At 39.2% G+C, this 72089-nt stretch overlaps 2 protein-coding genes and 4 long non-coding RNA genes across 6 annotated transcripts; 3 read left to right on the plus strand and 3 right to left on the minus strand.

The window, feature by feature from the left end:
* Positions 1 to 4558: 4558 nt before the first annotated feature.
* Positions 4559 to 6289, minus strand: LOC133723509 (uncharacterized). The gene is made up of 3 exons (XR_009853077.1): positions 6150 to 6289; positions 5332 to 5888; positions 4559 to 4895 (listed from the first exon to the last, which is right to left on the minus strand). It is a non-coding gene; the product is annotated as an uncharacterized LOC133723509 (long non-coding RNA).
* An 11708-nt stretch (positions 6290 to 17997) lies between these two features.
* LOC133723964 (uncharacterized) lies at positions 17998 to 19799 on the minus strand. Its single transcript, XR_009853374.1, has 4 exons — positions 19667 to 19799; positions 19517 to 19584; positions 18471 to 18567; positions 17998 to 18331 (listed from the first exon to the last, which is right to left on the minus strand). It is a non-coding gene; the product is annotated as an uncharacterized LOC133723964 (long non-coding RNA).
* A 6131-nt stretch (positions 19800 to 25930) lies between these two features.
* LOC133723664 (uncharacterized) lies at positions 25931 to 28926 on the plus strand. Its single transcript, XR_009853184.1, has 3 exons — positions 25931 to 26293; positions 27028 to 27104; positions 27983 to 28926. It is a non-coding gene; the product is annotated as an uncharacterized LOC133723664 (long non-coding RNA).
* Positions 28927 to 32213: 3287 nt separating this feature from the next.
* LOC133722664 (uncharacterized) lies at positions 32214 to 35637 on the plus strand. The gene is made up of 3 exons (XR_009852896.1): positions 32214 to 33684; positions 34419 to 34495; positions 35374 to 35637. It is a non-coding gene; the product is annotated as an uncharacterized LOC133722664 (long non-coding RNA).
* Positions 35638 to 36136: 499 nt separating this feature from the next.
* Positions 36137 to 37074, plus strand: LOC133721607 (uncharacterized). Its single transcript, XM_062148267.1, has 2 exons — positions 36137 to 36431; positions 36763 to 37074. Exons 1-2 carry the CDS (start codon positions 36232 to 36234, stop codon positions 36923 to 36925), a joined length of 363 nt encoding a protein of 120 aa, XP_062004251.1. The 5' UTR covers positions 36137 to 36231; the 3' UTR covers positions 36926 to 37074.
* A 4071-nt stretch (positions 37075 to 41145) lies between these two features.
* Positions 41146 to 47352, minus strand: LOC133723537 (ABC transporter B family member 1). The gene is made up of 10 exons (XM_062150384.1): positions 46676 to 47352; positions 46508 to 46562; positions 46206 to 46381; positions 45890 to 46090; positions 45529 to 45788; positions 45113 to 45429; positions 44772 to 44995; positions 43618 to 43991; positions 42784 to 43498; positions 41146 to 42644 (listed from the first exon to the last, which is right to left on the minus strand). The coding sequence occupies exons 1-10, from the start codon at positions 47108 to 47110 to the stop codon at positions 41355 to 41357; spliced, it is 4047 nt and encodes a 1348-aa protein (XP_062006368.1). The 5' UTR covers positions 47111 to 47352; the 3' UTR covers positions 41146 to 41354.
* Between the last annotated feature and the right edge of the window lie 24737 nt (positions 47353 to 72089).

The following is a 72089-nucleotide window of genomic DNA, read 5'->3' on the forward strand; positions in this document are numbered from 1 at the left end:
GAAGGTAATGCCTGTTTCTAATAGGCAATCAATTTCACCGCTCTCAAATTCGATTTGGTTTTCTTCTCTCAATTTTCCATAATGTTTCGGTGCTCTGGTTCGAAATTAGTAAATTCACAATTCGTTCATCCGGATCTCTTTGTTTATAGCCAATCTGTTTGAACTGATTGTGTATTGTGAGGCGTATAAATCAGATTTTAGTGAATTATGGTGTAATTCTTGTTGATCTGGTTCGGTTTTGGTTGATCTGGTGTAATTCTAAGTTCTGCGACTCTTATGTGTCAATGCTGATAGTGAACTCATTGCAAATTTGCTTCATCAAGAACAGTGATTTGAAGTAGAACTAGAAAAAACGCTTCGTGGTAAGATGCTCTCCTTATTATTATGTTTCTTGTCCAGGAGATAATTGGGAAGCTGATAAGATGTAAGTATTGGATTACTCGGGTTTCTATATTCAATGTTAGGTCTGCATGTGATTTATTAATTTGTTGTTGGGTGTTGTTCTTTTCCTTTTTGTGCTCTGGATTAATTATCAGTTTGATATTTACCCTACTTTGACTTGTTTTTTGCTACAGGCTTGATGTTTATATTCATGATTGCTTGTTGAAAAGGAAATTGACTACTTCTGCAAATGCATTTATGACTGAAAGAAAGGTTGCTACAGATCCAGTAGGTAATGCTTTTAGCTTTTGATACTCTTTTAATTTATTAGTAATAATAGTGTAATTGATGCATCACTTTTGAGTTGTTCCCTTTTGTTGTCATATTGACAAAATTCCACTTTGTATGTGTTTGCATAACGTTGTTTTCGATGACTTCATGGTATATATTGAGTGATTTTCTCAAGAGTAAACATATTTTAGATTTGGATATGCAACAATTGATGCACCAGGAGGATTCTACTTTGAATGGTGGTACGTTTCTGGGACATATTCATTGCAAGGACAAATGAAAAGCACTCAGAGCCTGCTGCAACTTACATTGGGGTTTGGTCATAATGTTATATTTAGATTTCTTTCTCAGCAATATTTTCTTTCATAAGAAAAGTCACTGTCAATGATTTGAATTATGTAATAATTGCATGTCACTGACAATGTCACTAATTAAGTCATTGATCAAGTCATTGGCTAGTGAAGTCTTTGGTCAAGTTGTCCCTAGTTAGTGAGATCACTGGCCATGTCACTATTAACCTCAAGTCATGGTCCTGTCACAATCATGAACATGTCATTGATGATCTTCTCATTTTCAAAATTTTGCACAGGACACATGGGACGGGGTAAAAGAAAAGAGAGGGAAGAAAGTGAAGAAGAAGCAGAAGTTCTAGCCAGGAAGAAAAAGAAGAGTAGCAAGGACAAAAGAAATTTTAGAAATTTGTTTATGGCTTAGGATGCAAGTCACTAACCTGACTAATTGTAAACTCTAGCTTACCAAATCAAATAACTTTTTTATATTTTTATGGTGTCATCATTGGTATGTTTAGTTTTCTTTAATGAAACATTATTTTTATAGACCTTCTGTTATGAACATGTCACTGGCCAGGTCACTGGTCATATCTAATGTTGATCATAAGTCGATAGCCAAGTCATTAACCAAGTCACTGTCAATTACATGCCATTTGCCATGTTACTGGCCAAGTCACTGTTATTTCTAGGTAACTGTTAACGTAATGTCTCTGTTATGAACATGTCACTGGCCAGGTCACTGGTCATATCTAATGTTGATCACAAGTCGATAGCCAAGTCATTGGCATGTCACTGACTAAGTCACTGACCAGGTAACTGTTAATCTCATGTCTCTGTTATGAACATGTCACTGGTCATATCTAATGTTGAGCACAAGTCGATAGTCAAGTCATTAACCAAGTCACTGGCATGTCACTGACCAGGTAACTGTTTACCTCATGTCTCTGTTATGAACATGTCACTGGTCAGGTCACTGGTCATATCTAATGTTGATCACAAGTCGATAGTCAAGTCATTAACCAAGTCACTGGCATGTCACTGACTAAGTCACTGACCAGGTAACTGTTAATCTCATGTCTCTGTTATGAACATGTCACTGGTCAGGTCACTGGTCATATCTAATGTTGATTACAAGTCGATGGTCAAGTCATTAACCAAGTCACTGGCATGTCTCTGACTAAGTCACTGACCAGGTAACTGTTAACCTCATGTCTCTGTTATGAACATGTCACTGTCAATTCCTGACCAAGTTACTGGCCATGTCATAGGCTATGTAACTGGCCAAACGACTGTTAACCTCAAGTCACCGACAAAATCACTGACCATGTCACTTACCATGTCATTATTATACATGTCACTGTCAATCGTTGACCAAATTACTGGCCATGTCATAGGCTATGTAACTGGCCAAGTTATTGTTAATCTCAAGTCACGGGCAAAGTCACTGACCATGTCACTGTCAATCCTTGGTCAAGTCACTGTTAGGATCAAATCACCGACAAAGATGAGCCACATCACATAATGTTAAGGAGGAAGTTGGGGGCCAAGAATTAAAGTATATATTGAAGTTTTTTTTGAATCAGTAAATTAAATATGAAAAGAACAAAAGCTCCTCATCTTACTCAAATGGTGCAGGGGAATCAAAGCACCAAAATCCCGAACAAATGAAATCAAAAAAATCAACATAGATCGATCAACAAACACTCTTCCTCAAGTAACAACATACAATATGTCAATATGTGCTCCATACAATTTCCATGGCATTCATTCCCTAACTGATCACTGTTTGGACCCAAAATGAGTATTTTGGTTTGACAAAGCGTGTCTTGGAGAAATTGAGCCAATATCAGTGGCTCACATATATATTTTCGATAAGTTCAAAAATATATTATTAAGAGGCTAAATAAGGCCTACTAAACATGGAAATGAAAAATCAACTTTAGCACATTTTCCTACTTCGGCTAGGAGAAAGCGAGTTAGACAAGAAATGAGGGATGGCGGGCTAACCATCCGAACTCCAAATGAGTTGAAACTTTCCAGATTAATTCTAGACATCTCATTGATCATTTCTTATGAAGAGTGCCAAAGCTCGTTCGGAGTGGAAAACCTTCAAACAAACAGTCCAATTTTCTGCAGAAGCAAAACTTGGAAACTGGACCTGTAAGAGGTCCAGCAGTATTTCCGGCCCAACCACATGGAAATAAATTCTGAAATTTTACCACAATAATCTACATTCATGGTGGATCATTTCATATGAAGAATTCGAAGGTTGAATCTGAGTTCTTAGTGGAGATAAAAATTGAGGGATAAGGGAGCAGAAAATGACTCAAACCTAACATTCCATTAAGTGTTTAAGTGCTCAAACCTAACATTCCATTAAGTGTTTAAGTGCTCAAACCTAACCCATTATGATTTGTTTTTAAGGCCAAATAGTGTTGCTTGGTAGCCTATAAATAGAGGCTACAACATAGAACAATTCACGAATTCATACATCAAAACATCTCTAAGATGATCTAAGTTCTCTCTAGAGCAAACCTCTCTAAGAGCAACTCCTCTCCTTCTCTTTCTCTTATCGGTGATCACACTCCTAGTCCTAGTCTTCTCGGAAGCCGACTTTCAGTGCCACCAAACCCTCTGTCAACGTACTTCGGTCCTAGTCTCCTCGGGAGCCGATTGTAGTACCACGACCACAACGGTTATGGAACCAGCCAAGCAAGGGTAACGCCCTAGCAACCCAGCCAAGCTAAAGTCACGCTTTAGCAAGATCTCAACACTTCTCGGTGATGTCGCTCTGCTCAATCTACAATATTGAGTATCGATTGTGTGAACAAGAAGAAACTACAGCAAAGTCCTTACCACAAGGCACAAAGAATCCCGCGACGAGGTTGGTGCTCTCCTCGTCTACAATCGCTTGAAAGAAGTCAGGTCAAGGGACACCCCCGACGACCGCACCCGAACGGTGCTGGCACGCCCGCACAGAAAAGAGACTGTTGACCAGCTGCAGCAAAATTGGAGCCAAACAATCACTACCCTCCCCCCACCCACTATTCAATAATACCCAGAAATATAGAGGATACAACAGAATAATCACTTTTATGTAGTATATCTACCTAGGCACGCCAAAATTCCCTCTTGTCTTCTGCTAAGGAGAGTATATCTTCTCGTGTTGAAGCCTCTCAAGGAAGGGTTATGACAATTAGAATGGAGCCAAAATTTGGAACCAACTGTCCACTTAGATAAAAGAAGTATCTCTTTGAGGACTAGGAGAACCAACATGAAAGCGCACATGATAACGAGTACTGTAGCGCACATCACCATTCCTCCTTGTTTCTATGTTCTCTTGGCATGTAAACCCATATTTCCATTAGGACAAACACAAAAATAGAGATGCTTAAACAACTGACAGCTGAAGTACAATAATTGACAAAAACTAAAATGTTACATGTATATATAAGCACCCCTGGGGATGAGAGAAGAACAGCTCTTCCTTGCACAAAACAGAGCAGAAAATCCTCCTTGTGCAAATCCAACAGAGCAGCAACCCCTCCTTGCATGCATCTTCTAGTGAAATCAATGAACCAAACCGTATGGTGGATTTTTCAATGGTGACCAAAAAAAAAAAAAACCCAATAGATACGCTCTTATTTATTTCGAAAGCTAGCGCTAGTTATGGCTCTTCTTCGGGAAATGTAATGGGATCACCATGTAAGAAGCACATTGATATTAGAATTTTTTTTTATGTGCCATTAAAAAAACACGACTAGCAAGAGTTGTACTTAGCAAATACCCCTCATACAGAACACCCATAAACATAGCACTGAAACAATAATACCTTGGTCAATTTAGCTTCCAGATCAGCTGAAGATTATTGGCCAAAGACATCCTGTAACACAACATTTTTGTTGGGATAGAGGCACCAAACATTGCTTTTTCCTGGATTTAATGTAAATTTCAAAAATAAGTTAATGATGCCACAGGTGTAATATCCATAGAAGTAAACCAAAAAACATAAGAAACTTCCAAATCTAACTGCTAAAAAAAAAAAAAAACGCTGACAACTTCACACCAAAAATAAAAATAACACTGGCAACTTAAGTTCATCAATTTAGCTTCGCAGTGTAATGTCAATTACTAAATTTAAACACAAAGTTGCAGTGGCTACAAAAGATAATAAAATAAAGCATATGTTTTGTCATAGTCAAAACACTTTGTAAAAGATGTTTTCTACACTATGGAACATGCTATGTTTCCCATACAATAGCTTAATATCTAAAGTCTCAAAATGCCCGAATCAAAATAAAATGGTCAACAATTTAAGGAACCACATTTATTGGCCCTATCAGTTTAAGCAGGAAAAGAACAAGTAGACCTGCAATCGCATTCGAGGCCAAAGAGGGCACTGTACCACACTTGAACACATACAATCTTCCAAAGGAATCCAGCAGTGCAAAGATGTGATGAACATGAAATGGAGATGAAAGGCATATTCGCCTCCTACTACGAATTCACCCACCCAGAAAAATCAACATTACGCCCATACATCTGTGTTCCAAACAAATTGCTAATCTTACAAGAAAATCAATTCGTCAATTCAATTAAGCCAATTGTTCTTGCTTGACAACAATTGTGACCACACCATAGGTCGTACCCGTTTCTTTTCTATTTAATTATCAAACGCACATACTGTAAAATCAAAATGAAAAATGACTTAAAATGAATCGACCAACCTGATTCTTCAGCCTTTCTTCAGCCTTCTAAACATCACATGAACTCAACAAATCAAAATTGCGGATCCACAAGAACCGAAAACACTCACAATCTCAGTGAACCTGTCAATCTTTCCAAGGATCTGACTGATCGAAGGCTCCACCTCTCAAGATCCTGCGACGTTCATCTCGAACTCTTCCCTTAGTGCCATCTCCGAGTCTGAGACAGCTCAAAATCAAAATCAAAATGCAAACCAGTAACAACATCCAACAATTTCTTAATCCATATACCAGCATAATCTTTGGAGGTAGCAGCCCTAATTCAAAATTGGCTGGATAACAAAAATTTCAAATGCATACCAGAACCACAGAGAGAAAGATCTAGCAAAGAATGGAATAAAATTACAGAGAAGAAAAACAAGAAAGAAATCGAATGCGATGCGGAGAGATAAGGATAGAGGAGCAGCTTAAGAACACAAACCTTTGGTGGTGGAGAAGATCGGCGAGGGGAGGAGTTCTTGAGTGAGACTGACTTTTCCGTGGGCCATCATCAACGAATCAACTGCAGGAATTTGACTGAATTGAAATCGAAATTAGATTTCTAGGGTTTCGGGAAATTCAGGGTTTGCAAAATGAGAGACAAGGAGGGGGAGAGAGGGATGCGGGTTTGGGTTGGTGAATCTATGTATGTATTGATCAGTTTTTAGGCTTCAAGGGTAGAATTGGAATCAAAAAAATTAAAAATTGACCTTTTTTAACATTTATCATATTATTCATAAGGACTAAATTAATATTATTAACAATTCATTATAGATCTTTTTATCAAGTGGGAAACTAGGTGATCTTTTTATCATTTCACTCTCTAAAGTGACCTTTTCCATCATTTCCCTTTTTTTTTCTTTTTCTGTTTCTCTCTTCTTCTTCCAGCTATTCTTTTTCCAGCTCTCTATCTCTCTCTCTCTCTCTCTCTTCTTCAACTTCACCATACTATTATCCTCCTTTCAATTTTCGTTTCCAACTCCAAACATAGCAACAAATAAACTGAAACACTCTTCCTCCAGACATAGCAACAAAGAAACTGAAACTCAAAATTGACAAAACAAACAAGCAATTGGTCACCAAACTTCAAACTTGGCCTTTCTCGGCAACAACAGAAACTAGGTACAAAGCAATTGCAAGTGGCTACCATTAAATTACAAACTAAAATGCCTAATTCAATCACAAATTTGAACAACAATACCATTTACCATCATAAAACCCAGATCAGGCAAGCAATGTCAAGAATCCATGAGGAGCCAAATTCTGGCAACCACAGTCGGACAAAACAGTGGGTTTGACAAGAGATTGGGCATGTTCGATGAACCCAGAATGATTGGATTACCATTCCTTCTTGTTCGATTCGATGAATTAGAAATTGATTCAATTTTCAAAATTAAAGAATGGAGAAGACGAAGAACTATGGCAGTATCATAGTCCCAACCTGTGACAACCCCCGGTCGACATTCGTCGTCTCCTCCCCAGATCGGATCATCTTCTCTCTCAACCTCGATTTTGGGTTTGAATCGAAGCTCCAAGCAACTGCTTCACCTTCCGGGTCGCGAAGAAGCCACGAAGGATGACCGCCTGACTCGAACCTAGCCCATGCAGGTCACTTTCGGCGACGACGACTCTTGGGTTTCGATGGCGATCGTGTTTTTGTTCCTCACAAACATCGAACTCGAACGTAAGCGACTTCGGGTTAGGATTTTGAGGGCGGAGATCTGGGCGATGGTGGCGGAGAACTCTGACGGGTTGGGTTTTCCGGTGTGGGAATGATTACTGGTTTTGAGGTTTTGATTTTAGGGGCAAGGTGGTGGCGGAAGAGAGGGTTTGGAGAAGATGGTTGAGGTTTTGGTTTAGGGTTCTTGTGATGAAGCTGAGAGAAGCAATTTGAGGGAGGTGAAATGGGAATCCAATAGATGGAGAGACAAACAGAAAAAAATAAAATAAATAAAAACAAAAAAAAAAAACAAAAAAAAACATTCAAAAATAAATAATTGATTAATTAAAAAAAGTGAGGGTAGAATGGACAAATTTTGGGCATAATATTTCTCATACTTGACAATGATACGTATGCTTGCATAAAAAGCTCTTTTCTTTCAACTTCATTCCATTTTTATTTTTTAAATTGTACCATAATTCAGTAAATATCATCAAGTTCAAATGGGAGGAAATAGTGTACTCTAATGGTCGAGCTCGGGAGCCGTGATTTGGATGGTTTGCTCGAAGTTGGGCAGATCGTGCCTCGGCGGTGGTTTCGATGCGGCATCTCTGTGTTCGTGGAGGTTGGGCATCTCTGTGTGCGTGATTGGCCTGCTGTGATTCTGGGGTCACTGACTGTGATGAGGGTGGTCGGAGGACTGCATCGGTCTGGATTCCGGGTAAACTCAGGGCATGGTGTCTCGAGTTTTGCTTGGTTTTCAGCCGTTTTTGGGGTTCACGGTTGTCAGAGTTGTGGTAGCGGGGCTTCGGGATGCAGCGACGACGTTGGTTGTGGTAGTGTAGGACGTGGCGGTGATGGGAGGCGACATGGGACGAAGATGACTGGTTTAGGCCGGGTTTGGGCCAGTTTGCTTAGGCTTTGGTGAAGTTGTCCTTGGGTTGTTCCCATTTGGGCCTGAATAAATTGGGTCTAGTTGTTTTGGGCTTGCATTATGTTAGTAACTTAGCTTACTTTCAATAATTTCCTAAGTTTTTTAGGGAGCAATGCACTTTCTGTGCTTCTAGCGGATCTTCTAGAGTAGTATCGAATGGAGATTCATGCTATTTCGAATGTATTTAATGTCAAATGAGTGCCCTAGTTTCTACGTACCACTGTGGGTACTAGCACAACTTCTTGCCTACCCCTAATTGGTAGCAAGAGGGTATGTAATGGTCATTCTGAGTTGTGATCAATATATTGGCTTTTTGCCTTGATTCAAAAATGAGAACTAAAACTACGAATAAGATCATATGACATAAAAATTTCTATCATCATACATGTTGAAGGCATATACAAGGTGAGGGAGAACAAAAGAAATCCCATTTTAACCTAAATCTATCCATTATATTTGCGAAAAAAAATGAGCAAGTAATTACAAAAAACTAAATAATTATTGAAATAATTAATCATGAGGTACAAGAATTAGAGAAAAAAAAAATATTAGAGAAACAATGATTACTCTTGATTTTTTTTTTTGCACAGCTAAAATAGAAAAAAAAAAGGTTAAAAAAAAAACACAGAATAGTTCATGTAAAACATTTTCTTGTTGATTAGAGATTTACTTTTGAAATCCCATATCCCTTGTGTCATTTTTTTTATTGTTGGATAAGTGATTTATATTATATAATTAAAGAATAGACATGTAATTAAGATTTATAGAGTAATTAAATCATTGAAATAAAAATAATAGTTTTTTTGCAATTTTTATGAGTGAGGTTATTTGAGGAATTTGAGTGGGGTTTAGTGAGTAAATTTAGTATTTGAAAATTTGATATGAGATGTAAAAGGCAAGGGGATCAAGTGAGTAAATTTAGAGATTTCAATAAAAAACAAAAATTCGGGAGGAAATTTTATATCGAGTTAACTAGAATGATGAGAGCTTCTATTCATACCTCCATAATTGGCACTTAGACCTCTCTATTTTTCTAAGTTATAGTTGACTTTGTCAACTCATGTTAAATTACCAATAAAGACACAAAAGAGGAAAAAAAAAATCTAATTTTTTTTTTTGTCGAAAACCTTTACTTTTCATTGGTATGCAAATTTCAATCCCAAGTATCTATCGCACTATAGAAATGGGTGCCGGAAAAGAATAACTTGATAGACAAATTATGGACAGAAAAATGTAACAGTCAAAGTAAGGAAGAAGAAAAGCCCTATGATTCTTTACTTCTTTCTTCTTTTTTTTTGGGGAAAATTTCGCAAACAGTACACCAAGTAAAGGCCACTAATAATTCTTATACACAAAGTTTCAAACCAAACATTTCGGTACACGAAATCTGAAACTCGACCCACTATCAGTACACGACGTCAATTTTTGACACCAAAATGTCCATTATGCCCTCAGTTCTCTTTTTTTTTTAATAAATTTTTTTTGGATTAATTATACAAAATAAGCTTGAGGGCTAAAATGGTCATTTTATGACCGAATAATTATACAAAAAAAGCTTTGAAAGAGGTGAGGTTCGAACCCCCAACCTCTTTCACAACAGCCAAACTCCCCACCGCTGGAGCAGGAGCTATACTCAACATGTTATGTACAAACTTCATATTTATACTCTTTTTAGGCAATGCCGAATAATTTTGTAGCTAAAATGGTCATTTTATGACCGAATAATTATACAAAAAAAGCTTTGAAAGAGGTGAGGTTCGAACCCCCACCTCTTTCACAACAGCCAAACTCCCCACCGCTGGAGCAGGAGCTATACTCAACATGTTATGTACAAACTTCATATTTATACTCTTTTTAGGCAATGCCGAATAATTATACAAAATATATAAACCTTGACAGAGGTGAGGTTCGAACCCCCAACCTCTATCATAAAAGCTCAACTCCCCACCACTGGAGCACGAGCTGCCAATAAAATATTTGCTACAAATATAATATTTATACTGTTTTTAGGCGAGGCCGAATAATTATACAAAATATATAAATCTTGGAAGACATGAGGTTCGAACCCCCAACCTCTTTCATAAGCGCTCAAATCCTTACCACTGGAACACGGGCTGCCCATTAGACAATTGCTACAAACTTTGTATGTATACTCTTCTTAGGTGATAAATTTAAATATTATCTTAGGTGATATATATATATATATCTTAATTTCTTTGCTATATATAAAATAAGGCTTGGAAATTAAGACTAAGATATTAATATATGTATGTATATATCTATATATATATCTTAATATTTATATACTCACCTAAGAAGAGTATAAATATAAAGTTTGTAGGAGTTGTGTAACAGGCAGCTCGTGCTCCAGTGGTAAGGAGTTGAGCTCTTATGAAAGAGTTTGGGGGTTCGAACCTCATGTCTTCCAAGATTTATATATTTTGTATAATTATTCGGCCTCGCCTAAAGAGAGTATAAATATTATATTTGTAGGAAACATTTAATTGGCAGCTCGTGCTCCAGTGGTGGGGAGTTGAGCTTTTATGATAGAGGTTGGGGGTTCGAACCTCATGTCTGTCAAGGTTTATATATTTTGTATAATTATTCGGCCTTGCCTAAAAAGAGTATAAATATGAAGTTTGTACATAACATATTGAGTGTAGCTCCTGCTCCAGCGGTGGGGAGTGTGGCTGTTGTGGAAGAGGTTGGGGGTTCGAACCTCACCTCTTTCAAAGCTTATTTTGTATAATTATTCGGTCATAAAATGACCATTTTAGCCCTCAAGCTTATTTTGTATAATTAAAAAATTTATTAAAAAAAAAAGAACTGAGGGCATAATGGACATTTTGGTGTCAAAATTTGACGTCGTGTACTGATAGTGGGTCGAGTTTCAGATTTCGTGTACCGAAATGTTTGGTTTGAAACTTTGTGTATAAGAATTATTAGTGACCTTTATTTGGTGTACTGTTTGCAAAATTTTCCCTTTTTTTGGTTTGATACTAGTGTTGTCCAGTATTGCTTAGCCGCCAACAATAGCTTTTATCTATGATGAGGACCCTCTTCATGGTTGTCACGCCCCGAATTTTGAATAAAAGAATTCAAATCCGAAACGCGAGAACAAACAATCACAAAAAGACACTTAGAAAATTTTTCATTTAAACTAAGCAACAAACAAACTGAACTCACAATGTCAACACCGACTCGTTCTCTAGAGTCAAATATCACATCACCAAGTGTTTACAAATTAAACCGAATAACAATTCAATAAGTAAACGCACCCTCCACACTCACAACATAACGGAAGACTAGAACCAAAATATCATACTACGTCCAAGCTACGACAGCAACAAAACCTCAGCTTCGATGATGATTACACTGACCTGCACAATAACTTCTACACCATGGAATAGTGCACCGGGATTGTAAACAACAAACCCGGTAAACTTTTTAAGCTCGTATGAGTAAACTTAATTAAAATGACTCACGTCACTCATGCTTATAATTTCTCAACTCGTGAGATAAATTAAAGCAACAACATTTAACTCCACAAAACACAACCAAACATACAATCACACTCGGTAATAATTAGTAATCCCTGCATAGAGAATTAGTTCAGGAGATCACCTAAAATCACACAATTCAAATCATAGCAACTCCTGCATAGAAATTTAGTTCAGGAGATTACATTAAAACAAATAATAGAAATCATAGTAATCCCTGCATAAAATTTAGTTCAGGGAATTACACTAAAACAATCAATAAAATCATAGTAATCCAAATCTCACGTATAAATTAAAGAAATAACACCAGAAACATTCTCCGAAAACTACGTACTCATGATGCAGTAACCCAGTTACCACCATGACCATACATATACCACAGACTACGTACTCATGATGCAGTAACCCAGTTGCCACCATGACCGCACGCATACGACAGACTACGTACTCATGATGCCGTAACACAGTTACCACCATGACCGTACGCATACCACAGACCACGTACTCATGATGCCGTAACCCAGTTACCACCATGACCGCACGCATATGACAGACTACGTACTCATGATGCCGTAACACAGCTACCACCATGACCGTACGCATACCATAGATCATGTACTCATGATGCCGTAACCCAGTTACCACCATGACCGCACGCATACAACCCAGTTACCCCACAACACAAGGTACTCTTTACAATACTTGGTTTACAATCTAAAACCAAATCAAAACTTCAAATACTCTTTCCACACAAATAAATCAACAATTCACATTTCCGACAAGAGTAAATGCTCCAATATAATAATCTAAATAAAATCACAATTATTATACTTCACACAATGCCACACCATCTATATATATATTTCACGTAATATATATATATATATATATATATATATATATATACGTAGTCATCCACTCAGGAATGTCTACTAATACCAACTATAGTTTTACAAATTATACTTCTCGAAAATCATTTTATATCAAAACATTGTTTTAACTTACCCATGAACCGTTGTCGATCAAGTTCATATATTTTAAAACAAATAATTTGTTTCGAAAATGATTTAACAATTAAACAAGTAATTCCGAGTAATAAATAAATCCGTTCGTAAATGAACCACGTGAGATTTACTCACCTCCAAATCCTGCTGCGTCTTCACCCAAACCAAGACAAGCACAAAATCATCCATACTCTGCTCACACAATTCCGTCAAACACCTAATAAAATACGACCTCGATTTAGTATCCGAAACACTAAAAACAATTAATTTCCAAACTCCCAAATCAATCCAACAATCCAAAAGTAACGCCAATCGAGGCGAAACTTCATCCGAGACCACCCGAGGTCTCCGAAATACTAGTACGATCAACATATCAAAACTACAAGTAGATCGGACGGCCGAATCCTCACGGATAGAAAATCGATCGAACCGAAAACCCTAAAACTTGGAAAATTCATAACTTGCTCATACGATTTCCAAAAATTACAAACTATATATCGAAATGCTCGTATCGACGAATAGATTGAAATCAGGAACAAAAACTATCCCTGAGGTGGCTGGAAACTGCCGGAAAACACCACCACAGTGGCGGCACTGCCGCCGGCCCAAAGTCAGAATTTGGCAAAACTTCCAACACCAAAGTTCTTCATCTCAACTCTAATTACAACTTTCATAACTAGCACAAAGTCTAAATCAAAGTCATATGGCCGGAAGTTACCTCAAAAGCTTTGAATTCCGATGAACCCTAGAATCCCAAATTCCAAAATTCGATCTCCACAAGTTGAAACGATGCAAGCCACCTTGGGAGAAGCGTCTACGTCCTCTGGGCTCCAAAAGCCCTCAAGAAACACCGGCTATGGTGGCCGGAATAGCCGACTCCGATCAAAGCGATTTGCAGCTCGGGTGCCAAACTTCCCGGAGTTGCTACGTTGTGCACAGGCCGACCCACGTCGTGAAACTCCACAGAGTCGTAGATGGGAGTGAGGCGAAGAGATAGGGACAAGAATCTCGTCGATTGGTGGCCGGTGAAGTTGGCTGCTCGGGAAAACTCGGGAGAGAGGAGAGAGAAAAACTTTCTAAAAAGGGAAAATCTGATTTTTCTGATATTTTTCCGGAAATTTCCCATATTTACCAAAATGAAAACTTTTTCCAATGACCATAACGTCTTCATACGAACTCCGATTTCTGCGTTCCGCATGTCCACGAACTCGTATCGACGCGCTCTACAACTTTCGTGAAGGAAGTTTTCAGAGAAACCCAACGTATAAAAATTCAACCTTAGCAACATCCCTAAAACCATACTTTTTGAATAAAAATTCGTCCGAAACACTTCCGCTCCGTCCACGAGCCACGAAACAGTCCAATAACCATAAAATTAATTCTGAAAAATCCTCGGAAAATAAATACGAATTTCCGGGGCATCACAATGGTCTACAATTCTGGCATCATATATTCATATTGCATTGCATATAGGAGTGCTTAGCCTTCACAACCATATCAACATCATCCCTGAAAATTATATTGCCTTGTGGCCTTAAAATCCTATCCATTTAAAAGAATGCCTTCCTATCCATTTCACATCTGTCCTTATAAAGAGTGAAAATTGAATCAGTAGAAAAGAATACTTCAATTCAGGGTTAATTCGATGATTCTATTCATCCCACAATGAGAGTATATATACAAGTACAAAGGAGTAGTCTAACTCTAATAGGAACCAAACTTTCCATAATTACATGATATCCTAATTACATACAGATTTATAGCGATTCTACACTCCCCCTCAAGTTGGTGCATAGATGTCTATCATGCCCAACTTGTCAACCGAGCTGTCAAATACCTTCCTGGACACTCCTTTAGTAAGAACATCAGCTAATTGCTCCTCTAAGTTTACAAATGGAAAAAAAATAACCTTTCTGTCAAGATTTTGTTTAACAAAATGACGGTCAACCTCTACATGTTTTGTTCTATCATGCTGAACTGGATTATGTGCAATCTCAATGGCAGCTGTATTATCACAATGCAAATCCATAGGCTTTTTAAGCTTGTAACCCAGGTCTTTCAAGACATTACGAATCCACAACATTTCACAGACTCCATGTGCCATACCTCGGAACTCAGCTTCTGCACTTGATCTGGCAACGACTTTCTGCTTTTTGCTACGCCAAGTGACAAGGTTCCCTCCAACAAAAGTGAAGTACCCAGATGTAGAACGTCTGTCAGTTTTATTACCAGCCCAATCTGCATCTGTGTACCCAACAACTTCCAATTCATCTTTTTTCTGAAACAATAACCCTTTACCTGGAGCCATCTTCAAGTACCTCAAAATACGAAAGACTGCATCCATATGCTCTTTACTAGGACAATGCATAAATTGACTAACAACACTCACAGCATAAGCAATATCAGGTCTAGTATGTGAAAGATAAATCAACCTTCCTATAAGACGTTGATACCTCCCTATATCAGTTGGAACTTGATCAGGATAAATAGCAAGTCTGTGATTCATCTCAATGGGTGTCTCCATTGGTCTGCATCCCCGTTTCAGCAAGTAAATCAAATACATACTTCCTTTGTGAAAGCAAAATCCCTTTCTTCGACCTTGCAACTTCAATACCCAGAAAATACTTCAGTTGTCCCAGATCCTTCATTTCAAACTCCTTTGACAGATACTTTTGCAATTCATTCATCTCTTTCGGATCATCCCCTGTAACAATCATGTCATCAACATACACAATATATAAGAGCTGTAATCTTACCATTCTTGTGTTTGATAAACAAGGTATGGTCAGAATTGCTCTGTCTGAATCCAAAGACTTTCATGGACTTTGAAAATCTTCCAAACCAAGCTCTTGGAGACTGCTTCAGGCCATACAAAGACTTCTTTAATTTACATACCTTGCCAACGTCACTTGGGTAATTCTTAACACCTGGGGGCACATGCATGTACACTTGTTCCTCCAAATTCCCATTAAGAAACGCATTCTTCACATCAAACTAGTGCAATGGCCAATCTTTGTTTGCTGCAAGTGAGATTAGAATCTGGACAGTATTAATCTTTGTCACAGGTGCAAAAGTCTCCTCATAATCAATCCCATAGCGTTGTGTATATCCTTTGGCAACCAACCTCACCTTATATCTATTAATAGTTCCATCTGCATTAAGCTTCACAGTAAATACCCAACGACATCCTACAGTCTTCTTTCCAACCAGCATAGGTACTAGCTCCCATGTTGAATTCTTTTGAAGAGCTTCCAATTCTTCATTCATTGCCTTTGTCCATTTTGGATCCTTCAATCCGTCAATGCATCCTGCACGTTACTAAGAATAGATACAGTAGATAATTGATCAACAACAAGTGCATGTGACCCAAAAATCCTATGGTTAGACATAAAATTAGCTATAAGGTATTTAGTTTTGGCTTTGATATCTGGGTCATATTGTTTCTTAGGAATTCCCTTGGTAACCCTATGTGATTTCCTAGGTTCGACACTTTCTAACCCAGAAGACTCATTAAAGTTTAAGGGTACCTGAGGTGGATCATTCTGACCGGGATCTTCAGTTGGTGATGCAGAAGGGGGAATATCTTGTGTGTGAGTTTCAGATACGTCTTGATTTTGATTCAAACTATCCAGAAAAGTCGTCTCTTCTGTCTCGGAACTCACAACGCTCTGTTTGGCAGTTGCATTTTCTGTCTCGAAATTCACAACGCTCTGTTCGGCAGTTGCATTTTCTGTTTCGGAATTCACAACACTTTGTTCGATAGTTGCATTTTTAGTTTTGGAATTCACAATGTTCTGTTCGGCAACCACATTTTCTGTTTCAGAATTTCTACCTTCAAATCGTTCCTCCAAATTTTCCAAGTCTTCAAAGGCATCAAACTCAATAATAGAACTAGGATTCCCTTCACAACCTCTCTCCCCCTGAAAGGAAGACTGAGAAGCTCCCCCTGAGTAATAAGGCTAGGATTCACGAAAAGCAACATTAAGAGAGACATGTATAGTGCTAGTAAGAGGATCATAACATCGATAACCCTTCTGGAAGTCAGCATAACCAACAAATATACACTTACGGGCAAAGGGATCAAGCTTGTTGCGTTGAGGCTTGGGAATATGAACATAAGTTGTGCACCCAAACACCCGAGGCTCCAAATTAGGCATAGAAGTGATGGTCAAAAGTGTATGAAGCTTCTGATGAGGATTCTGAAACTCAATCACCCGTGAAGGAGTACGGTTGATAAGATATGCTGCTGATTTCACTGCTTCTCCCTAATAGGACCGAGGTACATTCATGCCAAACAAGGAAGCACAAACAACTTCCATCAACTGCATGTTCTTCCGTTCTGCTAAACTATTATGTTGAGGAGTATAAGAATTGGAGGTTTGATGACGAATTCCATGTGACTGGCAAAACTCAATCATAGGGCCACACTACAACAAAAATGCTAATTTGCGAGGAACAAATTTGTCGCTGAAAACTAAGATATCCTCGCCGTAGTGTTTTCGCGAGGAAAATATTTTGGTCACCAGTTCCTCACGGTAGGGTGGTCAAGAAAAGTTTCCGCGAGAAAAATACTATTTCCTCGTCAATCCCTTTTCGCGATGAATATATTTTTTTCTCGCCGTTATTCTTTAGCTACAATTTTTTTCCTCGCCTAAACTCATACTTTTTTCTCACTAAAAAATTTGGAAGACCAGAAAATAGTCGTTAAATATATTTCCCGATAAAATAAATTTCATCACTAAAGTATTATTTCCTCACTAATGATATGTAAATAATTTAGAAATTATAAATAATAAAAAAATTGAAAAAACATTTTCATCGTTGTAGGTATCTTTTGTCAAGGAAGTCTTTCCTCACTATAAGCAATCTTTAATGAGGAAATTTATTTTCTTCCTTATATGTATCTTGTACGAGAGAAAACTATTCCTCGCCAAAGTTACTCAATGACGAGGAAATTTAGATTTGTTGATGTAGGTTATATGGTGTATTCCTCGCCAAAGGTACTCAATGACGAGTAACTTTACATTTGTCGATATAGGTTATAAGGTTTATAGCGAGGAAATTTACTTTTGTCGTTGTAGGTTGTATTTGCTATAGCGAAGAAATTTTCTTTTGTAGTTGTAAGTTGTATAGTCTATAGCGAGGAAATTTATCTTTTGTCATTGTAGGTTGTATAGTCTATAGCGAGGAAATTTACTTTTGTCGTTGTAGGTTGTATAGTCTATAGCGAGAAAATTTATTTTCATCGCAATAGATACTATATTCTATAGCGAGGAAATTTACTTTTTGTCGTTGTAAGTTGTATAACCTATAGCTATGAAATTTACTTTCATCGTCGTACATATTATAATCTTTAACGAGAAAATTTATTTTTGTCGTCATAAGTTGTGTATTGTATAGCGATGAAATTTATTTTCGTCGTTATACATTCTATAGCCTATAGCGAGGAATTGAGTCCATCTTCTACAGAATTTTCGCATGGCTGATCAGTCATTTGCACACGAGAGCGTTTACTCATTGCATTACCTGTTATTACACACACATGTTAAATTAATCAATATGAGTCAAATAAATAAGTTAAATCTAACTTTCTATAAATATTGTTGTAGCAAAACAAAAATTAAAGTTTCAGACCAAAAAAAAAAAACAAAAATTGAAGAATTACCTGAAGTTGGATCCATTTGGGCATGGCTGATCAGTAGTTTGCACACGAGAGCGTTTACTCGATGCATTACCTGTTGTTATACACCGAAGCCTTCTCTCTGTCCAACCAAAAAAGATCAGAGAACAGAACATAAAGTTGGAAAAAAAAATTATAGCCTAACTCTCTTGTTCTGTGAGTGGAAATTTCAATTCAGTTAAGTAATTAACGTACTACTTTGTTATACTTGACTCTTATTATATCTTTTACTTTAATTGGGTTACTTGGCAATTAGATTTAGCCTAAGATTGTAGTGGAGGCAAGCACTTTGTTTTTGTTGGTTTTTGTAACCTATATTTTGAATGAAGTTCTATTTTTTATTTCAGTCAGAACTTAAATCAAACAGTTGGTATGCATAGCTTACTAACCCAGAAAATGAAACAAGACCACAGAAGACCAAATTCCCATAGAAGAGTCTACAATTTTTCAGAACATAACTAACATTTAGATATCAGCTAAATGACTTACAAGGGCATAAAATAATCACAAAGGAAGGCTCACAACCAAAAGAACCATACAGATTTAGATCACAACATCCTTCTTACTGCACATTAATTCTAGATTTTCAATGATGACCGCCCAAGAACAAACAATTGACATCATCATATCTCATCCAACATTAAAATTATTCAATCCCTGCAACTCTACCTTCATTCGATTATAAAGTTAGATATATCAGTCATGTGTTAAGAGTCAATTTCAACCCAATTATTATACCCTCTGTGTTGAACTTGGGATTACATAATCCACCACGAAAAGAATCAAATCAACTAATTATGAAACTAACCCGAAGACACCTCAATCCAAGGAACCAAGTATAAGCAATTCACTCGAAACACTTACAAATAACTAGCAATCGACCCGTTATGTAATTGATTTGTTATTGCACATAAGCAAGTGAGCCACAGATTCCAGTATATGCAAGTTGAAATGAATTTGGGGAATTCGAAATAGAAACGGATAGAAGAAGAAGAAGAAGAAGAAGAAGAAGAAGAAGAAGAATGGCTTACATATTTGGCAGCACATACCCAATTAACTTCCCAATTCCATTCGATCCCAATTCGATCGAACTTTTGTTCTGTTTTTGCAAATAGGACCTTTGTTAATCAAACAATGCAATAATTGTGTACAAGGAGGAAGAAAGATGAATCTAGTCTTACCTATAGAGATGAGAGCTTCAATTCAAAGATGGGAGATGCAGAGAGGGAGGCTGCACCGTGAGAGATAGAGAAGTAAAGAGTTTTCATTCTCTTAGGTTTTATCTCTTAATTGTTTTTCCTTTTTAGATTAGCGCTTTGTTTTCTGTTTTTTTTTAACTCTCCCCGCCTTCGGTAAATGAAACCAAAACATCCCGCTTCTTTTTTTCTTTTTTTTTTCAATATGTCATTTATAAAAATAAAAATGTGTTTATAAAAATAAAAATGGGTTTAGGGTATCTTTATTGCAATTATCTTAACTGTTTTCATTGTGGAGAGCTCCATGATATTTTGATCATACTTTAGCATAAACATAAACAATGCTTAAGTATATGAACAATGATTGAGTTTATGTAAAATAATGTAGTTTTTGGTTATCTTTTTTACGTGTTTTGCTATATTCTCAATAAGAAGATTTCTTGTTTAGAGGAGATATCCTGTTAAGATGGAGATATCTAGTTAAGGCAGAAATATTTAATCGAGGTGGAAATATTCGCTCGAGGCTGAAAAATCTGGTCGAGGTGGAAATATCTAGTTGAGGTGGGAATATCTGATCAAGGTGGAAATATTCGGTCAAGGCGTGAATATCTAATCGAGGAGGAAATAACTTGTAGAGGATGATCTCGATAGGATGAAACTCTTTAAGGAGGATTTGAGTGACGAGAGATTTGCTCAAGGAAAATAAATATTTAAAGACACTAATTTTTTTATAAATCTATATTTATATATCATACATTTCAAAGAGCAACCTCTATCAATTCAAAGAAAATGGGAAAACTGACCGTTGGATGTGATTATTACAATAAATTATGCGTGTGGTTAAAAATTTAGTCAATTTCACCATAGTTTCGAACCCGATCGGATTGGTCAACCGTAATCATTTGTATGTTTTCTTGGTTGACCGATGGAGTGACGACCGCGAAACGTGCTTATTTTTTTACATCACATTTGTAAATATTTCATCGATGGATGTGCGTGGACATAAGATAAAAATTTCAATTTTAATTACAAATACGTTGGTCTATACCAATTTGCCTCCTAAAGTTGTATAACTTATACATTGCAGTTGAGGTTCATTCTAAAGCAAATATGAAGTGGAAAATGAATTTGGAGAAACCAACCGCTCGATGGAGAGATTGTAATGTTTTATGGTGGTTGTAAAAATTTCAGCCAATTTGGTTCTCGTTTCGAATTCGATCAACTAGGTCATACTTAGTTACTCTTATAAACCTATATTTATATCATATACACTCTAAAGAGCAACCTCTATCAATTCAAAGAAAATGGAAAAACCAACCGTTGGATATGATTATTACAATAAATTATGAGTGTGGTAAAAAATTTAGCCAATTTCACCTTATTTTAGAATCTGATCGAATTGGTCAACCGTCGTCACTTGTATGTCTCCTTAGTTGACCGATGGCATAACGACCGCGAAATGTGCTTATTTTTTCACATCACGTCTGTAAATATTCCATCGATGGATGTGCGTGAACATAAGATAAAAACTTCAATTTTAATTACAAAGACGTTGGCCTATATCAATTTGCCTCCTAAAGTTGTATTGACTTATACATTGCATTTAAATTGTTGAGGTTCATTCTAAAACAACCATGAAATGGAAAAGGAATTCGGAGAAACCAACCGCTCGATGGAGAGATTGTAATGTTTTATGATGGTTGTAGAAAATCCAGCCAATTTGGTTCTCGTTTCGAATTCGATCAGTTAGGTCAAACTTAGTTACTCTTATAAACCTATATTTTATATATCATACAGTCCAAAGGGCAACCTCTATCAATTCAAATAAAATGGAAAAACCGACCATTGGATGAGATTATTATAATAAATTATCAGTGTGGTAAAAAATTTAGCTAATTTCACCATATTTTTGAATCCGATCGAATCGGTCAACCGTAGTCATGACATGTAAAATATATATGCACATATTCTATATAGAAGTATGAGAACATCTAATTTCACCATAAGCCAAATTACAACAAATTCACACTCACACAAAGAGACGCACACACACACACATATAATGATGATGTGGCACACTGAAGATTTCCAAATATATGTGCTGGGCCTTCTAGACATAAACTTGTAAAAGATGTTGCAGATTCCCGTCCAAGCTGAACTGCCTTCACTTAAATTGCCATAACTCCTTCTAGAAAAGTCGGAATCGCAAACCGTAAAATTATTCAGAAACTAGACACATGGGGCTTTCCGTGCATATAGGGTACAGATCCTAATTCTATCCGAGTAGTTCCCAGTAATTCAGCGAAGTTCGGTTCTAGACATGAACTTGTAAAAATGTTGCAGATTCCCGTCCAAGCAGAACTGCCTTCACTTATATTGCCATAACTCCTTCTAGAAAAGTCATAATCGCAAACCGTAAAATTCCTCAGAAACTAGACACATGGAGCTTTCCGTGCATACAGGGCACAATTCTTAATTCCATCCGAGAAGTTCTCAGTAATTCAGCGAAGTTAGGTGTTCTGCATAGCAGTTTCTGTATTGCAGATTCTCGTTCAAGCTGAACTGCCTTCACTTAAAATGTCAAAATTGCTTCTTTTTTACGAGGAAATAGTTCTCGTAAAAGATGGACTTTTAGCGAGGAAATCATACTTTTGTCGCCATTGAATTTGGCAGGTTTTACATAATTTTCCGCCAAACAAATAACGACGAAATCATTATTTCCTCCCTAATGATTTCTTTTGACGAGGAAATAGTTCCTCGTAAAAGACAGACTTTTAGCGAGGAAACTATACTTTTGTTGCCATTGAATTTGGAGGGTTTTACATAATTTTCCGCCAAACAAATAACGACAAAATCCTTATTTCCTCCCTAATTGCTTCTTTTGACGAGGAAATAGTTCCTCGTAAAAGACGGACTTTTAGTGAGGAAACCATACTTTTGTCGCCCTTGAATTTGGCGGGTTTTACACAATTTTCCGCCAAACAAATAACGACGAAATTCTTATTTCCTCCCTAATTGCTTCTTTTGACGAGAAAATAGTTCCTCGTAAAAAGACGGACTTTTAGTGAGGAAACCATACTTTTGCCGCCCTTGAATTTGGCGCGTTTTACATAATTTTCCGCCAAACAAATAACGACAAAATTCTTATTTCCTCCCTAATTGCTTCTTTTGACGAGGAAATAGTTCCTCGTAAAAGACAGACTTTTAGTGAGGAAACCATACTTTTGTTGCCCTTGAATTTGGCGGGTTTTACATAATTTTCCGCCAAACAAATAACGACAAAATTCTTATTTCCTCCCTAATTGCTTCTTTTTGACGAGGAAATAGTTCCTCGTAAAAGACAGACTTTTAGTGAGGAAACCATACTTTTATCACCCTTGAATTTGGCGGGTTTTACATAATTTTCCGCCAAACAAATAACGACGAAATTCTTATTTCCTCCCTAATTGCTTCTTTTGACGAGGAAATAGTTCCTCGTAAAAGACAGACTTTTAGTGAGGAAACCATACTTTTGTCGCCCTTGAATTTGGCGGGTTTTACATAATTTTCCGCCAAACAAATAACGACAAAATTCTTATTTCCTCCCTAATTACTTCTTTTGACGAGGAAATAGTTCCTCGTAAAAGACAGACTTTTAGTGAGGAAACCATACTTTTGTCGTCCTTGAATTTGGTTGGTTTTACATAATTTTCCGTCAAACAAATAACGACAAAATCCTTATTTCCTCCCTAATTGCTTCTTTTGACGAGGAAATAGTTCCTCGTAAAACACGTACTTTTAGCGAGGAAACCATAGTTTTGTCACCATTGAATCTGGCGGGTTTTACATAATTTTCCGCCAAAGTAATAACGACGAAATCATTATTTCCTCATTGAATATTATTTTCGTGATGAAAACATTCCTCACCCAAGTTTCATATTTCCTCGCTAATAACATGATGATTTAGAAGACCAAATTATGGTCACCTTTAGTGATGAACTAAAATATTCATCGTAGAAAGTGGTGTATAGTGAGGAAAATATGTTTCTCACAGAAAACCTAACGACATTTAGTGAGGAATCGAAATATTCCTCGTAAAAAGTGACATTTACTGAGGAAAATAAATTCCTCGCAAAAAACTTAGTCGCTAAAAAGCCTTTCTGTTGTAGTGCCATTCACAAACTCTCCACCATTGTCAGACTGAAACACTCTGATGGATTGTTGATACTGAGTTGCCACCATTTTGTGAAATTCGGTAAACATTCCAAATACATCACTCTTATTCTTTAGTAATGACACCCATGTCATGCAAGTGCAATCATCAATAAACGTTACAAAATACCGAGCTCCAGAAAAAGAAGGAATTTTCGCAGGACCTCAGACATCAGAGTGAATCTTCATAAAAGGAACATGACTTTTATTAAGACTTGGTGAATATGAAATACGGTGACTATTGGCCAGTGCACAAATGTCACAATGGAAATCCAAATCACTAACAACTGAAAACAAATGAGGTTGCAGCTTCTTAAGATAACTAAAGGATAGATGACCTAAACGACGATGCCATAACCATACAACTTCCTTTGCATTCTCTACCCTGTTGATCTGATTAGCTTGTCCCAAAAGATGCTTATGTTTCTTTTTAGTCTCTGTCAGATCCAGATAGTATAATTTCCCTCTTCTAACACCATAACCAAGAATCCGTCGAGTCAGAATGTCTTGAAATACACAGAAAGACGGATAGAAGGTCACAATACATGCAAGAGCTAAAATAATTTGACCAACAGACAGGAGATTATAAGCTAGTGATGGAACAACTAAGACAGATTCAAGGGTTAAGGTATCAGATAAAGCAATAGAACCTTCTCCGGTGACCGGAGTTGGAGTACCATCAGTAGTAGAGACAACGTCTTGAGGGGAACATCTAAGGTTTTTCACAAGACTTAGGTCATTGGTCATATGGTCAGATGCACCTGTATCAATTATCCATGTACTATTAAAAGTAACCTTACCCTTCATACCTGACTGCGCTACAGTAGCGGAGACATTGTCTAGGTAAACTTCCTCTGTAGTAGCAACAGCGGCCTTGCCCAGATTCTTTCGCGGTTTCTTGGTGAAGTCCAACCAATCAGGGTAACCAATCACTTCATAGGACCACTCCTTGCTATGACCTAATTCCCCACAGATAATGCACCTTTTCCTAGAGGACGGCGTGGAGAATGTCCTAAGAAGCCTGGAGGAGTACCTTATTTGCGTTGAGCCATAATAGAAAATTCAGTAGTTACCGAATTCCCCATAGCCTGTTTATCTGATTGCACCATTGAGGAATTCAGGATTTTCGCAGGATTGGATTTTCTAGGGTTTCAAGATGGATATATATGAATGTTTTGGAAAAAAAAGTTGTTTTCTTTTTTTCTTTTTCCGAAACAAGGTAGGGTGATGGTGGTTTGAAATTCAGGATGGTTTGATTGCAACGGTGGTGGTACGCAGTGGTTTGTGGTGTTCTTCGGGATTCAGGATTCAAAGGATGCAACGCAAGTTCAAAGGATTGAACCTGCTTTGATACCAAGTAGAAAAGAATACTTCAATTCAGGGTTAATTCGATGATTCTATTCATCCCACAATGAGGGTATATGTACAAGTACAAAGGAGTAGTCTAACTCTAATAGGAAACAAACTTTCCATAATTACAGGATATCCTAATTAAATAAATACAGATTTACAGCGATTCTACATAATCAAAGTAGATGAAGTCATACGTTCTTGGGTAAATAGACATGGCCTCACACCAATTTTGATAAGTTCCGATCAATCAACTTGATATACCTGCTATTAGTTGAAATTTGATTCAATGGTGGGGAGTAGATTCATAGTGTTTATAATAAATTCTTGTAATACCCCGAAAAATCCAAATTAAATTCTGTGGATTTTTAGAAATGATTTCACGATAGTGGGAGCGAGTACGAGGCTCGGAGGAATTGTGGAATTAGTTCGAACGATTAATTTTCGAAAAACGAACGTTATTTAGGGGGTCTCAAAAAGTGACTTTTTATACATTGGGAATTTGGGAAAACTTCCTTCATGAAAGTTGTAGAGGACATTAAACCGAGTGCGTGCATATGTGGTACGTAAAAATCGGAGTTCGTATGCGAAAGTTATAAGCAAAATATGAAAGTTACTGTTTATGGTAGATTGGTATAAATTTGAAATGTTACTGTAGCCAGGTAACTTTTCTTTCTTTTCTCTCTCCTTCCCCCGTGCTCTCTCAGTCTCTCTCTTCTGCAACTCTCTCTTTCTCTCTTCTGCAACCTCCTCTTTCACCACCTCTAGACCACCAAATGGCGAGCTGCGAGCATCGATAGACTCGTCTCTTCCTCCTTATCACGCATGTGGGAGTTGTTTACGACGATTTGGCCGGAAATGTGGAGATCGAAGCCAACATTTTTACTGTAGCAAATTAGTCAACGCCGATTTCCGGCCACCTCCAGTCATAAACCCAGGTCCATTAGAAGCGCCTTAAGCCGCTCTTCATGCTCGCCAAGTCTCATAACCCAGATCGAAGCATGGAGGAAGAAAGCATAATTGGAAAATTTCACTGTACATCGGAGTGCTTAATTGTTCGACTACTTCAAGGTATTTTCTGACTTTGTCACAGTTGAGAAAGTGATTGGAAATGTTGAGATGATGCTGTGGATGAAATTTGGTGGCCAGAGGAGGTGGTTGACCGCCGCGTTGACCGCCGTTGACCGCCCACTGACCGCCGCTTGTGGCGGCGTATTCGACCATATTTTGAGTTTTTATTATCTAGGTGATGATCTACGCATCCTTACGAGCGTTTTGATATATTACAAGGTCATTTTAGAAAACGTTGATAAATAGTGAATTTATGTTTTGACGTTACTATTTAACGTTTTTACGTTTTATCTTCGGTTTACGATCTGTGAGGATCTGACCATCGGTTTTACTTCAAATTTGGATATGATGATCTTATGACTGTCCCAGTGGCTTTGTGTGGTCATGGGCGAAGATCCGACCGTTGGATCTTCGTATAAATGTAAAACAATGATTCGGAAGGCGATTCGTGAGAATCCGACCGTCAGATTTTCGTATAATTTTATGGAGATGTTTGTTAGAGTGATTCAAGAAGATCTGACCATTGGATCTTTGTGATAATTTTGGAGGATGATCCTAAGGGCGATCCGTGAGGATCCGACCGTTGGATCATCGTATAATTAGGATCCGACCGTTGGATCATCGTATAAATTCGATCTGACCGTTGGATCATCATTAAATTAGAATCCGACCGTTGGATTTCCGTATATGTGTTGTTTATGAATGATTGCTAAGTTAAGATCGTATCTGACTAGGTGATTGACGGTTTGAGTTGGTGGACGATTGTGGATCGTATTTTGAGCTGAATTGAAGACGCAGCGGGATTATCGAGGTGAGTAAACCTCACGTGGTTCATATTACGAACCCAATATATTTAATTGCTTTATTTTGCAATCATATGAACTATTGTTGGTGTATTAGACATTCCTGTGTGAATGTCTGTATATATATTATTACGTGAAATAATATGTATTGTTGGAGTTGTGTTGAGTTTATTGTTGAGAAACAATATATTGTGAGAGGTATTGAGTTTATTGTTGAGAAACAATATATTGTGAGAGGTGTTGAGTTTTATTGTTGAGGAACAATAAATTGTTGTGATCTGTGGAGATCACTAGGTCACGAGGTGACCATGGCATCTATTAGTGAATCACGCTCTCGTACCGGGCTGGTGGTTATTAATAGTATTAAATCGTAATCACGTCTGTGGCCGGACGAGTGGTTACGTTCAGTTAGAGCTCTAGTCTGTCTGCCAAATGTGGAGTGACCTTATGAGTGAATTTGAGAGTAACTCATAAGTGTCAATATATATATGGTAACCTTATGAGGGAAATTGAGAGTAACTCATAAGGGTCTATATATATATATGAGTCTGTCTACCAAATGTTGGGAAATCTTATGAGCGAATTTGAGAGTAACTCATAAGTGTCTATATATATATATGAGAGTGAGTGATCTTATGAGCTAAATTGAGAGTAACTCATAAGTGTCTACATATATATATGAGAGTGAGTGATCTTATGAGCTAAATTGAGAGTAACTCATAAGTGTCTATATATATATATATGAGAGTGAGAAAGTAACGTGGGTTTGTGGTAGTCTTGAAATCTAATAAATCAACAGTTCTTTCTTGTTTACTCATACTGGCTGTAAAAAGCTTACCGGGTTTTGTGTTGTTGCAACTCCCGGTACACTATTCAAATTGTGTAGCGGGTAATCCTACAGGACAGGAGAACCAGGACGGTGATCGCGCGGTTAGAGCAATTGTTAGAGTTTTACAACAATTGTAAGTTGTGAGGTGTGTTATGCTCATTTGAGCTTTATAATATATTGTGAGAGTGAATTGTAATAATGAACTCGAAGTTTCGAGATTTGGATTTTGTAATTGTAATTATTCAGGTTTCGGATTTGAATTTATCATTCAAAATCCGGGGCGTGACAGTTTGGTATCAGAGCGTAAGGTGCATATTTGGTGATGTGTCAATACCTTCCGAGTGATGGCCCGTCTGCAGCGGATCCCCATCGTGTGCTCTTTGGTATTGGCTAAGTCATTGGGTATGCGTGAGTGTTGGGAGTTGTTTAGGCCGCTAGGTCGTTTAGGGAACGTGAATACATTCCCTATAGTATTGACTTGGTTAATATGAATTTGTATTTGACTTATACTGTGTTTTAAGTGTTATACAAGTATTAGCCAAGCATACTATACTCCTTAGGTGATGGATATTCGAAGGGGTTGTACTTAGAACCTTACAGTTGTCTTGTAGGTTCGTATGAGAATAAGTTCAGTGGCCGCGAGTTACAATCCTTGAGGAATAGGAACCTCTTGATTCAACTCTGTTAAGTCAACGAGGATTGTTTTATGGAAATGAGGTTCTTTTGATTGTTGAAGTGTTTGGTTGAAGGCATGGTCTGGACCTATGCTCGTCTGTAATGTGGATACGAGTATTAATCGATGGTAATTTTGCCTTTTTAAGTTGGATATACTAATGTTCTTGAATAGATTCTTGACTCATGTGGAGTTGTGAGTAGTGTTGCGGTTAGGGAAGGAATTATTGCGGTTACTTCTTCCTTGTGCTTGTAAGTTGTTAAGCAGGGTTTAAGGTGCGAGACAAGAATTTTATTTTGTGCTCGATGGTTAGAGAGGAGAGACCATTGTTTTGGGTTGTCGTTGAGTACTATAATTCCTTCAGAATCAGGATTGTTGGTAGAATTGGAATTAGTAGTAGTTTTGGTGATTCTGAATTTGAATTGAGTTCGCGAGATGTGTCTTATATACGTGGTTGATGTTACTTGCATCATTTTGGAACGATACGTTACGATTCACAAGGAAAACTGGATTTGAAATTTATTCATTTGAACACCATGGGTTGATGACCTGACCGTGACTTGTGAATATAGTTTTGTTCAAGTGAATGAAATTGAATTTTGTGGCCTTTGTGTGGTGAACTAGTTTTCTTAAGTTTTGGATCGTAGTATGGAGATGGGCTGCAGTGAATTTGAAGTTGTTGTGTGTTTTAAGTTTAAGTAGGCGGGACACTTAAAGTTTTGCAATGGAGTTGATTTTGGTGTAATTAATTGGGAGAGTTAGAATCAGTTCTTGTGAATGATGTTGGATGAGAGTGTGTGCCTTTGGTGATTGATTTTAGGTGTTATAGTTAAACGCAATTTCGGATATTGATTTTAGTGATTTTGTTAGGTATCCATAGTGGTTCAAGTGAATTACTATGTGATATGGAGTTTGATTTGATTTCTGAATCGCTAAATGTTAGGGATTGAATTGTGGTGAGTTTTTGTTGAAACAATTGATAGATGGAATTATCGAGATTCTATAAGAGTTGTAAGAGTAACTCTAAAAACGTGGGTTTTTCCTAGCTAACTCAGGATGTGTTTAGCTTTATAAATCCCTAATCCTATCGATGAAATTGTTGTGTTTGGTTTGACTCAGAGGATACTAGCTAGACCTCGATGCGACTTAATTGATTGTTGGATTCTTTTTGAGTGATTGTTTTTATTGCATCATTATGAAAGATGTGTGCAGTAGAGTTGTTTATGGTTTTGAAAACAGTATTGGGTGACCAAGGTTCGATCCTTGGTGTTGTTGTTGGTTAAACAAACAGGAAAGAAAACATGCACACCATCTTATTGAGTTTATATTACAAAAAAAAAAAAAAAAAAAAAAAAAAAAAAAAAGCGAGGACTATGCTATACTAAGCCTAGTCAGCAGCTCCGGATGGGTTGAGGCTGAGCTCAAGAGAAACGTTTGAGCCACTGTGGTAACCGCCTGAGCCACCAGAATAGTAACCAAAAGCGCTACCTTCCTCGGAAGTAGCCTTCAGGTTACCAAAGACGTCCTCGCCGTGCACGGGGAACAGAGGAAGAGTTTGAACCTCCTGGTGATCTCCTCCTCGTTGTTGCAGGGATGTTTGTCCTCCTGTTGTGCCAAAAGAGTTGTACTAGTATTAGTGTTGAAGTGTGAGGAAGAATATGAAACAGAATTTAAATCAAGAAATCCTTCATTACCAGTAGAATAGGTGGAACCAAAGTTGAGATCAATGGATCTACCATCATCAGTAGAACTAGTGGACCCAAAATTGATGTCAATGGATCCACCAGCTGGCCCAAAATTGATGTCGATGGATCCACCAGCACCAGTAGAACCAGTGGACCCAAAATTGAGATCAATGGATCTACCAGTACCAAGAGAACTAGTTCTCATGGGCACTGGAGCAGCCTGATTACACCTATTCATCTGCTTCTCTCGAGCCCTGACGTTCTGGAACCAAAAGTAAATGTTCTTACCCTCAACATACCCATACTGGTTCAGCTGGAGACAGATCTCGTGAATCTGCTCTGTAGTTGGGCACTTAAATCCCTTGACATAGTAAAGATCCTTGAGGATTCTTATTTGTTCTGGAGTAGGAATCCACCTGGTACGGCTTCGCCAGAAATCCATGTTGGCACTACTTCCAGCTGCTTGGGTGTTTCCTCCCTCCTCTGTTGGTTGCTGTTGTTGTGGTTCCATTTGTTGCGGGGTTTGGAGCTCCATTAGTTGCAGAGTTCGTGGCTCTTGGGTCATGGGGTGAGAGGATGTGGAAATCGAGGAATACATGGTTTAGTGTTTGAGGGAGATTTTGTTAGAAGGATTGGAGTTGTTGAACTGGTGATTGGAGATCTGAGATTCTCAGAGGAAAGATGAGATCGAATCTTCAAATGGAAGAAAAGATCTGAGAAAGAAGGATTGAAGATTTGGAGGAAAAGATTGAAGATCTGAAAGTTCAGAGGAAAGATGGGATTGAATCAACTAGATGGGAGAGAAGATCAGAAGAGAAGGATTGAAATTGATGAAGAAAGGATTTGAGTTTCGAGAGGAAGGCTGCAGAGTTTGAGAGAGAATGGCTGGGGAAAATTTCTTTTCTTTGGTGTGAACAGTTTTTCTCCAGGATGCACCTATTTATAGAACGAGGTGAGCAGATCTCCACCGTTGGATGGACGATCTCTGAGATTCAATCCACGCGTTGGATTAAAGTCGCCCCGAAACCCGGAAAAGCTGTTGGCGCGTGGAGAGCGTGTAAGGGGACCGAGGGAATCTCGAGGCGCTGTGGCAGACAGCTGTAGCCGAAAGCAGATTTGACTGCCGTAAATCACGGAAGGGATAAGCCGTGACACAAGTGGGCCGTACTTGGGCCTGTCTCGGATCAAGGCATCACTGTAGCTGTGGGTGGAGGCCTGATGGGCCGAGTTTCAGAAACAGTTTTGGACATGATGGGCCGAGTTTCTGAAACAGTTTTGGATGAGTTGGGCTGGATTTCTGTAACAGTTTTGGATACGTTGGGCTGGGTTTCTGCAACAGTCTTGGATGTTTTGGGCCGAATTGTTTAAACAGTTGAAACAGTTGGTTTAAATAAAAGGATTTGTATGGATAATAACGTGAGCAGCCGTGCTCGAGTGGTTGAGTGTACAGTTCGTGTACAAGAGGTCTGAGGTTCGAACCTCGCCTCTCGTTTATTTTTATTATGTTCGTTATGACATAATAAGTATAAAATTTGTACACATTATATTAAGCACAGCTTGTGCTCCAGTGGTTGGGGGACAAAGGTTTCGTGCGGCAGGTTGAGGTTTCGAACCTTGCCTTCCCCGTTATTTTATTTATGTCGCTTATGACATAATAAATATAACACGTGAGCATATATTAATGAAGGCAGCTCTTGCTTCAGTGGTTGGGAGCAAAACCTTCGTGTTCGAGGTCGGGAGTTCGAACCTTACCTCTTACAAATATTTTTGGATCTCGTATATGCTTGATATACGGACGTGTATACGGTATGTACGGTATACATACGTATATACGGTCTGTACGGTATGTATACGTATATACAGTTGTACAGTATGCATACATATATACGGTCTGTACGGTATACATACGTATATACAGTTGTACGGTATGCATACGTATATACGGTCTGTACGGTATGCATACGTATATACGGTATGTACAATTTCATACCGTAGCCGAGCTGGAAGTTGGTGGGCCGATTGGTAGGCCCAAATAGTAAGCCCAATTGTTCGGCCCGAATGGTAGGCCCAAATGGTAGGCCCAAATGTTAAGCCCAATCGTTCGGCCCGAATAGTAGGCCCAAATGTTAAACCCAAAGTGGTTTGGGCCGGTTCGAAATGTGGATGGTTCGGTTTCTTCGGCTCAATTGGCCAGCCTTAATGCTTAGCCCAAGGATTGAGCAAGCCCAAGTCATCATCACTGGGTCACATGTTTTATTGGCGTGCTTTGGAGAATGATTTGTTTTGAGTGATGCTAATTGAGTAGCGAAACGCTTTGTGGGAGTGTTTACTGTGCTTGTATGCCAGTACAGGGTGAAGATCTATGTGAGGATCTATGAGATAATCTCTGTGAAGATCTAAGTAATGATCTATGTGATGATCCATGTGATGATTTTGTGTAATTGATGTGGAGTGATGTTGAGCAGTTGTGTTGTGAGTTTACGTTTGTGATGAAAGGATTTAGTGGCCATAGGAATGTATTTTTATACAAAGGGCTGAGGCTTTGTAGATTACTACAGATTTGGAAAAGATGGAGATTCTATAGTTAGGTCAACCTTAATCGAGAGGAATTGACTTACGCTTAAATTTCGGGACGAAATTTCTTTAAGGAGGGTAGATTGTAATACCCCGAAAAATCCAAATTAAATTCTGTGGATTTTTAGAAATGATTTCACGATAGTGGGAGCGAGTACGAGGCTCGGAGGAATTGTGGAATTAGTTCGAACGATTAATTTTCGAAAAACGAACGTTATTTAGGGGGTCTCAAAAAGTGACTTTTTATACATTGGGAATTTGGGAAAACTTCCTTCATGAAAGTTGTAGAGGACATTAAACCGAGTGCGTGCATATGTGGTACGTAAAAATCGGAGTTCGTATGCGAAAGTTATAAGCAAAATATGAAAGTTACTGTTTATGGTAGATTGGTATAAATTTGAAATGTTACTGTAGCCAGGTAACTTTTCTTTCTTTTCTCTCTCCTTCCCCCGTGCTCTCTCAGTCTCTCTCTTCTGCAACTCTCTCTTTCTCTCTTCTGCAACCTCCTCTTTCACCACCTCTAGACCACCAAATGGCGAGCTGCGAGCATCGATAGACTCGTCTCTTCCTCCTTATCACGCATGTGGGAGTTGTTTACGACGATTTGGCCGGAAATGTGGAGATCGAAGCCAACATTTTTACTGTAGCAAATTAGTCAACGCCGATTTCCGGCCACCTCCAGTCATAAACCCAGGTCCATTAGAAGCGCCTTAAGCCGCTCTTCATGCTCGCCAAGTCTCATAACCCAGATCGAAGCATGGAGGAAGAAAGCATAATTGGAAAATTTCACTGTACATCGGAGTGCTTAATTGTTCGACTACTTCAAGGTATTTTCTGACTTTGTCACAGTTGAGAAAGTGATTGGAAATGTTGAGATGATGCTGTGGATGAAATTTGGTGGCCAGAGGAGGTGGTTGACCGCCGCGTTGACCGCCGTTGACCGCCCACTGACCGCCGCTTGTGGCGGCGTATTCGACCATATTTTGAGTTTTTATTATCTAGGTGATGATCTACGCATCCTTACGAGCGTTTTGATATATTACAAGGTCATTTTAGAAAACGTTGATAAATAGTGAATTTATGTTTTGACGTTACTATTTAACGTTTTTACGTTTTATCTTCGGTTTACGATCTGTGAGGATCTGACCATCGGTTTTACTTCAAATTTGGATATGATGATCTTATGACTGTCCCAGTGGCTTTGTGTGGTCATGGGCGAAGATCCGACCGTTGGATCTTCGTATAAATGTAAAACAATGATTCGGAAGGCGATTCGTGAGAATCCGACCGTCAGATTTTCGTATAATTTTATGGAGATGTTTGTTAGAGTGATTCAAGAAGATCTGACCATTGGATCTTTGTGATAATTTTGGAGGATGATCCTAAGGGCGATCCGTGAGGATCCGACCGTTGGATCATCGTATAATTAGGATCCGACCGTTGGATCATCGTATAAATTCGATCTGACCGTTGGATCATCATTAAATTAGAATCCGACCGTTGGATTTCCGTATATGTGTTGTTTATGAATGATTGCTAAGTTAAGATCGTATCTGACTAGGTGATTGACGGTTTGAGTTGGTGGACGATTGTGGATCGTATTTTGAGCTGAATTGAAGACGCAGCGGGATTATCGAGGTGAGTAAACCTCACGTGGTTCATATTACGAACCCAATATATTTAATTGCTTTATTTTGCAATCATATGAACTATTGTTGGTGTATTAGACATTCCTGTGTGAATGTCTGTATATATATTATTACGTGAAATAATATGTATTGTTGGAGTTGTGTTGAGTTTATTGTTGAGAAACAATATATTGTGAGAGGTATTGAGTTTATTGTTGAGAAACAATATATTGTGAGAGGTGTTGAGTTTTATTGTTGAGGAACAATAAATTGTTGTGATCTGTGGAGATCACTAGGTCACGAGGTGACCATGGCATCTATTAGTGAATCACGCTCTCGTACCGGGCTGGTGGTTATTAATAGTATTAAATCGTAATCACGTCTGTGGCCGGACGAGTGGTTACGTTCAGTTAGAGCTCTAGTCTGTCTGCCAAATGTGGAGTGACCTTATGAGTGAATTTGAGAGTAACTCATAAGTGTCAATATATATATGGTAACCTTATGAGGGAAATTGAGAGTAACTCATAAGGGTCTATATATATATATGAGTCTGTCTACCAAATGTTGGGAAATCTTATGAGCGAATTTGAGAGTAACTCATAAGTGTCTATATATATATATGAGAGTGAGTGATCTTATGAGCTAAATTGAGAGTAACTCATAAGTGTCTACATATATATATGAGAGTGAGTGATCTTATGAGCTAAATTGAGAGTAACTCATAAGTGTCTATATATATATATATGAGAGTGAGAAAGTAACGTGGGTTTGTGGTAGTCTTGAAATCTAATAAATCAACAGTTCTTTCTTGTTTACTCATACTGGCTGTAAAAAGCTTACCGGGTTTTGTGTTGTTGCAACTCCCGGTACACTATTCAAATTGTGTAGCGGGTAATCCTACAGGACAGGAGAACCAGGACGGTGATCGCGCGGTTAGAGCAATTGTTAGAGTTTTACAACAATTGTAAGTTGTGAGGTGTGTTATGCTCATTTGAGCTTTATAATATATTGTGAGAGTGAATTGTAATAATGAACTCGAAGTTTCGAGATTTGGATTTTGTAATTGTAATTATTCAGGTTTCGGATTTGAATTTATCATTCAAAATCCGGGGCGTGACAATTCTGGTTGTGCAATTTTAAATTCATAGTTTTTGATACCACCAATATGTATCATCGGTGTATTTGCTATCTTTGCAATTTTAAATATTTCAGCATGCAAAGCTTTCTTCCTCTTCACTACTGAACCAATTATTTCCCCTAGTTCATGGTCATCAGCACCCTGCCGAAGTGGATCTCTTAAGATGACCTCTGAAGGCCATGGACTTCGAGGCTATCCTCCTTCAAAAAAGAAAAAAGGCTTTTATAGATTTTATTGGAGGATGGGTATTGTGGGAAAGTCAGGGAGGTGTAAATAACATATTGGTTATTTGTAAAAGTAAGTTGGAGGTCTAAATACCAATTATGGAGGTACGAATAGAAATTCCCTTGTGGATTTCACTACCTGCAAATTTGCTGTAGATGAGGACCCAACCCATAGCAATAACCTGATAGACGTGGGCTAATTGGGCCAAGAAAGCCCGAGTGCGCGACCGACTACGAAGTAAATTCGTGGATATCCAATGAAACGGCGCCGTAGGAGCTAACACATAAACCCCAAATGGATCCCTGATTGTAATTCAATCTAGGGTTTTCAGAGCCCCAAACTCATCGCCGTCGCACAAAGCAAACTCGAGAGCTAAAGAAAAAATGGGAGGCAAGTGCCCGCACAGAAGCGTTAAGAAGAGAAGATACTCCCACAAGACTCATCGCCGCAGCAAGTTCCTCGTCAAAGGCGACGATTTGGTGTACGATGGGCTCAAGAAAGCAGAGGATCAGATGACCACGCCGGTTTTGCCCGTCGATGAAGATCTACCTGGAATGGGCCAATACTACTGTCTTCACTGCGAGTATGCTTTCTGTTCTTCTCGTTTTGATTTTTGATTCCCAAAGTTTAACTGGGTCTGTGTTTCGTGTTCTCTTTGTCTGATGCACCCTTTTCGATTTCACTTGTGATGTAGTTTGTGTCAGCTGGGTTCAAAAGTTAAGCAATTGTATGCTTTTATGTTCTTTTTCTTGTTCTGTTTTTATTCGAAGTTGAATAGGGGTTTAGTGTTATCTTTACTTTGTTTGATGCTCCATTTGAGGGAACAAGGTTTGGAGTTCATTTATGTTAATAGTTTAGGCTACGTGGATTTGATCATTCTGTTGAAATGTGTGATTTGTTTTTGAAAATTGCAGCCGATATTTTGCTAATGTGACTGTGAGGGATGAGCATTTCAAGACCAAGCGTCACAGGAAGCGAGCAAAGCAACTGATGGAAGCACCGCACACCCAACTGGATGCTGATTTAGCTGCTGGGATGGGTATGCCAGATAACGGCCCTAAGCTTATGTCATTCTGAGAGAGATTTATGTTTTTTGCTTTAGTCGATTTGTAGCTAAGATACATGTTACATGCTGTTGTAAGAATGATCTCTCTTTCTTTCTCTTTATAAGCATAGTTCTTCCTTGTTAAAGTGCGATTATATAGCAAGCTTCTTGATGGTTTTCATTGTTGGTTGCATTTGTTATTGATTTGATAATGAGTCTCTGAAGTTGGTTTTTGGTGGTATTCAATTTTTTTTCCAGGGAAGAGTTGTCTTATTCTTCTCAGTTTTGTAAATCATTTGTCAAATGCCTGACTAGGAATAGTTATTTGTACCTCTAAAATGTCGATTATAGTACTGATGTAGGTTGAACTTGCAATGTTTGAAATTGGGATGTATAACCTATATTCTTTTTGGACTAGAGATTTATAACCAAATGTTAGAAGCAGTCATAGTCCTACAGATCCCCATCTAATGCACCTATGTAATTAGAAAACAAGAAGTCTACATTTAGTTAACTGAGGTTTTGAAAAAGTTAAATAACAAAGATCCCTCATCTCCTAATTGTGTAATGCAAATACTGATTCTCCTAACTTGTCACTTCTGGCCATTTCTAAATTGTCCAGTTTCAATCCCAGTACAGCCCTGTGCTACCCCATTGATGTCTGTTGACCTTAAAAGGCCTTAGGTTAGCTCTAACCTTCACAGGAAGGGTAGAAGCACTGTCTGCACAATCTCCATCATAAGAAAGATTGGAAAGTGGTGATAATTTTGGAAATAAATCTTCCTGATTATTTCATTCTTCGTTCTGTATCTATTGAGTAGTTATTGAAAATAAATCTTCTTTTGGAGGAATACTATATCAGTTTTTTGGTCTAACGTAGCCCATTAAAAAGGGCCTAATATTGGTTTTCATTGGACGCCATGGACGAAGTTGGGCTTTCCTGAGGAGGAGGGGGGCCGGACTTTCAAGATTTGGAAAACTGAAACCAAAGCTATACTTCTAGGCTATGATTCATTATCTCCTAGATGCCAGACGTCCGATCATGCATTATTGGACTAAAGAGAGATTTTCTTCAGGTTGGTGCAGGGAAAGAAATTAAGAAAGTAGTGTGGCTGACATATAGTAATTTGAGTGTGCGGCGACAAATCTTGACTAAGATGATATGAGAGGGTTGTTTGTGGAGACTGGCATGATAGCAATGGGGGTCTATAGTGCGATCATTCGTTTCTCCAAAATCTCAATTTGTCACATCTCTCCAAATTAAATTCTAAAATGACATCATCGGCCAAGGGTTTGATTAACTTTCAAATTTCATCACAAGAATTACATTTCCGATGATGGCCGAGGATATTTGGCCCCTAGATGAAGTGAGGCTACTCTAATTTCTCAAGACTTCGAATACTAGAAAACCAATCATATTTTTATTAATCAAGGATTGAGGGCCGCACCGGCTCTTAATTAAAAAAAAAAAAAAAATCATATTACATTTCTTACGCAAAAACAAATGCATTTTTGAAGCGCAAGTAGAAATTATATGGGAAAAAAATTGAAAGGATGGCAACTCTCGGCAATGACATGAGTTGGCAAAGGTGCTCCAATTTTTTATTTTTTATTTTTTTTAATTTCTTCCTAATTTCATCAAACGAATTCCACTTCCGTAATTTCCATCTTGGGCGAGAACCTAATTTTGTGAAAATGAGGTCCCTAGCAATCTAGGAAAACACATGTAGAAATCACATTGGGTGTCAAAACATAGTTCATTTGCTAAACTACACAATGTTCATTAAAAGTCGAACCACTAATTTTTCAAGATTTTGAACACCGAGAAAGCCAACAAATCAAGTTTCACCACCCACATGCATGAAGTTTTTCTATAAGGAAGAAAAAATTCAAATAATGAGACTCTTCAGGAGAAGATTTGAGCTATAGCAAGGTATTTTGTGGAAAAGTGAAGTCCTAAGACTACTAGAGGATTGGAAGATTCTTTAGGCTCCATATTTAGGGTTCACAGTGTCAAAAAGTGAAAAGCTATATAAATAAAAAGTCAACATAGTGATCAACATCAGATGAGGAGCTTTAGTCCTCCTCACAACTTTTGTTCCCAGAACAGCAGAACTCAGTACCTGCTTCAATGTTTCAGCTGCATCCAATGTCTTTGTCTGACCTGCTTCAACAGCAAATGATGACTCTTAGGGTTTTGAATTAGTGTTCTTCAACGGCAAATGATGACTTTAAGACCGGTAAAGAATGAGAATCTTTTAAAGTAGTTTGGCATGTTATTTTGAAAATATAGTTCTAATTATTTTGTTCAAGTAGTTGTTCAGCGACCTACCTATACAGCAATCATGGGATTAGGTACCTTTTCTTTATTTTAGGGCAAGTTTTTGATTTCTAATGCAGAAAGTAATTGAAAATTTGAAATACATCAACTGACAAAAATTGAAACTCGAGTATGCATAGGAGGTTTCAAATGCGGAAAGTTTTTTTTTATTTTTTTTTTTTTCCGGCGGGTATGGTCACTGGCCGTTCTTAAATGAGAGTAAATTTTGTGGACGAAAAATCATCGCCAAAAGTGTTCACAATGGGAATTACGTTTGGCGACGAAATGTCATCGGTTAGACTTTAGAGTGCTTATTTTGCCGACCAATATTCATCAGCAAAAGTGTTCGCAAATAGGTATAAGTTTTGCAACAAAAAATCGTCGACAAAATGGGTGTTCAAATGCTCTGTCCAACGTCTTCACTTGGAACCCTTTTGTGTGTGTCTGTGACAGTATTTGAGTGTCCTTAGTCTGAAAACCCTGAACCCTTCCACTTTCGAAACAAGAACCAACCATTGCTGTATTCCATCCTGAAGAGGATAATCATATCTGTTCCTGGCTTTCCATCCTGTCTCTTCTATTTGTTCTTTCACTTTTGCCATTTCTGTTGCAGACAATGAACTTGAATTTAGGATCAGTAAAAGACTATAACAGTACTGTGTCATCCCCACTTTCCCTAATACAGACAATGCAAACAAAATGATTTCAAGTAAATAATTAAAGCAAGTAGGCGTTATTATTCTTCTCTCTTTTTCTCAGACTCCAAAACAAAGATGGAAGGAGCCACCACCATCGATCAAAACCCCATCTCAGGCCACTCTCATCCTTGTACATCCTGCGGACGAAAGTGATTGGGTATACCCCACTCCCTCAGGGCCTCACATAATCACATATCACCCACCGTAACTAAATCAAACACCTAAATCTCCATGTCATTTTCTTCAAATCTTTCTCACAGCCCCTTGTCCACTACCAGCCTCTGTTTCCCTCCACTTCTTTGCTCAACAGGGCCAAAAGGGTCATTTTCTTGTGTTACATCTTTATGCATTTTTCCTCCCCTTTGCTTTAAACTCATGCACATGAGCAACCACCATATTATGAACTCACCCAATAATGCTGTCCCCCACAACCTCCATCACACATATATGCATATATGTATTATATGAAATTTCCCTATTCAGATCAAGACTGCACTATTGAGTCTGTTTCGCATTGAGTTTTTGAAAGTGAGATGGATACAATACAATCAAAAGCCTGACATGTCTTTCATCCCAAAGTCTACATCGAATGCCATTACACCCATTTGCCAAGCGATCAGTGTCTCTGAGAGTGATAGAATTCTAACACCCTTTTATCCAGATATAATTGCAAGGCTGCTATAATTGTTTGACTTCTTAAACACTTACTGGATTCCAAGCACGATTGGATTTGTTTGGCAATCAAAGTTTGCACATGCACATGTGGGTTTGCCTACCCACCAGCTTTCACTTGTCTAACATCGATTGGACCAAGCACTAAGTTTATCCAAAGCTTCAAATACTGGGCGTAGAAGTTATATTGGCACTCAAATTTAAGAATAATTCAACAAATCAGCAAATATCGAAGATATATGGAGAGTGAAGAACATTTCTTCACAATAAATATGTAGGTTTGAAATACCTGCCAATATCTATTTTGGACAGTGAAGAATATTTCTTCACAATAGTTTGAAATTCCTACCAATATCTATTTTGGACGAACAGTAGATACTTCAAACCTTATACACCTTTATATGTATCTACTTGAGTATTTTCACCAAAAGTTTCAATGGCAAGTTGGCAACCATGAAAACTATCTAGTATGGTAAGAAAGAATGCCCTTCACTTGTTAGGTTTTTGGTTTACAATTGTATATTGAGATCATTTCTTCAAAACATAGATGAAGTGTTGGGTATCTATTTCAATCTCGACGGGTATTTGTCATTATCAATTTCTTCATGGGTTCATAAGGTAGACATATATCGTAGAAATAGGGGACAGAGAAAGATAATACACATACTTTACCAAAATAGAATAACAAAAACAAAAAAAAAAACCCAAAAAATCAGAAAGGGGTATATGGGGATATACTCCTCTTTAGTGGTATATGGCTTCAACTAGTCCTTACTTGCCTTCTCTTTCTTCCTCTTCCCTTGGTCTTACTGAAGAACTTGAACCTGATGCTATTCCAATGGCCTGGCTGTGTGAAAATCTTTGTAGCTGTATCATGCGCGCGTAACACCCGTCCGGGTAGTTTTTCAATAGATGGTTGTGTGATCCTTGCTCTGCCACTTTCCCATCATCAATTACTGCAATAACATTGGCATTTCTAATAGTTGATAGTCTGTGTGCAACCACAATTGTGGTTTTTCCTGAACAAGCGCGCTCCAGAGCTTCTTGAATGGATCTCTCGGACTCGGCGTCAAGTGCACTTGTGGCTTCATCGAGAAGCATAAGCTCTGCCTTCCTCAGTAAAGCCCTGGCAATAGCAATCCTTTGTTTCTGTCCTCCAGATAGTTGAATTCCCCTCTCCCCAACAAACGTTTTGTAGCCATCTGGCAATGCAGATACAAACTTGTGAGCATTGGCTAGATTAGCAGCTTCAATGATCTCAGCCTCAGTTGCTGACTCGTGTCCATAAGCGATATTTTCATATATAGTTGTAGCAAAGAGGCATGGCTCCTGGGGAACCACAGCAATGTGCCTTCTGAGAGACTTGAGATTGTATTTGCGAATATCCTTTCCATCAATAATAACTCTTCCTGATGTTGGGTCGTAAAACCGCTGTACTAATGAAATGACTGAGCTCTTTCCACACCCACTAGGACCAACAAGAGCAAGAGTCTTGCCTGCTCGGGCACGGAGGGAGAGATCACGAAACACAGGAACATCAGGTCGAGAAGGATACGAAAAGTCTACATGCTTAAACTCAACTTCTCCACGCAGACGGTCAGGCACTGCAGTAGCATCAATATCATCAGGTTCAATTTCAGTTTTGCGGTCAAGGAGCTCAAAAACTGATTGCATGGCTCGACCACCCTTAATAAAGTCAGGAGCCAGGGTTAGTGTCTCTGCTGCACCGTTAGCAGATACCATGAGGACCATGAAAACTCGGATCGCCTTTGAGAAATCAGAGATTCCATGCTTTACAAGCCAGGAAGCATACCAAAGACCTAGAGCATAGGAGGCATAAAGTGCAAACTGAGCTATCCCAAATCCACTTCCAGCAATCTGACCCTTCCAAAAACACCGACGCAGGGGAATCTGCAGGTTGGAGGAAAAGAGACCAACAATTTTTCCCTCGGAGTTGAATGCAGCAACAGTCCTTACATTGGCTATGGCCTCCCCAGCTAGTTGGGTGGCCTTGGCATGTGCAGCTTCAAGGTCTCCCGAGAAACCAGTCATGAACATTTTCTGTTTACAATTTGAACAAAAAGTACAAGTAAATTACACAACTTGTCAGTATATGCACCATATGTAACTCTCAAGTTCCCTAACCCTGAACACTGTCAACATGCATGGTGAAACTATTAAGGCAAAAAACAGGGAATACCTGCAAAACTGTGGCGGCAACAACAACAGGGAAGACAGCTACGAGGACAAGGGCAAGGCGCCATTGCAAAACAAATCCTGCAGTGCAAGCAACTAGCATGAGTGCTGTGTTCTGTACAATAACAGAAATCCTGTCTCCAATGGCTGATCTGACATTGTTGGCATCAAGGGCCAGCCTTGCTGCAATTCTGCCACTCTCATTTTCCTCCTGATCAAACCATGCCATTTCATTTTTCAACACTGCTGTCAGCATTTTCTCCCTCACCCGTTTTGTAAGATTTTCTCCCACAATATCCCAGAAAGAATGTTGTAGCGTGTTGAAGAGTAGTGCAGCTGATGAAAGTCCAATTAACAAATAGCAGTACTTATTAATTTGCTTGATCATGAAATCATGGTCCGGATTGTAGTAGACACTGAGGACTGCACTAAGAACATATGCAAAGAAAGCACTAAGAGAACCACAAACAACAGAGCCAATTGAACCAACTAATGCATACACCCATTCAGGAGAGTTCATCTTGGCAAGGCGCCAGAAGGAACTGGCTTGCTCCTTGAAGGCAAGCTTTTCTAGTCGGTAATTGGGGTGTGTGGCATCAAGGGAGAGACTAAAATCAGAAGTGGAAAAGTCAGAGAGCCTGCGTGAATATGGTGATCGACCGTATGAAGAATTTCGGGCGATTATTGGTGAGCTAACAGAGTTTCTTGCACTAGAAGGCCTGAATGAAAAACCAAGATAAGAATTGATTTCTTAGCTCAAAACCAACAATTACAACAGAGATCAAACAATCGTGCAGATGTATATTCTCAAGAAGAATTCATGACTGGTGTGGCTTACCTAGCACTACTCTTTCTGGCATTGTTGAGAGCAGTCTCATGAGCTGCCTCTTGCATTCGAATGAGCTTGGCATAAACACCATTGTCTCCTTTAGAAAAGAGTTCATCATGGGTTCCAATTTCAGAAACACTTCCCTGCTGGAGTACAGCTACAAGGTCAGCTTTGCGAATGGTTGAGAGGCGGTGAGCAATGACAAGAGTTGTTCTGCCTATCATAAACCGGTCCAGGGCTTCTTGCACCAGCTTTTCCGACTCAGAGTCCAATGCACTTGTTGCCTCATCTAAGAGAAGGATTGCTGGGTTTTTAAGCATTGCCCTTGCTATGGCTATCCTCTGCTTCTGTCCTCCAGACAGTTGCACTCCTCTTTCCCCTACCTGCCATTTTCAACCTTCTGTTACATTTCTATAATAACTTTACTCTCATGTTATCACTCTTTTGCCATAAATGTTTAATTTTCTACATTTTTCACCATAACTTACACAAGAGATGTTACAAAAGTTTCGGGTTGAGTGAAACTACTAATCAATTATATGATAACTCTTCATGAGATAATAGCACCTGTCTGCAACCCCATTTGGTATGTTCAGGTTATCCACTAAATATCTCTTTTATCACAATCACCAGGCTATTGGGTTTTTTTTTTTTTTTTCCATTTCCATTTCCACACACACATTAAGATATTATTTCTTGCTCACAGAAATAGCTTAATTCTTAATTTTTGTGATGTTTTGGAAAATAATGGGACCCCTTTTTCTCTTCTTTATCTTTTTCTCTTGTCTTGTACTTCTTATAACTTGATCTAACTTCTGCACATGCATTGTTGACTGAAGCATGTTACTTTCTGCAAAATGCATGCATAGCCAAGTGCTTCTTCACATTGACTTTTAAAAAGCCAACCCAAGATAAAGTTGGGCCTTGTTTGTTGACCAAATCAACCAATGCATCTTTAATTTGGTATAACTGAAGCAACGATAGGCCATTAGAAATCAAACTAAATCTGGTGCTATCCAGTCAAGATCCATAATGAAAATATAACTTAAATTAGAGCAATGCCAACTATTTTCGATATTCAAAATATGTCGGGGGTCCCGATTAACCTAGGATCATGCTAATTTTTTAAACGAAAAATTGAACTACTGTCTCAATTAGCTAACCTGAGTATCAAAACCATCAGGAAGTTTGACAATGAATGAATGAGCATTGGCAACTCTGGCAGCTTCTTCAATCTCAACTTGGTCTGCATCAGGCCTCCCCAAAAGTATATTCTCTTTAATGGTGGTAGCAAACAGAGCAGGCTCTTGGCTCACAAGCCCTATCTGCTGCCTTAGCCACTTTAATTTCAATGTCTTTATGTCATGTCCATCTAGCAGAACTTGTCCTGAAATGGTTTGTTTAATAAAGAAATATATTAAAACAATGAAGAAACCTACAGAAATATATGAACTCATGAGCAAGTTAAAACTCTTACTAGAACAATTACAATGAGCTAAGTTACCTGAGGAGGGGTCATAAAATCTCTCAATGAGGGAGACCACAGTGCTTTTACCAGAGCCACTGCTACCGACCAAAGCTATGGTTTTTCCAGCCGGAACATTCAAAGAGAAATTGTTGAGAATACGAACATCCTGCCTTGATGGGTAGGAGAAATCCACATTTTTCAGCTCCACTAGTCCTGTAACAGATTCCAATTCAACCCCTGATTCACTGTTTCGGTCCATGCCTGGCTTGTGGTCAATGATCCGAAATATCTTGGCAGCTGCAACTTTAGCCTTTGCAAACGCGCCCATGCTTGGAGCAGATTGTCCCAAAGCCCTGTTTTGATCAAAGAGAATTATAAGCAAACTACACTGATTTTGAAAGGAAATAAAAAAATAAAAAATCCAAACTGAGCAAATGTATGATAGTACTTACAGTCCACCTATCATGACCGAAAACATGGTGGCTATGGCAAGACCTCCATTGGTGAAGTGGTGCCTAACAAGATAACCCCCATACCATAAAAGAAGTGCATAACAGCAGAAGACTACAAAGTAAGTTGCTCCAAGTCCCATTCCTTTAGCAAATCCACTCTTGTAACCAAGCTTCTGGGCAATTCTCAATGCTGAGGAGTATGCTTCTAGTGCTCTGGATTCCCCAACGTACGACATGACAACTCGAATTTGAACTACAGTCTGCAATTTTGGCCACGAATCAGCTAAACCAAATTGCAAGAAACAGCGAAAAAGTTGTGATTCTTCCTCATTTCTTAAGAATTGAAGCTCAGATTTCTGACCTGTTCTACAGTGTGTCCTGCTTGTGAAAGAGCCTCTTGGCTCTTCCCTGAGAGTTTGGCTAATGTGGTGGTGTGAATGGCTCCAATCACAGCTATCAGGGGCACCACTGCTAGAGTCACAAGAGCTAATTGCCACACAGCAGTGAAACCCACCACAAATCCAGATACAAATGTCGCCATGTAGTGAATGAAATTACCCAACTACAGAAATTACAAACCACAAAACCAAATATGTTAGTCCCAGTCCCAAAAAAAACCCAATTAAAAAATTAGTATGACTGCAGCGGGCAAATTGCGCGCTGAGGTTATGCTTCACCTTCTCGCTAATAGCGTCTTGGACCATCACTGCATCAGTGTTGATGGCAAAAACGACATCGGAGGTTCGAACCTCTGTATCGAAAAACTGAATGTCCTGGCTCAAAGCAGCTTCAAGGTACTTGATCCTCATCTTGGTCGATTGCCTTTCTCCGGTCCACATCCAACACGATATCTCTGCACCCAATTGCCAAAAAGTTCCTTCCGTTACGCTAACACAAACACATACAAAAACCAAAATCCAAAATCCAAAATCCAAAAAGAAGGCACTGAAGAAGCAAAAATAGTAAGCCAAAAGCTCACCTGCCCATGAAGAAGCCCATATTGCAGCTCCCACAACAAGAAAGTACAATGCATACTGCAAAATTCACCACCACCACACAGAGAGAGAGAGAAAGAGAAAGAGATGAGCTGTCAATTAAAATTGAAAAGTATTTGTGATCGAAATATGATCGTTTCGAAATACAATACCTTCAAAACCTCTTGCATCATCTTGTCCATGTCATTCGCATTTGCCCCGAAAGAGTTGACAAGATCAGCAAAGAAGCGAAGAAAGATAGGCAGAGAACAACCATGCACGATTGCGCCAACAGACCCAATTCCCATCAAAACGTAATCCAATCCATCAGCGAATCTGAAAACCTCTCCGAAGCCTATGCTTGGAACAGCCTCAGGCTTCTCACCTCCACCGCTGTCATTAGACTCCTTCTTTGTTGTTGGCTCAGCAGAGCTCTCCATTGCTTGAGCTTCTCTTGGCTCTTTAGCAGTTGTTGTTGTTGGGTTGGTTTTAGATGGGTCAGAAGAAGAAGAAGAAGGAGGAGGAGGGTCAGTCACAAGCTCAAGGCCTTGCATATCTGACCATCTCCACTGCTCAATCGTCTTTATCCCCTGAGAATCTTGTGACATTTGCAAAAATTCCTAGCTTTTATCAGCAAAACCAAAGACTTCAGACACACACTACTCTCCCCCTCTCTCTCTCTCTCTCTCCTCTCTCTTTTATTATCTCAATCTACCTTGGTGGGCTAACTGAGCTCATTTCCTCTACACTTTCTCCAAAAATTTATTGTTTTTAACCCACCCTTTTGGGTCTTCTGCTTTTGTCACTCTCATATTTTTTGTTGCCTTGTGTGTTTTTCTCGCCTCTGTTTCCATTGGTGATTATGGTATATAATCTCTCTTGTGCTTCGGTGCGTTTCGGTTGGTGGGTTCTGCTTCTGTGGATTTAAAAAAAAAACCTAAAAAGCACTAAAACAAACAGTAGTGACTTCTGATTGTGAAAAAAGAGGGATTTTCCACCCGACAGAAAACACTGTGTGAAAGCTTAAAGATGGGTTCTTGACCAGGAACAGATTCAAACCAGACCACCCAATACAGAAACAATTAAAACCAAATTCTCCATTTTTCGATTTTTTTTTTTTTTTTTCATGATTTTAATCATGGGGACAGTTGATACTTAATTCCCATCTAGGTGGGTTTGGCTTCTTCTGCAAGTTAAATTGCAAAAGCACGCTTAATAGAAGCTGTTTTTCTTTCCTTTCTTTCAAAAGCTCATACCTGCCCCATCTGTCCTCCTGTAAATCCGGCGTTTTTCCCTGGTTACTGTACCCCCAAATTTCACTCCCACAAAAAAAAAAAAAAAAAAAGTGATTAATTTAAAAGCACCCAAAACTGACCCTCCTCCATTATTGTTTATTGTGGTGGCACATTTTTCTTTGAATGTTGACTGAAACCTAACCACGGACGGTGAGGCAGTCTGTCAATGTAAACCCTGCTATTTTTGAAATCAAGTTAGCTGCTTTCTTTGAAAAACCACTATGCTATCTCTCTATCAAACTAACCCAGGTCCCATTTCCATGTTTACATTTAATTTCTGGTTAAAGAACTGAAATTTGTTTAAAATTCAGAGTGGGATTCCAGGAAATTGTCAGGGAGTGGTGGACAAATCTGGGGATTCCTCTACATTTTGATTCTTTACATAATTTGACAGCGAATTATTGGACTTGTTTAGCAGCAAGTCAGATTAGTCAGCTAAGTAGTGATTAATTAAGCTTGTGCTTAAGCACTTGTTTCAGGCTTTGAGAGAATTCACAGAACATAAAGAGAGGAATTGGCTTTAATCAGGCTTTGGAATTTAATAAATGAAACTGGATTTGTGAGTCAGCTCCTTTTCCAGCTAAAATACAATAAAGTCCACAGGGATCTGACACCCTGAAAATACCCTGGAGTTGCAATTTTTTTGGTATTGTTTTTGTACTGGGATTGTGACAAGATTTAAGGAGAAAATTTATTTAGAAATGAGAAATTGGTGGGTTTTTAAACCAAAAAAAAAAAAAAAGGGAAAATGATTTTAAGGAATTAAGGGAAAGGGGTTCGATATCTTTCTCTCTTTTCACGCTTGTAACCGTACTCTGATACTCTCTCTCTCTCTTTCTATTCCTCCGCAACGTCTTCAGGTTTTGCCTCCATCCAGGGGCGTCTGACGTCTGTCTAGTCTTGCTGCTCCAAGTAACCCCAACGATGATCATTTGCCACTGCTGTTGTTCTTATTTTCAAACATGCCATTTTGAGCTTTACAAGTTAATGAGAAAGACTCGAGTGAGGTGATCGTATCACGTAACTCATTCAACTTAATTTTTAATATCTCAATGTCTTATACATAGGAGATTTCTTATGTGAAAAACCGAATATATTGTTTTTTTTTTTTTAGAAATTGTACACAAGATGTGTCTGATTCGCTAATTGTACAAATTAATTGTTCAACCGCCTGACTAAAAGATAAATTAAGTGAAGACTGAAATACTTTAGCACCATTCTCTTTTCGAGTTTTGTCATGTACGGGGTATGTGTTGCTTTTCATAAGGCACATGTGGATTTATGAAAAAATCATCAATCACATTAGAGATTTTGTTATTTCACCTTGACACAATTTGGGACAATGCTAGACTTATGTTGAAATTCAGAACAAAAGCGACTCTAATTTATTTAATTGCATTCCCCGAGTTAAAAATGTTGTTGTTTATGTTGACTGCATCATCTCTGATGAAAATTCCTCATTTTTCTCTTCCACTTCTAACTAATCTCACACCTTTTTTTCTTGTCTTTTTCGATTAGTCTTCAACAACACTGTGAAGCCTATTCTAATTATCAGTCAATTTCTAAACTTGAGGTGCCTTTCCTAGTTACTATTCTTCAACATCGCTGTCATGGCCACCAATTCTAACATTTCGCTCACAACGCAACTATATTTATTTTAATTTTAATTTTAAAAGTTTTATTTTCAAGTTACTTTCTCTCTTTTTATACTTTTAAAATCAATTCAATTTTTATAATTTAGATCCCACAAAATAAACTAGTCTGCAATTACATGCTCTGCATGTGCAAGAAAATTTCTCACTTAAAAAAGATATAGATAGTAAAAGTTAGGAAAAAATTCAGTTTACCCCCCTGAACTTTGGGCCTAAAATCAGACTAGGCCTTAAACTTTTTTTTTAATCACACTGGTCCTTGTACTCTCAAACAACATCACCCGAGTCCAAATTTTGAATATGAGTCCAAAAATGATGTCATCTGCTGAGTTGGAGCCGATAAGGGGGCCCACACTTCAGATTTTTAAATCCTAAAGGAGGGCATAATGGACATTTCCAATTTAATATAATTTCTAATTTTTATTTTTATTTTCTCTCTCTCTCTCTGGACATCTCTGCCTCACGCCGTCTTACGACCCTCCAACATCAATTTGCTTCAACAATTCTCCAACCAGTTTTCTCCCTCAAAGAGGTTATATCCTCGAGTTCCACTGTGCCTCACCACGATGACGTTGCCGGCCTCTCAAGTTGGAAACCGAATGAGAATCCGGGTCGGATCCGATCTCTCAGAAGGTGACTAAAGGCGTATGATTCTTGATGTGGCGTCAGAAGCGAGGGATCGGATCATAGCCTCTGCAGCTGTTAGGCGATGAGGTGGCTGTGGTTTGGGCACTAGGCTGAAGGCGGCAGAGAAGGAAGAGTGGTTTTGCTTCGGCTAGGGATGGAGGCTTAGAGTGGCGAAGCCGGAAGGGCGATCATGGCGGCTGGTAGCGGCAAAATCGGAGGTTCGTCCAAGGCAGCAACTGACAACGCATCGATCTGCAGGTGTGAAAGGTGTTGCGGCTGTGGTGGCTGCAAACACCAGTGAAGCAGCTCCAGTTCGGATTTCCAAACTCGGTTGGGTGCCTAGATCCGTTTTTTGGGTGCCCAGATCAAAGTGGTTGCCCAATGTTTTCGGATTTGGAACATTTTGGGGGCCCAATGCAGCTAAAGATGTTTATTGGACCTGGCTTGTAAGTGGAACAAGCATATGGGCTCAGGCTCCCTCAATTTTCGTATTTGGGATCTCGAAGGTAGCCAACTTATCATAGTTATCCTCCTTGCCCTAATATTATGGGTAAGAAGAAAATTTAAGTTCTATTTTATGTTGCCTATGTACTATCTAATGTTTGGGCATAGTACTATACGGTTTCTTGGAATAAGTAAGTATCGAATGTTTAATGAGTGGATCTATTTCTATGTACCACCGTGGTACCACCACAACTTCTTGCATGTCTATACCAATAGCAGCGGAAGGATATGTAACGGCCATTCTGGCTTGAGGCTAGAACAAGTTCCTTTTGGTTCGTTAACGCTCCAGAATGTACTCTAGATGTGTTACGATATGATTGTAATCATCTCTATTGAGCTTGTTTTATAAAGTTATTTCTTTGATTAAAAAAAAAAAAATTCTGTAAAGAAATATTCATGAAGTGGGTAGTTTTTCCCACGTACTTGTTTGTTTCACATTATTTTTTTCTCTTTTATTTTTTTATTTTTTTGTTTGTTTTGTAATTTCACTATATTATCCCTATCTATTTTATGAATACTAAAATCTATTAATATTTTAAGGTTAATTTGGTACATTTTTTTCTAGTTTTGGCTGACAACACCTCTTCTCTTAATAATAGTATAGGTAAGCAAATAATGCAAAAGTGAACACAGGCTCCATCTGTAACAAAAATCTACTTTTGCTTAAATTGTTCTACATGCTTCTTTTCAATACCATACTTTCATGGTTGGAACCAAGGTTTAAATTTCTCGCAAAATTTAAGTTTTTCATTTAAATTCCGTATGTATCTAAATTTTGGTAATCCATGATATTTCTGTATTTTCAAACTTTTATTATTTCTATAATCACTGATATATTTAAGGGCCCTATATTTAATTATAAGTTTCCCCTAAATGATTAAAGAGTAATGAAAAAAAAATGATAAGAATGTTACAACAAAATGAGAAGTAAATAGGACAATACTGGCAGGAGTGTTGCTTGCATCTCTCACAAGTTTGCAGCACAAATTTATTGATGTGTCCAACTGTTTGCTAAGATACAACACCAATTCATGAATGTGTCCAATTGTTTGGTTTTGATGTCATATCTGTTACATGAGTGTAATAAATAACTAGACTGCCCATGTCTTTCTTTTCTGCATGAAGTTGTTGTAGTAGCTAGCTTGCTTGTTTGATTATAAATGAGGTGAGAGTGTGAAGATTCCATTGTACATCTACTCTCTCTGTTTGTGTCATTGTGCGTGTGCTTCATCCTCTTGAAGAAATGGGGACTCGTCTATGCTTTTGAGATGGAAGAGACTGAAACCCAACTACTATATTTAACATTGAGGATGGTAAATTACCAATATGGAAATCGGTATAATTTTATAATTTTATGGAGAAAGTTATATATGGAAGACACCAGCTTTGACTCACAATTTACCTTCTATTTAATGAATTCACCTATTCGATCAGTTTGATTTTTAAAATTTTTACTTGTGATCAAAAGTGGTTATTGTCTAATTTCAACTCTTATAACTAAATATAAAAATAGATGATATTAATCACCATATAATCGGTTGAGAATGAAACATCAGACTTAGTACTTCAATTGAATATTAATAGCTTTACTATTCTGAAACTTCTTCTATGCACCGGCGGTACAAATGAAGTAGCAAATCTAACAGATCTCAACCGTTGATATAAATAGATAATTTTTTTTAATAATTACAAAATATACTTAATGTTGTCCAACCATCAATTTTTATTGGTACAACTACATGCTGTGCACTAAATACTCTCTCAAGCTTTAGCCAAGTCTTACTTGTGAACTCTCGTTGCGGTTGTGTGCTCTTGAATCTTGATAATAGCACATCATGGCCTTGTTATAAGTGACTTATAACCACAATAGAGACATTGGAATTACCATCCTAAATACATTGGTTAGCATCCAATAAATGATAAAATGAAGATAAACAAATAAATGGTTGTTAAAGTTTAGGTATATATAAAGAAAAAGGTTGGCGAACAAACTTCAAAATGGAGAGACTTAAACTAAAGATTAGTTTTTCTTGATGATGAAAATGCATATTTTTTATAGCCAAATTTTTGGGGAGCCCCAGTGGCCGTGAAGAAGTCAAAAAAGAAACCCCAACCTCTCTCGATCATTTGAGAGGTTATTATTAAGATTGGTACAAAGTTGAGATTAAAAATTTAAACCTCAAAACAATTACTCAAGTGCTTACTCAATTACCGCCCTGAAAAGTAGTGCATGTGGCCCTCATTATGCCATATTCCCGTTGTCTTTCTTGTGGTTAAGTGTGCTTTATCTTAAATTAGTTGTTAATGACTTTGATCATCAGAATCTTAATTTACAAGTAAGGATGATTTCTTTTGGTTTAAATACCACAAGAGGTCGTTTTTGGCAACTATGCAGTTTTTAGGGTTCTACACTTCTATCCATAATAACGAACTCGTATATGATCTTATCTTTCTTCTATTATAGGTAGGCAGATTAACCTTTACCGCATTGTATGTAGAAACAAAGAGGGGTATGGTTTAAGAAATACATATGAGGCTCAACACGCAATGTCATGCAATCATTTAGTGAGTTTTTTTACATGCATCAAAGAGAATCGAATCTCTAACCGAGTGTATAATAAAATAGAGCTAGGGCAGCGCTATGTGTGCCGCCACCAAACCAAACAACCAAAGCGACCTCCGTCGCTATTCTGTTGATCCCAAACCTAGCAACATGTCCAACATTGATGCTGTAACCTCGTCCTTTGCTGCATCACTTGCGCTTGCTAGCAGTGATGTCGTAGATGTCTCAAGAGCCTCGAATGGAATCCAGCGACGTGCCAAGCAATCTTTTCTGTTGGCACGTCCTCTGGTGAAGAAACCGGCTGCTTTGAATGATCTGAAACGTTTTTTCCGGCGAGTATGGGTCCTTGACAAAGGTTTCAAGATTCAAGAGCGGGCTCCAAACCGTTTTGTCCTGGAATTTGATTTGCGCAAGGATCGTAGCAAGGTTTTAAAGGGTGGACCATGGCGTTTTAACCAGGCTCCGGTTGTGCTTCAGGAGTATGATGGCATCAAGGCTATTGAAGAGGTTGATCTGACTGTCCTCTTCTTCTGGGTTCGACTTAGTAATATTCCGCCATTGTTTGAGGAGCCTGACATGATCAGAGGTATTGCTTCTGTGGCTGGTAAGTATCTTGAGTTGGATGATAAACTCTTTGCAAATACGGGTAAGGTTAGGGTTCATGTGGCACATGATATTTCGAAACCTTTTTTCCTCAAGAAAACCCTAAAACTGGCACCTGGAGTAGAGGTTGAAATTTCATATTTTTTTGAAAACCTGGTAGGCAAGTGTGATCATTGCAATTTGATTTATCATGAGGGAGACTATTGCCCTTTGCTTGGTAGCCATGCCACAACAGGTATAAGACGCAGCACTGGAGAACAGAGGAAGGATTTGGTTGGTCCTTCTCTAGGTTTTGCGGCTAACACTTTTGTAGATGGAACCTTTCGTTTTCAAGGTGTGCAGACACCTATTTTGCCATCTATCTACAGGTCCTTATTCCAGCCCAAGGAAGCTTCTAAAGCACGCAAACCTATCATATTGCGTGACAGAGTCCTAAGTGCCACAGAAATGGAGAAGGAGGTGCACCAACCTTTAGCGTTGGCAGTAATTGCAGCTCCGGACATGGAGGTCTCATCTTCTGAACTTATCGCTCCAAGTGAAGGCATGGAATTTGATAAGAAGGTAGGGTCTGCAAGAAATAGCCCGAAGGCCTCTAAGGATGCAGAACCAGCTGTACCGGTTGAAGCAGCGAACAAGGAGAGTAGGGGTGACAAGCGTCACCTCCCCCCCTCTCCTTCAAAGTCTCCCCAAAAACTAAAGATTCTGCTACCAGAATTATTCAAACCGTTGCTGCCAGATATCCAGGCAAAGAAACAAAAACTGCCTATGTTTACAAGTAAGTTCTCTGCCAGATCTTTGGGTATGGTTGAAGCTCCTGGAAATATTTTAGTGCCTAAAGATGTGATGCAAACAAGCTCTGGCACAAAGAAGAAAAGAGGAAGGCCTCTGGGAGCAAAGAATAAAAATCCTCCAAAGTCAAAGAAGGTTGCGGATGCGCAAGAGACTTGTTTTGCTTATCTCTCCAAACCTCCTAGCCCAATTGTTAAGGGCAAGGAGAAAATTTAAATTTTGTTTTTATTTCTAAACTTTGCCTAATTGCTATGTATTGCTTTTCATAGTTATTAGGCTCGCTTTTGAATAAGTGAGCACTGGTTGTCTAATGGGTGGTGCTAGCATACCACGTCCTAAACTTGTCTAAAGATGGCAAGGGAAGGTATGTATCCGTGCCATTCTGGCTTGAGTTGAATGAAATGATTGATTTGGTTCAAAAAAAAAAAAAAAAAAAAAATCTCTAACCGATCTTAATCCTAACTCATTTATTCACTATTTCTTGCCAATTAAGTTTAAGGATAATACAAATTTGAATTCTAGGTTTATGTTATAGGGTAATTTTACATACCTTACCATCAAAATTTAGACGGTTGCTAGTTTTGTAGTTAGTATCATACGTAAGTGTCAAACTATCACTACATAAATATAAGCAGAGTACTATATATGAAATCATTTAGAATCCAAACCTTTTTGGTGTCAGAAAAAATATAGGGCTAAATACTGATTACTACCCTATAGTTTGGTTTCTAAATCAATTCAGTCATTGAGCTTCTAATTTCATCAAGAACACCCATGCACTTTCAATTTTCATCTACTAGGTCAAATCTGTTAGTTTTCTGTTAATTGAGTTATTTAACTTGTTGACGTGGCTTATATATGGCCTATGTTTTATGATGTGGTGTTGAGGTGGCATGCATAGTCAGTTTAGGAGTGGGTCCCACTATTATAAATTTATGAAATAAAAAAAATTTCAACAAATAATCCAACTATGACTGGAACCCACAACAGAAGATTAACGAATTGGACATATTAGATCAAAATTGAAAGTTCAGATGTGTTTTTGATGAAATTAGAAGTCTAGGGACTGAATTGATTTTGGACATAAATCACAGGGTAGTAACCAGTATTTAGCCCAAAAATATAATTCAAAGGTTCTAAGTTGGCATGTATATAATTATATATTGTCAACATTTGAACAACTTCTTCCCAATTATTATGCACTCTGAGTAGTTTTCAGTCAAGAAAATGAAATGTCATAGAACGAAGAAAGTGAAATGTCATTCCCTACATAAATCTTCCTTCTTTTGACGAATATGCTCTCAATATCTTATAAACTGCTGGTTTTGCTAGAACGTAGAACAAGGCCAATTAAAATCAAGTCAGCAAATTGACCTAATCTCTTTGTATTTGAAAATGAAAGATAATTTGCCCCATTCATATAAACAATGTTAAGCACTTTGAGAAAGCTTTCATTTCTTGAGCAGCGGAAATTAAGTTTGAAGTTTCAAGGACACAGTTGATTGTAGCGTTGGTAGGGCAATCCTTGGGCATGTGATAGTAATGGGGAACACTTGCTATTTTTTTTCTCTTTGGAACTATATCAATGTGTGGAGTGAATTAAAAGCTTTTGAATGGAAAATGAAGGCTATTTTGGGTCCACTACCTTAGACTCATCCATTCTCAAAATCCTAAGTATGACTTACATTATGATGAGCAACATAGTTAGATATATTATGTTTTGTGGCTATTGAATGTATCGAACATCGATTGGTTTCTATAAGTTTGAGCAACTCTTCACGTTGTTTTGGAAACCTTCATGTTTCATGAGTAAATAATTTACCATGTTGCTCAATATAAGCCTTGAAGAATTATCAAATATGCATCACACTTACGTATACCAACGAATATGCAATTGATACATAGAAGACCTAATGAGTAACATTTCACAAGCTGGTATGATAATATATATATATAGGCTCGATCAAGAGAGGACGTCCGCACTTTCGCTAAAGTGCAGACGACGGCGCTGTAGCCCCGCTCAGGCCTCGACGACGGCGTGAATCGGGCCGGAAGCATCCCAGACGGCTTCTGGACAGCGATCGAGGTCGGAGGAGGTCGAGGTTGCAGGTTTCTGGGCAGGAACCTCACCTGCAACTGCAACCTGACCTGCAGCGCTGCAACCTCGTCACCGGCGACTCTACCCGACTGCAGACTGGTCCGTCCGACCCCTGGCCTCGTTCCGGCAACTGGCGCCGCACCGTCGTGGCATGAGTTGGGCTGCAGCGCCGTCATCCGCACTTTAGCGAAAGTGCGGACGTCCTCTCTCGATCCGCTCCGTATATATATATATATATATATATATATATATATATATATATGTTCAAGTAAATCTAAAATATGTGTCTGGCTCAAATTCTAGGTTACTTGTGCAATTTGTAATAAGGTTTATGTTAGAGATATTCACAGAGATATTCGTAGATATCCAATCATTGTACAATTACATTTCCATGTACAACTCTACTTCAGTGCTTGTAATCATCTATATAAAGAGACCACTATTATCAATGAAAGCACATCAAATTCTCTCCTAATTTCGTTTTCCTTAAATATGTTATCAGGACGAAGCCTTAACCCTGAAACAAATAGGCAAACTCTGATTCAAGAAGCCAAAACCCTAAATCCGAATACAAAACCTTGAGACCTTTTCTGCCTTCGCCGCACACCTTGAAGCCCTTGACCCCAGGAATCCAGAACCGGCGGCAGAACTACCAAAACTGGCCGGAAACCTACCGAATCGGCCACCAGAAGCTCCAAACTGTCTGCAACAAAAATTCTGCCGGTTCACCACCTTCCAGACCTCCGATTGCCACCAAATTTTGTCAGCAGCAGCGCCTCGATCTCACGATTCTAGAACTGATCAGATCGTTCCAAGAAACCGGTCTAAAACTTGCCGAACCGGCCGCCTGACTGACTGGTATGCAGGTAGAAAACAGGACAGAAACATTTTTAAGGTAATTCCGACCACCCCCGACCAGTTCCGACCACCTCCGGCCAGCGACAACCACCGCCGGCCATCCCAATTTTTCGACGACCATCTGACAACTTTCCGGTGACTTTTCCGACAATTTTAGAGGTATGTTTTAAAAGTTCCCGTTTTTGAAGTTTTTATTCTTTTTCCCTTCTTTTTCTTCGGGGACTTGCAACCTCCCTTCTTCTACCCCCCTTTCTTCTTCATAGGGGAGAGACCTAATTAAGCCGAACTGTGGGGGTTCGTGCTATCTCCAAGCTTGGAGCTTGTTGAGATCTCCAAACTTAGAGTTTGTAGAGAATTTATGATCGACCACTTACGTCATTGTTTCGATCTAATCCAATACCTCTTGGAATCGAATTTCTTGGGAGCGATTACACTCAGAAATTCCTAATTTCTTGAAAGCGATTACGCTCAGAAATTTCTATTGTTTCCGTGGTAGCTTTTTCCGGTCCAAAACTAACCGTTTTTCCTTCTTCTCTTTTAAGGATGAGTAACCTGAACAAACTAGACTTTGCTCCATTGGGAACAACTGGCTCTGGATATCACAAGTGGATTCGTGATGTCCGCCAACATCTCAAGGCCGAGGGAATCCTGGATATGATTCTTGAGCTAGCCAGGATGTGCTAACTGTTGAGCAAGCTCAAGCTTTGGAAGAAAATAGAGCAGCCTTGGAGGCAACTAAGGCGAAAGCCATCATCCTAATGACTCGTCATATGGATGATTCGCTCTAGTATGAGTATATGAATGAAGAAGACCCCAGAAGGCTGTTGGTCTCACTCGAAGAAAGATTTGGCTACGTCTGTGACTCCCTGCTTTCTGACCTAAAAGTGAGATGGCATAGCCTCCGCTTCTGTAATTTCAAGATTGTTCTTGACTATAACTCGGAAGCACTTCGCATTAAATCCTTGATGAAATTATGTGGAGAAGATATCACAGATGCGATGTTGATCGAGAGGACTCTTTTTACCTTTCCTGTCTCTACTTTGATGGTTGTTAAGAACTATCGAATCGATGTTATTGCAGGACGGATCACAAGGTTTCATGAGCTCATTGGAGCTATGAATGTTGCTGAAAAGCATGACAACATCCTTGTGAAGAACTATAATTTGAGGTCTGTGGGAACATAACATATTCCGGAGTCCAATTATAGTCGCGCTCCTAAGGGAGGGCACCAAGAGCGAAACCCTAAATCTAGGGACATTTCTGGACGTTTTGGTCCATATTATCTCTCTAATGAGGAAGCTGACCGCCAAAATAGGCGAACATGAAACTGAAGAGGTCAACGTGGAAAGAGACAGGGAGGCAACGCTTCTGGCGATGTTGGTGGCGCCACCAACACTAAGAGCCATCCAAATGACGCTTTCAAAGCGCCTCAATCAATGGAGTCTGAGTACAGAGATGTATGTTCCCTGTGTGGATTATTCGGTCATTGGGTACACATTTGTAGAGCTCGTGAAGATATTGTCATCGCCTACAAAGCATATTGTGAAGCAAGAGAAGCTCACTATGTGGAACAAAAAGATCAAGAAGATGATCTAGACTGAAGAGTTGAAGACTTCAAATCTGGCTGGGATCAATAGATCGCCAATTCTGTTTAAGTCTTTATTTTTTTTCAAGAGATGTAATGGGAAATTGCCTTATATTTTATACTAAATGCCATTGGTTTAGTTTCTCTTCAAACTAGGCTCATCCAAAGCGAGTATGATATCTAGGAAGGTTTTGAGATAAGTGGTACTTAAGCGAGCTTTGCTCCACCGACATCTCTCTACTCACTTGGTCATATTTATTTTGGAGTTACCGGAAGAAGTTAAACGACTACTATTGTTTTGCATTAGCTAGTATTTGTATTAGATTCTCTTAATGGTTAAGAAACAATGATGTACTCCGTTGGCTTATGAATAAAATTTCGAGTTCTTTTCATTATGACTTTATTTTGATTATGAGCATATTACTTTGTGACTACGATGGCTGGGCCATCAGGATTATTTTAAGGACATGAAATATCCCAAATTTCGCTTGCCAAATGGCACCTTGATTACTGTCACAGAAACTCTCTATGCTCCTAGGGAAAATCGAACCCTACTGAGCTATTTGAGTCAATAGATTCCATGCAAAACGCATGAAGAGAACGGAAAAGAGTTCATTTGCACTACCTCTAATCATTGTGAATAAAGACGCATCTTAGAGAAACGTATGTGTCTCTCTAGTGGATTTTATATCACCACTATTCAAGCTATTAAATCCAATAAAGTTATGAGAGAAGATCTCTTGAATTTAGACACATATTGGCTTTGTCACAACATGATAGGTTATCCTAGTCATGATATGATGATCCGTCTACTAAAGACTTCACATGGACTTCCATTCTTATAGCGAAACGAAGCAAGAATCAAAAATTGATTCCTAAACTGAGTGTGACAGCCGCCGTCCACCGCCGGCCTAGCGCCGCCACCGTCCCCCTTAATGACGCCATAGTAGGCGCCACCTATGGCTATGATGCCATGGATGCCACTTCCCATGGTTATAAAGCCATGATGGGTGATGTAGTCACAAATTTTGCTTCGAATAGCGCTTCAGACGCAACCAAAATCCTCATTGGTTGCTTGCAAGGCCCCTCGCTCATTTTGCAAAGGATACGAAAATACTCATTCTGTTTTTACATAGAATCAGAGGGGATTCTGTGGATTGATTCAACCAACTTATGGATGTTAAATATTTCATGATGTTGGTTGACAAGCAAACATGCTGGTCACGTGTTGTGCCATTATCCACTTGTCATGCTGCTTATACTACACTCCTAGCACATATCATATGACAACGGGCTCACTCCCCAGATCATCCCATTCAGTTAATCGGACTTGACAATGCTTGAGAGTTTACATTGAAGACTTTTGATGATTATTGCATATCACTGGGACTGATGTTGGACATCATATTCTCATGGACACACCCAAATGGTCTCGCGGAAGTGACTACGATGGTAGCCTGAACATTGGTAATGCGCACCAATCTCCTTATATCCGCTTGGGGTGATGCAATATCGCATGCAGCTATGCTAATTCGTCTACGACCCACCACCACTCAAACAATCTATGCGTTACAGCTAATGACTGAGTACAAGTATCTCGTACTTATGCATATTTGAGTGTGCCATTTATGTGTCAATTGTGCTGCCATTATGATGGGTCCTTACAAACGAATTGTCAACTAAGTTGGATTTGAGACTCCAACAAATCGTCCACCACTTAATGCCCTTGCAAGGCGATCTCCTTACCAGTAGATTTGCGAATTGTCACTTTGATGAGACAATCTTCACGTTGCTAGGGGGAGATAAGAACACAGATGTTCAGCAGGAACGACAGAAATTGTCGTGATCTGTCTCCACTATGTCTCATCTCGATCCCCGCTAAAGTGATGAGATCACACATATCTGCTGCAAACATGCCTGCAAGGATGGACGTCCCTACGAGAGGACATAGCGCCACGCTACATGGAGGTAGGCATGGCGCCAACGCCATAAAGTCTACCACAGATAAGCCTATGAGCATTTATGAGGATAATGTCGCTTGCATTGAACAAATGAAGCAATGCTACATGAAAGGCGACGACACCAAGCATAATCAGCAACAACAGACTCTCCTCAAGATCAAAGTGAACTAGGTTTGATCTGAGGTCAGTATGACAGACTTGTTACTAAGTCATCACTTAATTCCACTTTTGAGAAATATGTTGGTAGCATCGTTTGAGGAAATTATCCAAACTCCCATGATCATAGTCATCTGGGCGAGATGCAGACATTATGGGGAGATGTCCACATGTTGATCTCGAAATGTGAAGGGTGTGTTGTGCTCTTTTTCTCTTTCGACCGATGTTATTTTTGTCTCACTGAGTTTTTGTTACTTGACAAGGTTTTTGACGAGGCAACGAAAGGAGCACCACGTTTGAGCGACACAAAGGGGAGTGTTCAAGTAAATCCAGAATATGTGTCTAGCCCAAACTCTAGGTTACTTGTGCAAGTTGTAATAGAGTTTATGTTAGAGATATTCTCGGAGATATTCGTAGATATCCAATCATTGTACGATTACCTTTCCATGTACAACTTTACTTCTATATTTGTAATCCTCTATATAAAGATGCTCCTATTATCAATGAAAGCACATCAAACTCTCTCTCTCTATATATATATATATATAAGGACCTCCTTAGCATAGAAGGACTGTGTGTGTGTGTGTGTATATATATATATATGCTAAGGAGGTCCTTAGCTTAGCTTACGGTACGGATTTTCATATTTTAACCACTTTTCGATCACATATTCACATCTTAACTGTTCAATTTTTAGGTCCTAATGTATAGATCATAACTGCAAATTTTTGGCCAAATTGATGATCGTTAAGGCATCCAAAACGGCAATTTACACGAACGAACCGAAACTGTCAAACCTGAACCGTTCGTGTAAATTGCAGTTTTGGATGCCTTAACAATCATTAATTTGGCTGAAATTTGCAGAAGTGATCCACTCATATATACCTAAAAATTGAACGGTTAAGATGTGAATATGTGATCGAAAAGTGGTCAAAATATGGAAATCCGTAGCAGAGATATCCTTAGCAGAGAAGGCCTGTGTGTGTGTGTGTGTCTATATATATATAGATCATCTATACAAAATTTCAGCCAAATTGATGGTCTTTAAGGTCTCTAACTCGATTAAACCAATGGACAAACTGAATCTGTCCAACCTGAACCGTACTAGCTTTAAGGCAGTTATCAATGCCTTAACGACCATCAATTTGGCTGAAATTTTATTGAGATGATCTATACATTAGTACCTAAAAACTGAACGGTTCAGATGTGGATATGCGACCGAAAAGTGACCCTAAACCCTAACCTCACTCTGGATAGGATCTGTATATATATATATATACAGATCCTATCCAGAGCGGAGCTCCGCTTTGAAAATAACATGTGAAGTTCGAGTTTTTGATAACTTTTCGGCCGCATATCCACATCTCGACTGTTCAGTTTTAGGTACTAGTGTATAGATCATCTCAATAAAATTTCAGCCAAATTGATGGTGATGCTGATGCCGCACCATTCGCATCTTGCCGCTGCTGGTCAGATTGTGGTGCAGGCTGAGTCTCGCGCTGAGCGTGGGACTGCTGGCGAGAGCAAGGTCAATGCTGGTCCCTCAAAGACCAAAGAGAGAGTGCCTGCCCAGCGGCAAGGGCCCCAAAGGGAGAAAACGGTGCCGACGAAGGAGCCTGTTACTATTGCTGGTTTGGAGTCGCAGGGACCGTCGAGGCCTTCTGCTGTTGGTGCTACATAAGGGGTTCTCCAACGGAAACGGCGGCAAAATGACGCCGATGAAGATGAGGAGAATGACGCGGAGACCATCGGGGCCCGCCAGCAGAAGAGGGCAAAACAGGCTTCACAGCCGGTGATTGTGGCCATCGCCGGGGAAGTGCCGCCAAGCGGTCTGGACTCGTTTGCCTCATATGCTGAGTTTCTGACCTATCCCGAGCGGGAGTTCCTCTTCCATCTCTACGAGAGGCTGGGGTTTGGTGGGTTGGACGGGACGGTGCGGCCGACGGCCCTCCAGCAGTCGCCGCTTAGCTCAGCCTTCAGCCATCTGTCCGTCGGGCTCCACGAGCTGTTTTTGGTGGCGTCGAAGTCTTCTCCCGCTGAGTAGCAGCTGAGGGAGGAAGTTGAAGGCCTCCGGCAGGAGTGGGAGAAGACGTCTAAGAAGCTGATGGACACCGAGCGACTTCTATCCTAGACCGAATGTGACCTGGTTGATGTGCGGGGCAAGTTGACTGTCGCTATCAACCGGGACATGGAGCGGAACGACAAGGTGGCCAAGCTGGAGCAAGACGTGGCCCTGTTGCAGGAGCAGTTGGCGGCGAAGGGTAGGCGCTGTGAGATCCTTCAGGGGGAGTCTGCCACCAAAACCGCTGAGCTGCAGAAGCTGGAGGGCGAGGTTGTTCGACTGGGAGTGGAGAGGACCTGTGCCGACGTCGCTACCATTGAAGCCTACAAACAGTCTCTAGAGTTCAAGCATACTTTGACGGAGGCGGCGAAGGCTGGGGCCGCTGCCAACTTCGAGATGTTGGACAAGAAGGGTGTCATTGACTGGAGTAAGGTGAGTCGGCCAACTAGGTCGGCGGGGCAGCAGGAAGCGCCTGCAAGTGGGCCAACCACTGAGCAGCCAGAGGGTGCGCGTTCCGGTAGTGGTGAAAGTGGTGATCGCCTGGCGGAAGGTCCCCTACAGACTCCAGTTGCTACCGCCTCGGATGTGTCTCGTGCCAATTTCTTGGCGGCCCACACACAGGCGGATGGCACCATGGTGACGCCGAGCCCTACCGCTCCTGGTTTCGATCAAACGAGCCGTTTGGTCGTCCCTCAGTCGCCGGTTGACGGTGAAAATGTTGCTGCTGCTCCTAACAATCCCTGAAGACTGCTCTATCTCTATAGCTTTGTTCTCTCTCTTTTCTTATCAGTTGGCGGCGCAGCAGAGGTTTTGTTAGCGGTCTCCTGCTGGCTGGAGGAAGGTTGAGTGGACTTTGCTGGCGTTGGCGGTGGTGGTGGGGTTTTTCTGTATGTGATGAACTCCGCCTGCGCGTGGATGACGGCCTCGCTCATGACGTGGTCATACGCGGCGTTTGGATGATTGTAGTTGAGATGGTAGAGAAATGGTCCCTTTAGGAGTCCTTGCTTAAAGGTTGCCAGTGCCATTGTTTTATCAAGATCGCGACACCGAGATGCCGCCGCTCTCCACCTGGTGACAAATGCCTTCAATGTTTCCTCTACGCCCTGTTTGACGTTGAACAACTGACTTGTGTTGTGATGTCCGGTGGCCAACAGGATGAACCTCGATAGGAAAGCGTTTGATAGTGAGTGGAATGAGTCGATGGATCCCGACGGGCACTTAAAGAACCAACTCAATGCCTCACTATCTAACGTTTCGCTGAACAAGTGGCAGAGGGTGGCGTCATCAAATCCCTTGTTGTTAGTGACTTTCTTGAAGGTGTCCATATGGACTAAAGGGTCAGTCATGCCGCTGTATTGTGGCATTTTTGGCATTTTTGCATGTGCTGGTCTGACGGCTTGTAGGATCCTGGTGGTGAATGGCCCTGGTCTGGTCGCAAAGAGCGGATTTGGAATTGGCACTGGGGCGCTTGCCTCTGCTAGGATTAGCCTTTGTTCTAATTGCTGCATTCTTTCCAGGATTAGGGCGGTTGCGTCGCCATCGGGCCCCGCCTGAAGGTTCCGCTGCTTGCGGAGCGGTTGGTGCGCGGTTGGGATTCCGCTTCTTGTTCTATCATTAGTCGGGGTAGGGGAGGTGGACCTATTCCCAGCAGCTCGGACGGGTTCAGCGGTACTTGCATATGTATGATTGGTGCGGGTACCGCTCTACAGGTATTGGGTCGACTGCGCCTGGTGCTCTGCGATTGCTCGCTCTGCGCTGGGTTAACATTTGCCTCCAGCGCTTTCTTCAGTTCGTCGAATCTTGACATTAGCGTGGCCACTTGCTTTGGGCCTCGACCTTTTCTCTGCGCTCCCGTTCGCGCTCCCTGTTTTCCTTGTAGAGGTCTGCCAATGCCAGCTCATACATAGCGGCGAGATCCTGGCCTGGTGGGAGACTGCTGCCTGGTCAAGCCTCCGCTGAAGTTTGAGTTAGCGGGATCTGGGGAGTGTCTTGGGGTTCCACTCCAGGGTTAACCGGGGTGTTGAATAGTGCAAGGTTAACGTTAACCGCTGGGTTAACGTTAGTCGCGGGGTTGGTGGGTTGGGGATTGGCGGATTGGTCCGCTTGCTCTTCAGCGTTTCCCCCGCTATCGTTAGTCATGGTGATTGTTGTGGTGGGATGACCTTTTGCTCAAGGATTCCCACACACGGCGCCAATGTTAATGTTTAAGATTTAGCGGTGGCCAAATCTCGGTTAACGCTGGTCCGGTGGGCAGACCGCTATTTATGATGCTCTTGTGGCTTCCGCTATCTGTCAAATGAAATACAAAGGGCGTCAGAGGGAGACCGCAGTTGGCGGTCTTCTCTTCTCCGATGCCTAAGTTAGTCAATGTATTTGTGTTGACAGAATAACATTAGGTAAGTAGTAAATGCGTAATTAATGAGAAGAGAGGAGTGAACCTTTTATAGGTGGGGAAGAGGCTGACCTCTTCCTTGTTTTTGATGTGGGACTGACATGCTTCAGTTTCCAGCTTCTGATGCTTCAGCGAGACGATCTTGGCGTGGAGCGTGGCGGTGCGTCAGCGGTGATCTGGGGGTGAGCCGGGGCTCAGGTGATAGCCTGCTTGGTTGTGTTTCCGTAGGTCACACCGTTGGTGGTTGTTGGTACCGCTGATGGTAATATGAGCGTAGCTCATTATAGCTAATTATGCTTGGCAAATGCTCATGTAAGTACAATAAGTATAGACCATTCATTACACATTAGTGCTCACTTAATAAAAGCGAGTCTATAAGCTATGGTAGCAAATAGGCCAAGTAAAACTATACTCATTAGCGCTCGTAAAAAACTAACAAGCATAGGTCTCTAAAAAGATAGGAAATTATTTAGAAGCAAAAAAAAAACTAGAACTAAACTAGAGGCCCAAGGCCCACAAGACATCCAAACCCTAGGCCCAACTAAGGCCCAGGTTCATTCCTATCATCACAGCGCTGCAACCCGTCGTACATCGCCACCACGGCTCACCATTCAACCTTCGCCGCCACGACTTGCTGCCAGGACATGCCGCATAGCCTCCGCCGCCTAGAGGACAAAGCAACGACCTGGAAAAGCAGCCAGACCTGAATCCCTTGCATCCGTATCGTCACCGATCTCCTCGATGAAGCCCCGTCACTACCACCGGCCGCCTGGAACCTCCCAGTCCGCGTCCCCCGTCAATGTTCACAACCCGCCACAATGATGTATTAACCAAAAAAAAATCAGCGTCCATTGTTCAACCATCGAGCCAAGCCATTCCGAGAAACCAAGCCTTAGAAAGCCGCCTATCCGACAACAGGACGAGCACCGTTTGGAAACTGGAAGTTGGCTAGGGTTCAAGGAAGAAGAGGTACGCGTCTCGCTATATAAGGATATTTCTAGTCGAACTAATGATAAGGCTTCATAAACTTTTTACTTCGATTATTTCTTCAAAAAGAGAAAAAAAAAAATTAAACTAAACTCGATATGAATGCCAAAGAAAAGATAATGAACTATGTTAAATGCATAAAATCTTAACAGTTGAAAGTGGCATATGAAATCAATAAGTGATGGCTTTGTTTGCAATCTAGCAACGAACATCGAACACTCCACCTATATTGGAGGTTGGATGCGAGTGTTCGGATAAATCGGTACAAGTCGAGGGAGGTAATAATGAAAGTATGATACTCATTATTTCATGTCAAAAAAATACTATTTAGATTTTGAGTGTGGTCGATCGGGATTGAAATATGTTTCTTTATATTGAATAACTAAAGCGTAGAAACCAAAACATACTTCCTTTAGAAGAAAGTTGCCGTAAAATCAATAGCATAGTTGTGTGTCTTGGTATTTTAGAGACGAAACAACATAGTGAAATACATATGGGTGCATGCCCCATTTGCTAAAGCAATATGATTATGTTGGATTGCTTCCCCAACATGCGAATCCAAAAGCAATATATTTGCTATATCCACTAAAATTAGTTAATGCATGATATTTTTAGTTGGAAAAAAGAAAGAAAGAAAGAAAGAGGCCTTTATCTTGCATACAATTTTCCCCCAAAATTAAAAATCCAAGTCCCATTATTACCAACTCATTTCAATTGATTTGTCACCATTTGCAATTCGATAGGTCACCATGGGTATGGCTGCCCTAATAATATATAGTAGTATGGTACAGAGTCTTTGAACTAATTTACATCTACTTGAAATTGCCCACTTCCTTCCAGATAGGATTTTAGAATGGAAATTATTCATAGTTTACAAAATTATCAATTGATTAAAAATTCCCAGTTGGTGGAGTGGGAATCTGACTAGAAAGTATGCCTAAAGTCCTCCTTTTCCACAGATAGGTATCCTTAACGGTAGCAAACCTTCACTAAATGAAACATAATTAGTTTATTAAACAGAATAATATAGATTTTTTTTCGCACATCTTAAGTGGCTTCTACAATATATCTCCTCCATGCTTTAGGCCTGCCCACAAATGTAAACCACATGCATTAGGCATCTTAATCAAACTTTATATCTTCAATAATGGGTTCTCACTTAGATGTGATTTAACAATTTGTTTTGAGATGTATGTATTATATTTGAACACAATAGCATACCTGTACTCCTACTTTGACAATGCAGAATGTAATTAGTAATTCAAATAAAGAGAAACAAAGTTGAAGTTAATCTACCTAAAAAAGATATAATTTCAAATTGATCAATAGTTGTGTTGTTCTTTTTTTCTCTGCTTACTCAGTTATCTAACAAGTTCTTGACTGACGGTCTAATGGTTATGTTAGAAGATGTTATTTTTCTAGGGTTTGTGTAGATTTCCTGTTTCTTTTGTTGTGTTTTGCTTTGCTGTACGTACTTCTGATGGAGTAATCTGGTTCTTTTCCATGTTTTGGGTTGTCGCTTTGGTGGCATTTTTGTGTCACTAGATGGATTGACTTGTTGTAGTGAGGAAAACCATCAATAATTAGGTTAAACACCTTAAAAAAGATTATATATAATTGAAAATGATCAATAATTGGGTTAAATCCATCTTAATTTGGCTACATCCAAAAAAAAAAAAAAATGAATGAAATCACATTGGGTGTGATTCTATGATGACAGTTGATCTAAAGTAGGCATGCATTGGAGCAAATGACAAAAAGAGCGTGTTGTGATCTAATGATGAAAAATGATTTATGCCATAGTGGGTGCATATTGTTTTGGCTTCCATGTGTTCATATATACATGTATATCACCACTTTGCATCTTCCATGCTGCCCATTTTGTCATTTTCATTTCTTTCTTTTATCACTCTCCCCTCTCAATAATTTCTCTCTTTCTCGTTTTCTTTTCATTTGTTTATTCTGAGAAATATTAGCATATGTTGCTTGCCTTTATTTTATAAATTAGACGTTTCTCTTTTCTTTTGTCAAAGCCTTCAAACCCTGCCTGATTGTACGGCCATGAGCTGGGTATCACAACTTTGGTGCTATTCTCTGCTGGGCTCTCTGTAAATCCGATACACCATCTCTATGAATCCATGAGATTATGATTCCAGGAAAGCTATATATGAAAGTGTAAAGGAATATTTAGGAATTGGAATTACAGCTATCAAAAAAATCTAATCCAATCCCAAAACTCAAGCAAAGCAAGATCTGGCCCCTATGCATATGCTGGACATGTGAAATACTACCTACCCTTAAATTGGTGAATAACACAGATCATCATAGAGCAGATGAAAAGAAAGATTCGACTAGTGGAAACCCCCAAACCTTTATTAGGAAAATGATGTTTGATAATGCACAAACTCTAAAGCAGACGCATCAAACATTTCGTGGAAGACATATCAAACTGTGATGTGATAAATACAAGCAAATAGTCACTTTTGAATGTGTATGGTTGGCAATATGAAGCCACCAAAAGAGTGCAGAATTAGTTTCCAGATTTCACTTGCGAACTAATTACTATGCAATAATGCAAATGAGTAACCAGAGCATTCTAAAATGGACCTAAATTAAACAACTTATTTACCAAGTCTACTTAATAACATCTTGTGTATTCTAATCCATTTGAGCATTTAAGTATTTAACTCGATCAAAAATTAACTTGCGATGAGTGGGGTACACTCCCTCAGCCGAAGAGTTGGAGCCAGGAATGCAATTGTTCCGACCGAGTTTTACGACGCACCAATTCTAATATAATATTAGAATTGAAACGTTGAATTCAAAATCAATGCACAAATAATAAAAAAAAGTCATGTTGTTATATAAGACCATCTGCCATGGTAAGCAATAAACCCATATATAGCCTATCAACCTCTCCCACGGTAAGCCATTCCACATTTCCCAAATTTTTTTTTTGCCGTATGGTCCAACATCCAAGCCATATATGGCTTTCAATCTGGTAAGCCATATCATTTAATAAAATATTGTTTATTTCTTTTATTCCTCTTTTACCCCTCTTCATTCAACTGACAACATTTTTATTCCATTTGTGTCCTTTTTCCGTTTTAGTTACAATTTTCTTTTCTACTGAAATTTTATGTCTATAAATTTATCAATAATAAAAACTATACCATTGTGAAGTTCACCTTGAGATCTTTCATTTGAGCCTAATATTGAATATATTCAGACTAAATTATTGGCTTTGAATTAGCATGCATATGGCTTTGAATTAACATATGGCTTACCAATTATGGCTTATGGTGGGAGCTTCATGCAAGAGTGATCAAAGATTCTCTAGAATATTCCCATGTGATAAGCCAAATATGGCTATATAGATAGGGTACGGTGGTAGATGCTAACATACTGGAAAGATGAGCGCATGATGTGAGACTATGCCACCAGAAGATTAAAAAGCTAAAGAGTAAAGAGATTAGGTCATGGAGGGGCGTTGTGTAGACCCAGTTCAATTCAAAGGGCTCATCACTGACTGAAGAAAAAGGACGAGGCTGCTTAGTGTGCCCATGCATGTGCCACTGAATTATTGAAGCTTAGCTTATCCTGCATAGAATTGGCAAATCATCTAGCATCTAACGTCAAAAATGCATAGCATCTAGCCCCTCTAACGTCAAAATCCCGAGAGAAAAAAGTGTCACGTTTTTGATGCCTCGATCGGTCCCCCATTTTTAGCTAGCTTGGCTTCAGATTTAACATTGCAACTAACGTTTAAACCAAAAGAGTTGTATGATTAGGAAAATCAGAAACCATATATACCTTTGAGATTTGGGAGACCCCAAATTTAGACCTTTCAAAGTTTCTGTTTGTGATTAGTTGTATTGAAAAGGATTAGTACTTGACTAGGTACTGGAATAACAACATGATTTGAGAAGAAAAACAGAGACATTTCAGTTCAACGTGGCTGTGTCTCATGACAGAAACATTTCGCACACGTGTGTATTTATATGAGCATTTGACATTTTCCAATCACAAGGAATACACATATACAAACACATATATAAATCGCCATGATCCTAGTTATACTTGTAATTTCATTTTTGGTTTGTATTGCAGGTATTTCTATGAACATGGTTGACAAGTCTTCTGGGCCGGTCCTGGTGCATGAATTATTACGACATGGTAGCGCAAATCTAGTTAACAATGAGCCCTTTGACAGAAGCCCAGTACCTTACACCAATAACTCAGTAACCAGGCGCAGTACTTATTAATACTGTAATTCTTTACATCTGTGCAGCAGTGCTACAGTGTTACTCTGAAGGAGAGCAACATGAATGATATGGTTGCTCTCGTAGTAGCTAGATTTTTATTTTTTTTTATTTTTTATTTTTTGAGAAGAAGAAACTTTCATCGATAACAATTTAGATAGATACATCCGCTTGAAGTACATCAAAGAGCCATTGTGGCCCGTCCTCTACCCAAACTTAAAATGTAGGAAACAAAAGCGCGTTTCTAGCCAAAGCATGCGCTGCCTGATTACATTTCCTAGGGCAATATGTACATGTAATAGAAGAAAAAAGATGAAACATGTTTTTCACCTCTTCAAGTAACATTCATTCCACAGACCAGTCCTCACTTGCCTTGCAAAGATCATTAACTATAGATAAAGCATCTGATTCCAAGATAAGATAAAAAGTGTGAAAACCAGATTGTGATAGCACCTGTAGGCCCATAGCAGCCGCATAAATCTCAGCTGCCTTAACACCAAATCTTCCACGAAATCCCTTAGAAGCTGCTATCAGAAGATCACCTCTTTCATTTCGTAAAACTGCTCCTATATCTCTAACACCATGCACAAGTAATTGAGAGGAGAAAATCATCATATTTCAAATATATTGAAGTGCCAGATCGAGAACAATGTCAGCTTGGTTTATAATTTGGCTGATAGTCCTACTTGGTAGTAGTTTTGCAAGTCGATCAGTTTATTTAGGGTTTATGCCCTCTGGCTTATGAAAACATTAATTGGCTATGTACTCAGTTATTCAAAAGTATAATTTGTATATTATGTTTTTCTCACTTCTTTTCTTTTGTTACCAAGAAGATGCCAAGCTTACATGTATAGAAACATAAACTCAATGTCGTCTTTTGTATGTGTGTGAGCAAGAGCGTAGCTATACATAGGTTGCGGTGGGCTATAGCTCAACCCAAATTTTAGAAAATATTAATTTATAGCTTAAATCTGATTTAAAAAATTAAAGAGTAGGTTCTCTTTTCTCTCCCAAAAATATTTACCAAATTTCAATCCCAAATGATGTGACATCTTCCACTTCATCTTATAATTTCCATGTATCCTTCAACAAACTCTAGCCTCCATTCAATTTCTAAGTACGAGACCGATATTATCTGAGCGCTAGGGTTTTGTCAAAAGTTAGGCTTGCCTCCGTCTCTGGTGCATGGTGAA

This window comes from Rosa rugosa, chromosome 7 (genome assembly GCF_958449725.1).
Source record: "Rosa rugosa chromosome 7, drRosRugo1.1, whole genome shotgun sequence".
Lineage (NCBI taxonomy): Eukaryota > Viridiplantae > Streptophyta > Magnoliopsida > Rosales > Rosaceae > Rosa > Rosa rugosa.

Bases quoted from the DNA above. Each gene is read 5' to 3' on its own strand.
- LOC133721607 (XM_062148267.1), top strand. From the start codon at position 36,232: ATGGGAGGCAAGTGCCCGCACAGAAGCGTTAAGAAGAGAAGATACTCC. The intron at 36,432-36,762 runs GTATGCTTTCTG...TGAAAATTGCAG, and splicing joins TACTACTGTCTTCACTGCGA to CCGATATTTTGCTAATGTGA.
- LOC133723537 (XM_062150384.1), bottom strand. From the start codon at position 47,110: ATGTCACAAGATTCTCAGGGGATAAAGACGATTGAGCAGTGGAGATGG. The intron at 43,992-44,771 runs GTTAGCTAATTG...TGAAAATGGCAG, and splicing joins CTGATGGTTTTGATACTCAG to GTAGGGGAAAGAGGAGTGCA. The intron at 42,645-42,783 runs GTATTCCCTGTT...AATTGTAAACAG, and splicing joins TTGCCGCCACAGTTTTGCAG to AAAATGTTCATGACTGGTTT.